This window comes from Mytilus galloprovincialis, chromosome 7 (assembly GCF_965363235.1).
Source record: "Mytilus galloprovincialis chromosome 7, xbMytGall1.hap1.1, whole genome shotgun sequence".
Classification (NCBI taxonomy): Eukaryota; Metazoa; Mollusca; class Bivalvia; order Mytilida; family Mytilidae; genus Mytilus; species Mytilus galloprovincialis.
In genome coordinates, this window is record NC_134844.1 from 28,585,359 (window position 1) to 28,657,447 (window position 72,089).

Below are 72,089 nucleotides of genomic sequence, written 5' to 3' on the forward strand. Positions count from 1 at the left end.
TTTGGATTGTGATTAAATAGTAGACACAGCTTAGGTTTCTGACACAGAATGAATGTGGTCTAATGAACTTATAATATTTTCTTTTCTTTTGAGCAATTCACCAAGCTGTTGAATATTAGTCCTTTGAAAAAAAATATACTTGAAGTAATTTTCTTTTTAATTTCTGAAATCTGAAATTAGAAAAATTTACCCCCCCCTCCCCCCAATTTGTTTTCACCTCCCTTTTCCCTTATTCCAACCAGATGCTCCACAGGGCACAGCTTTATACGACCGCAGAGGTCGAACCCTGAACAGTTTGGGCAAGTTTGGACACAACATTTTTAAAAGCTTGATACAGCTCTGAATTTGGATTGTGATTAAATAGTTGACACAACATAGGTTTCTGACACAGAATGAATGTGGTCTAAGAACTTCAACTTAAAAATTTTAAATTGGACATTTACTTATTATGGCCAATATCCAAAATCTAAATACATGGTTAGATGCAGCATATCATAGAACCCCAAGAATTCAATTTTTGATGAAATCAAATAATGTTCAACTTTCGACCCTTTAGACCTCAAAGTGGACCAATTTGACAATCGGTCCCAAATTTTAATTAAATAGTTGACACAGCATAAGTTTCTGACACAGAATGAATGTGGTCTAATGAACTTAAAATATTCTTTTTGCCTTTGAGCAATTCACTATGCTGTTGAATATTAATCCTCTCAAAAAAATGTTTGAAGAAATTTTCTTTTTATTTATGAAATCTGAAATGAGAAAAATTGAACCCCCCCCCCCCCCCAATTTTTTTTTCCACATCCCCCTTTCCTTTATTCCAAAACTGATCTCAATTCAAATTTCTAATGGAGTTTGCAACAGTAACTACTCATTTATGTACATAATAAAATATTAAAATGTAAAAAAAGTGCTTGTTATCACTGAATGGTAAAGATTGTTTTAATTTATCAGTTGGTAGTAAAAGTGAATATACATTGTATATTGTATAAAACAATGATTTAAGTTGATTCAACTACTATTCTGGACAAAGACAGATAACTCCAATTGAAATTTCTTGCTATTGCACAATATTTTGCAATTGAAAATACTTGTATAAATATACAATAGGTTTGGATACAAGTTAAAGAACAAATTCCTGGATATTTTGACAATACTGAGCTACCTCTTATTTGTTATATTTACAAGAAATCTACCCGGAAATTCGTGTTTAATTATAGTCAATTGTGTAAAGATGTTAATATCAGTGAAAATACACCTACTTCATGTAATTGCAGTAATTCCGAATATATTTATTGACCCATTTCCCATGTTATAACAGGAGATCTTAACATCGTTCAAGACCGAGAGTTAAAATCATTCCTCAGTAAAGGACCTAAATATCGTCCCCCGTCAATTATCAATTGGAATGAGTGTCGTAATATCATCCACGACTCACTCCATACTTACTGTATGAAATGGATAAAACGGGAAAAAGCTGACAAAAAATCTTTGGACTCTTTTTTTAATTCAGTAATGAAGATAGTTGATATACGTATTCAACATTTTAAGGACATTTTACTATTAACAATAACCACAATAAACCTATTTCTCGTATCAAACATAAACTAAAAGAACTAGCCAAGGAATTTGTTTTTGTCCCGGCCGATAAAGCTGCTAATAATATTGTTATTGTTTGACGTAAATTTTACATTGAGGTTCTCAAAAAGGAAATCACCAATTCACCAACATTCCAACTGACTCCATTTTCAGAAAACGAAATCTGTAACAACCATAAACTTTTAGCCACCGCTTTACAAGCAGAGCCAAATACAATGAAAGTCCCAACTATGTATTGGCTTCCGAAGCTACACAAAACCCCTTACAAATATAGATTTATTTCGTCTTCAAGCCATTGTTCAACTACTAAATTGTCTATTCTTCTTACCAGCACACTTGGTACAATTAAAAACCTTATAATAAATTGTTCAAATAAGGCCTTCGAAAATAGTGGAATAAATTACTTTTGGAGTGTCAAGAACTCGTTGGAAGTACTTGATAAATTGCATGCTTATATTGGTGATTTTGAATCTGTTCAAAGTTTTGATTTTTCTACCCTGTATACAGTACCACATTGCCTCACATTCTCATTAAGAAAAAAATCACACACCTAATTAAATGGGCATTCAAAAAATCAGAATGTGAATTTATATGTTCAAACTCTTTAAGGTCATTTTTTAGTAGCAATAAACCAAAAAACTATGTTAATTGGACATGCTTTGATACTATATATGCCCTTGAATATTTACTAGATAACATTTTTGTTCGCTTTGGGGATTCCGTATATCGTCAGATTATCGGAATTCCAATGGGGACTAACTGTGCACCACTTATTGCGGACCTCTTTTTGTATTGTTATGAGTTACAATTTATGACAAAAATAAGCAAAGACCCATCAAAACAACATCTGATAAACAAATTTAATAATACTTTTAGATATTTGGATGATATTTTGGCTCTCAATAATGACGACTTCAGTATGTATATTAATGAAATTTATCCTGCTGAACTTACTTTAAATAAAGCTAATACTAACAATGACCACTGCCCTTTCCTCGATCTTGATATCTATATCACTAACGGAAAGCTGAATACTAAAATTTATGATAAAAGGGATGATTTTTCATTTCCTATCGTTAATTATCCGTTTTTAGATGGTGATGTTCCCTTGTCACCATCTTACGGTGTTTATATATCTCAACTTGTATGATTCGCTCGTGTATGTAACAATGTTTTAGATTTTAACGAGAGAAATTTATGTATTACTGAAAAATTATTACACCAGGGTTTTCGATATCACAAACTAGTCAAAACATTTACTAAATTTTATCATCGGTATAAAGACATCATTCGTAAATATAGCTCAACATGCAGACTTCTTATACGTTCAGGTATTTCACATCCAATTTTTTATGGAAATATTCTTTATAAAGCACAAAGGTGTCAGTATTCACCTCAGAAACTTACAAACCCTTTGAATAGACTTATTAAGAAGGGATATAATTACGATACTGTTGTCAAGTCATTAAAGATTGCATATTTTGGCGTTAATATTGAGTCACTGATAAGGTCTTTGCGTCGGAACTAAACACATTTATTCTAAAAACAGTTGTTGGCATGACACGGGTTATGTTCTTCTCATATATGTTATGATGGTATGACACTAAACCCCTAACGGGAAGGATTGTGCCTGATGTTCATAATGTCACGGCCATGACTCATGTACCATACGCCGAATATCTATATGAAAAATTATTGTACGCACAGGAGCCTGAAGAGGTCTTACAAAAACTGTGTTGTTTAGAAAGAAAAACAAACTTGAACAGCGAGGCTGTTGTTATATTTATTTTTGTTACACGAAGAGTCATAATGCTTAAAGTTGATAAAAAAATATGTATTCTTATATATATTTATTGTTTTAGTTGTAGAAATTCATAGTAACATCGGTTTTGTTACAAACTTTATAACGTTTAAAGATGTGTATTGTAATTTTACACACCTCTATGTCATTGTCATTCTTTGGAATGTGACGTAAACAAACACTGTCTAGAACAAGGTAGATAATCTGGATGCAATAATCGTCGTTCTCGGCGTACACAAGTCTTACCAGCTTAAATGAATAGTCCATAGAACACACATAATCCAAGGAATAACTTCATAACAATTTTAATAGAAGGTGACAGCTGAATATACAAATAGACGGTCTAGAGTTGATAACAAACTGACGTTGTTCCAATCGAAATCTAAACGGCACAATATTCATGGCTGTTTCATGCGGCTGATCACTTAGAAAACTCGTATCATAATAAACGAGACATGCTTAAATTCCTCTCCATGTCTAGAATATAATTATACAAATTTCCCGAATATGTTAATACGGAATAAAGAGATATTTACAAAAGTCTGTTCAAGTAGGAAACGGAAGTATGACGTTTCCCGTAAAAATCAGTTTCTGATTGGCTGATTGGTTGTTGAGGTAACCATAGGGGACCTCGTGAGAAGCACGAGGATGTTGCACGTAAATATTATTATAAAACATCATGCACAGACTGTGTTAAGCAGTCTGGCTTCAAGACTCAAGGCGGAAGCTAAAAATAAAAAGAACTGCTAGGCGGAAGGCAAGAGCAGTTTTAATTATTTGTCTAAAAGAGAAACAAGGAAAGGTTTCTATAGACGGAATATTTCTGAAAGAGAAATTAATTTAATATACAAAGAGGGTGTCTTTTACTTACACTTAGTTACGTAATAAATTGTGAACGGTGTTCGTACATAACAATTAAGGTTCAGAAGTACAAAAGTTGAATTTAAATATAAATTCAGCTAAAAGCAAATAAAGTATTATTTAAGGAAAAATATATGTATATTTATTTCCTATAGAAAATTCCTGAATATAAAGGAATTTAGTTACTTGTCCGAATTAAGGCAACAGTATAAAATATTTTCGTACAAATAAATAACGTATCGAGTTAGATACTTTATAAATTGTATAGAGTTATAATATAGAATAACTTTGACCGGTAAAACTATAAACAGTCAAAGTCCCACTATTATACGAATCGTTTTTATCACACGGTTTAAGGTACACAAGAACTAAGCATAGCCCCACGGCGTTACAATATGATGAAATCATAATCTTTCAGTCAGTTTAATTGAAGTCTGGAGCTTGCATGTCAGTTAACTGCTAGTAGTCTGTTGTTATTTATGTATTATTGTCATTTTGTTTATTTTCTTTGGTTACATCTTCTGACATCAGACTCGGACTTCTCTTGAACTGAATTTTAAGGTGCGTATTGTTATGCGTTTACTTTTCTACATTGGTTAGAGGTATAGGGGGAGGGTTGAGATCTCACAAACATGTTTAACACCGCCGCATTTTTGCGCCTGTCCCAAGTCAGGAGCCTCTGGCCTTTGTTAGTCTTGTATTATTTTAATTTTAGTTTCTTGTGTACAATTTGGAAATTAGTATGGCGTTCATTATCACTGAACTAGTATATATTTGTTTAGGGGCCTGCTGAAGGACGCCTCCGGGTGCGGGAATTTCTCGCTACATTGAAGACCTGTTGGTGACCTTCTGCTGTTGTTTTTTTATTTGGTAGGGTTGTTGTCTCTTTGACACATTCCCCATTTCCATTCTCAATTTTAACATAATCCTCTCCAAATAAGTACAATATACAAAATTTCAAGATGAGAGCAATTACATAAATAAATTCATTATGAAAAATATATAAAATGAATATATCATGTTTAAACAGTAACAGTTAAACACGAGTATACTTTACGATACAGGAATATTGATCAAATAATCTTTTTGTAAGGTGTATATAACAATGTATATTTCTGAAAACAAATTTTATTTTGCTCAACACTAATTTCGTCTGTTCCAAATAATATATGTTCTGTGGAAATACCAACTAAGATTTTTTGAATGTTTTCAAAGAGCTGATGTCTAAACTTTATTTTGAATGGACATTCTAAGTAAAATGAATCGAATCTTCTAATGGACACCTACACTCACAACTTGGGTCATTTACTAAATTAACTTCAGCTTTTAAAGGACTACATCTGTGTCGTAATTTTGTATGCAATATATTTTCCATCCAATTGTCATATTATGAATTAGTAGTTTCAGGTATATTTTGACAAAATCGTTGTGAGCATGTTCTTTTTTGTGAATTTTGATCAACTTTAGAAAACTGTATTTTGAAACATTTTTTTTTGTTCTGATGACCCGTTCGAGTTGTTGTAAACTGTGTATGTTAAAATGCTTTTTTTCCAAAAAAGATCCAATAGAAAATTCTACTTTTGTTAGTTCATCTGGTCTTAAGAGTCAGTGTAAGCTCTTAAGACAGGTCGCGATCACACACCTGCTGCTAAGCACCTGTTCATAGGGCTCTACAAACCTATCAATATTGTCCCTATGTAAAAAAAATAGTTACTTAAGTTGCTTCTTTTTGTACATAAAGGTGTAATACCACCATTGATTTTCCCCTATTAGTCTTTGTTAAATTTGCACTTTTCAAAAAATTGTGCATAATTTACTTTTGTTTCAAATAAAGAAATACTTGGCATGAGTAAAGTTTTATCCTGTCCAGTTCTATAGAAAAAAATTCACATAGCATTTCATTGCATATAAGAAAATAACGATCATTGGAAGTTAACCAAACAAATTTCTCACCTTATTCTATCTGTGCACAAGGTTTAGTCATGTAACCTCAAGATTACAAAATTTTCTATAGAAATCACAAATAAAAAATAATGGTGTTTTGAAATACCCAAGATATATGTTTATGACACAGAAATAGTTTTACTGCAATAAAATGTAGGATTAATTACCTACAACAGTCAAATTCAAGGGAATATTTTTTTCGACCTACTTTCGTATACAACCGGATGTGACATACCATGATTTGGTGGTATTACACCTAAACAGAAGTTATTTTCAAAAATCAAAAAAGCTGGAAACTGTAAGATTAATTGCTTAGAAATATGAAGGTATTCAACTTAATAACATCTTGATTCCTCTCTTTAAAGTTTAGTCTTTTTTGAGTACACAATAAGAATATATAAATTAATTTGGAAAAAATAATGATGTATTAGTTATGTTGATTAAAATAAAATATTTAGAACTTATAGAAAATACTTAACTTATAGTTTGCGTTGAAATAAAATTGCTAGATATTTGTTGAAAGTTTTTATTTGAATACAAATAATGCTGGATAGTTGTCTCATTGGCAAATATGCCCTATCATATTGTTTAGTCTGATTTAGTGAGAGATTAAGTTAGCTATCAAACTAAGTTTAATCCACACTTTTCTACATAAGAAAATGTATACATCAAGTCAGAATTATGACCGTTATTCATTCGTTTAATGTATTTGAGCTTTTGATTTTATCATTTGATTGGGGACTCTCCGTTTTGAATTTTCCTCGAAGTTCAGTATTTTTGTGATCTTACTTTTTGGAACGGGCATAATCGGAAGAAATCTTGACCTGTCGTTTATTGCACGATTCGGATGGGACGGTCGTGTAAACGTTTTTTTTTTTTCTTCAGTCTGCTCCGATCACTGTCTGATCATTGTCGGATCTCTGTAGGATCGCATTCTGGAGTATCAGGACGAAATCAGGACAGAATCGGTATAGTTGCTACCTGCGAAAGAACCAAATCGATATTGAGAAGGGAACAATCGAGACAAGTTCGAATGGAAATAGCTGAGTCAGGACGTTTCCTGACCAATATCTGATTGTTGGGATAAAATACATGTTTACAAATGTAGTAAATTTCCAGCCACGATTCACTGGATTTTCATCCGACAAATTTTAATCGGTAATGGTCGCATCATGGACGTCAGTAAAACTAGGGAATGTGTGACTGAGACATACCAATTTTAGAGGTGATGTCCGAAAACAACTACCCAGAAAGGAGTATATTCGGCTTATCCTGTTTTAATAATACACACAAATGCACGCAATTTCATTAGGCACATTACATTTTTCTTTAAAAAAAACCTTAAGTAAAATTGTTTGTATTGCAAATACATTTTACACACGAACACCCATTTGTTATTACACTAATCATTAAATCAAATTAAAGGAATAACTCAATAGTATTGATTACTTTTGTATTGTTAATAGACCACAACGGGTCAAAAAGAAATTAAATACAAACCATAAAAGAAAAACAAATTGCAGCTTCTAGAATTCCGTTAAATCATTTAAATATTTAAAATCTTAAACAATCTTGTATAAACGGATTCGTAACAAAGCTTGAACCGTGTTACGATTTGAAGATTATCAAATCCTAATAAACTTCCGCTTTCGTTTCATAACATACTGACCAAGATTACATACTTGAAGTTTTTAGCTTTCTTTAGATAAAACAACCTATATAATTCAGCTCAAAGATTTTAGAGAACTGGTTTTTTTTCAATGCCAAGTTAAACTTGATTGTTCTCATCTTTGAAATCAATTAGAACTGAATAATTTGACAAAGTGTTATGGATGAAACACTAACTGACATTGATGAATCAGATCTTGAATCCCTCACAGGTATTTATTTCATTTAAAAGTATAATACTTAAATACAAATCAAACATCATTGGCTAAATATCAAATATCAAAATGTTGTCCTTTTGGAGCCTCCTATATATGTCCTTAAAAGACTTGATGGACTTTTTTTTACCGGCAAAAACGTTCTACAACACTAAAATTTATAATTTCAGGTAAACTTGATCAAATTCTTTAAATATTTTTATTCTTATCAGTTATCTTGATCAACTTACCCTTTTTAGAAGAGCAACAACGCTTTTATGTGTCCTTTTAGTTTAAATTGTTACCCTCTGCCCTTAAATCATAGCTAGCACACTGTCGCTGTATAAACATTCCTTACAATAACACATATTTAGAAATACCACAATTTAAACAAATATCATCCTTTATGACAAACAAATATATCTGATCTATTATAATAAAGGTGAGCCGAAACACTCCACAGCGATAGTGAAATTAATGATTCGAAAACAACCCGACAAAGCCATTGCAAATAATTTAAAACGAGGACTTGACAAAGTCAACAAATACAACACAAAATACAAAAAGTAAGCAACACGACGCTCTAAAAACACCGGTCTCTGTGTTACAGAAGGTACAGCAGATCCTGCTCCACATGTGACACAAATCGTGTTAAACTCACTAATACCGAAACAACATTTATTGTTTTTGGATGACTGAGTAAATGAGCGATTGAGTTATGGGGGTTTAGGTCAAAGCAATGCAAAAGGTAATATACGGAAAAACAAAGTTAAAATAAAGGAATTATAGGAATTTTAACATACAACCCTTCTATTCTAGGATATATCTTTAACTTAAGTACTATATATATAAACATTATTAAATGAAAACAGATTTTATTTAAATTGTTTTGCGAATTAGTTTAATACCTAACATGTTTCTTTTTTAGATATTTTCGCGTTACCCTTTACAGTTCAAGAATGGGACGAAGAAGCCAACCTATCACTAGCACATTTGTCTTTCATTATTAATATTCTTCTTCCAAAGCGACTTATTACTTTAGATGGTGATAGTAATATAGAATCACAACTGAAGGAATTTTGCGAAAGTAAAAATATTCAAAATGCTGTTGCGGTTGGCAGCTCGGCAGAAGGGTTTAACATTCCAAACTCTATGACTATTGAAACAGATTCACATATCGATACCAATTGTGATGTTGATATATTGCTTCTGGAGAAGGGTTTTCAAATTTCAAATTCATTGGTATTTAGACAGGAAACAAATGTCCATGCAACTTTGGAATCTTTGGATTTTCCCCTATTAGTCTTTGTTAAATTTGCACTTTTCAAAAAATTGTGCATAATTTACTTTTGTTTCAAATAAAGAAATACTTGGCATGAGTAAAGTTTTATCCTGTCCAGTTCTATAGAAAAAAATTCACATAGCATTTCATTGCATATAAGAAAATAACGATCATTGGAAGTTAACCAAACAAATTTCTCACCTTATTCTATCTGTGCACAAGGTTTAGTCATGTAACCTCAAGATTACAAAATTTTCTATAGAAATCACAAATAAAAAATAATGGTGTTTTGAAATACCCAAGATATATGTTTATGACACAGAAATAGTTTTACTGCAATAAAATGTAGGATTAATTACCTACAACAGTCAAATTCAAGGGAATATTTTTTTCGACCTACTTTCGTATACAACCGGATGTGACATACCATGATTTGGTGGTATTACACCTAAACAGAAGTTATTTTCAAAAATCAAAAAAGCTGGAAACTGTAAGATTAATTGCTTAGAAATATGAAGGTATTCAACTTAATAACATCTTGATTCCTCTCTTTAAAGTTTAGTCTTTTTTGAGTACACAATAAGAATATATAAATTAATTTGGAAAAAATAATGATGTATTAGTTATGTTGATTAAAATAAAATATTTAGAACTTATAGAAAATACTTAACTTATAGTTTGCGTTGAAATAAAATTGCTAGATATTTGTTGAAAGTTTTTATTTGAATACAAATAATGCTGGATAGTTGTCTCATTGGCAAATATGCCCTATCATATTGTTTAGTCTGATTTAGTGAGAGATTAAGTTAGCTATCAAACTAAGTTTAATCCACACTTTTCTACATAAGAAAATGTATACATCAAGTCAGAATTATGACCGTTATTCATTCGTTTAATGTATTTGAGCTTTTGATTTTATCATTTGATTGGGGACTCTCCGTTTTGAATTTTCCTCGAAGTTCAGTATTTTTGTGATCTTACTTTTTGGAACGGGCATAATCGGAAGAAATCTTGACCTGTCGTTTATTGCACGATTCGGATGGGACGGTCGTGTAAACGTTTTTTTTTTTTCTTCAGTCTGCTCCGATCACTGTCTGATCATTGTCGGATCTCTGTAGGATCGCATTCTGGAGTATCAGGACGAAATCAGGACAGAATCGGTATAGTTGCTACCTGCGAAAGAACCAAATCGATATTGAGAAGGGAACAATCGAGACAAGTTCGAATGGAAATAGCTGAGTCAGGACGTTTCCTGACCAATATCTGATTGTTGGGATAAAATACATGTTTACAAATGTAGTAAATTTCCAGCCACGATTCACTGGATTTTCATCCGACAAATTTTAATCGGTAATGGTCGCATCATGGACGTCAGTAAAACTAGGGAATGTGTGACTGAGACATACCAATTTTAGAGGTGATGTCCGAAAACAACTACCCAGAAAGGAGTATATTCGGCTTATCCTGTTTTAATAATACACACAAATGCACGCAATTTCATTAGGCACATTACATTTTTCTTTAAAAAAAACCTTAAGTAAAATTGTTTGTATTGCAAATACATTTTACACACGAACACCCATTTGTTATTACACTAATCATTAAATCAAATTAAAGGAATAACTCAATAGTATTGATTACTTTTGTATTGTTAATAGACCACAACGGGTCAAAAAGAAATTAAATACAAACCATAAAAGAAAAACAAATTGCAGCTTCTAGAATTCCGTTAAATCATTTAAATATTTAAAATCTTAAACAATCTTGTATAAACGGATTCGTAACAAAGCTTGAACCGTGTTACGATTTGAAGATTATCAAATCCTAATAAACTTCCGCTTTCGTTTCATAACATACTGACCAAGATTACATACTTGAAGTTTTTAGCTTTCTTTAGATAAAACAACCTATATAATTCAGCTCAAAGATTTTAGAGAACTGGTTTTTTTTCAATGCCAAGTTAAACTTGATTGTTCTCATCTTTGAAATCAATTAGAACTGAATAATTTGACAAAGTGTTATGGATGAAACACTAACTGACATTGATGAATCAGATCTTGAATCCCTCACAGGTATTTATTTCATTTAAAAGTATAATACTTAAATACAAATCAAACATCATTGGCTAAATATCAAATATCAAAATGTTGTCCTTTTGGAGCCTCCTATATATGTCCTTAAAAGACTTGATGGACTTTTTTTTACCGGCAAAAACGTTCTACAACACTAAAATTTATAATTTCAGGTAAACTTGATCAAATTCTTTAAATATTTTTATTCTTATCAGTTATCTTGATCAACTTACCCTTTTTAGAAGAGCAACAACGCTTTTATGTGTCCTTTTAGTTTAAATTGTTACCCTCTGCCCTTAAATCATAGCTAGCACACTGTCGCTGTATAAACATTCCTTACAATAACACATATTTAGAAATACCACAATTTAAACAAATATCATCCTTTATGACAAACAAATATATCTGATCTATTATAATAAAGGTGAGCCGAAACACTCCACAGCGATAGTGAAATTAATGATTCGAAAACAACCCGACAAAGCCATTGCAAATAATTTAAAACGAGGACTTGACAAAGTCAACAAATACAACACAAAATACAAAAAGTAAGCAACACGACGCTCTAAAAACACCGGTCTCTGTGTTACAGAAGGTACAGCAGATCCTGCTCCACATGTGACACAAATCGTGTTAAACTCACTAATACCGAAACAACATTTATTGTTTTTGGATGACTGAGTAAATGAGCGATTGAGTTATGGGGGTTTAGGTCAAAGCAATGCAAAAGGTAATATACGGAAAAACAAAGTTAAAATAAAGGAATTATAGGAATTTTAACATACAACCCTTCTATTCTAGGATATATCTTTAACTTAAGTACTATATATATAAACATTATTAAATGAAAACAGATTTTATTTAAATTGTTTTGCGAATTAGTTTAATACCTAACATGTTTCTTTTTTAGATATTTTCGCGTTACCCTTTACAGTTCAAGAATGGGACGAAGAAGCCAACCTATCACTAGCACATTTGTCTTTCATTATTAATATTCTTCTTCCAAAGCGACTTATTACTTTAGATGGTGATAGTAATATAGAATCACAACTGAAGGAATTTTGCGAAAGTAAAAATATTCAAAATGCTGTTGCGGTTGGCAGCTCGGCAGAAGGGTTTAACATTCCAAACTCTATGACTATTGAAACAGATTCACATATCGATACCAATTGTGATGTTGATATATTGCTTCTGGAGAAGGGTTTTCAAATTTCAAATTCATTGGTATTTAGACAGGAAACAAATGTCCATGCAACTTTGGAATCATGTGACGTTCACCCAGGCTACACAAAAGTACGTTTGTACAAATACAACGAGGACAACGAGGACATTTCAACGCTGAAAGATAAAGTTTTCCTAAATGGTAAGCAAAAACAGGATAAAAGGTTTGTGCGTTTTAATCTTCAAAGTGATAAGGATGACGAAAAAGTAATACTGATGCATGGCCCCGCTGTATCAGTTGAGTATTCAACAACCTTGAACGCTGAAAATATTTCGAAATATGGTCTCCGGACATCACTCGACATAGTACTTGCTCTTCCAGTAACATATTGGCCATCAGAGGCAAGGTTATGGATAGAAAGAAGCAAGCAAAGCAAATGGCTCGGTAACGAATTCGTTGATAACATTGTTTCCGATGGGTGCCATGTTGTACCTTTGCCCATAAGAACAGCCATAATCCCGACATTGAATGGAGAATTTCATTCGCTACATCAGAAAAGCAAATAGCAAGCAAGGAATGCAATTATTGACGAACAGAGACAGTGCTATATATATTTCAAGCTGTTACGACATTTATGTCTGAAAGATTTAGACGTGATCTCGTCTTATTGTTTAAAAACTGTTTTCTTCTACGCTTGTGAAAGAATTCCAAAACCTATGTGGGAAATACATGCTGGACAATGTTTGATATACTTAATCGATAGTTTGGTTAACTGTGTCAAAAGGAAAAATATCCCTAGTTACTTTATACCAGAAAACAATTTAGTGGATCATATTCCTCTTAAGAATTGGCAAGCACTGGAAAAAAGACTCGTTCAAATTCGAAAAGATCCCATTTCACCCATTTTGAAATTTACTGATTTCAGAATGATCGGCAAAGAGGTTATTCCGTACGTTTTTCGTGAGAATATATCATATGTTTTAGAAGACAATGAAAAATTTAAAATCCATAGGGATATCAAAAGATCGGCTTCGTATGCCTTCTTAACGACGTCATTCCGAATGAGCTTGCTCCTATTGAATAGTGGTAAGGCAAAAGAATCGGTGGATATCTTAACGGATTGCTATCCTACAATTAATCGATACCTTGGTCCTATGCCGCTGATCTACTACCTAAATAACGTAGCAATTTGATAGAGGATAGTCGCCTTCTTCTACTGCTTCTTCAAGAACTTGTAGCAATGTCAAATGAACAATCCGAATTTGAGTGTTTCAGAGAGAATCTGGCATGTGCTTATCATGCTGTAGCTTACACATATCATGAACATTCGACGGAACGGAACGAACATTTACACAAAGCTGAAGAAATCATGATAGGTGAAATTCTTTCAAATGGCTTGAACTCGTGTGGAGTGATGTATGGAATTATCCTTATGTCACAAAAGAAATTTCAAGAGGCATCAAATACTTTCGAATCGATTATAAATGAAAAAGATGAAATAGAACAATATACCCTGGCATTTGGAAAAAGTGAGCAAATATTTCTTGATACAGATTTGCAATCAGAAATAGCAACAAATGGAAACATAGAAGCTCGGTGGGTTTATTTTGCCTACTACTTTCTTGTCAAATGCTTTGATCAAAAAGACAAAATACCAAAACTTTCGATCATTTTTAATGATTTTCAGCAAATTTGTGAAAAGTCTCAAGACACTGTCGGTTTTAAGCTGCTAGCGTATAGTTACAAGCAACGTGGAGAAATGTGTAAAGCAGAAAAAGCATTTTTAGAGGTTTCAAAACTTTGTCCAAATGACGAGTTTATACTAACACTTATCACCAAGTGCAACCAAAACATGAACATGTAGTTCTATTTCTAGTATCTTTAATGTTACATTCCTTATAAAACATAATCAAAGTTGATATGCTTTAAATTTTGCACACCAGACGCGCAGACGAAACGTCTACATAATACTTATAAAAGAGGGGAGAAAATACCAGAGGGACAGTCAAACTCATAAATCGAAACAAAACTGACAACGTCATTGCAAAAAAAGAAAAAGACAAACAGACAAACAATAGTACACATGTGGCACCCGTCATGTTGCTCATGATATTTCAAATCCAGTAGATAGTCTAATTCGGTAGGTCACATTAATGTAAAGGGAAACTGGTTTAAATTACGACATAAGTAACATATCCGATATCAAATGTGAACCGGTTATTCCTTAACGGTCAACAAACTCCTGATGGCGTACATGAAACTTACGAAGGGATGATTTCAACTTCACCATTTAGAAATTTTGGTTTAATAGCGTCCTTGTGAGCAGCAACCCTCTATCAAGGAAATCATGATAGGAAATACAAATTGGGGATAGCGTATCAATTTGGAGATATATACCCCGTAAGCAGGCGCTGCTGGAATGTTGCTACATAGAAATTAAAAGTTCATAATAAAGAAGCTGAAATCATCTCTTTTGTCGTAAGGTTTTGTTTTCAACCGACCTTAATAGTCAATTTTTAGATGTGAGTCAAGATATGAGGCAAAAAATAAAGTAACTTATTTTCAACTATTCAACAAAAAGTAATACAGATACTGATATATTTTTTTTGATCGATTTTAAATATTTAATACGATGCATTTTGTGTAGGTGATTTAGTTTCTGCCTTCGGTCAAGTCGATCAAACACAGTGACCTTATGTTAAGGCATTTTCAAGCAAAATTTATCAAAAATCTTCGGTGATAGAGTTCGCATTTGGCAAATAATTCATTGCCAAAAGAGAGTCAATTCTTGTTGTTTCCTTGCAAAGAGAAAAACCCTGCTTATTAGCAGAATTATGTTCTAGGAACAACAGCGTTAAGAGGTTGCTATATAGGGGAGCTTTAAACAAGGTTACAAGTAAGATCTGAATAATCTAGACTGTATCCTGAATGCCAAGGTACTGCAATAAAATTCCTGGCATGATTTATCGCCAAATGTTAATGCTCATGAAACATGAGACACTTTTCAAAAGTGTTTGATTAGTTTTTTTTTTTTTTTTATCTATTTGATATTAAAATATACACGTATGTGACACCTGCTATTGTTACTGTACCTAGCTTATGCTGCAGACAGTTTTCCGTTAGGACTCATTTCTAGATTTCAATAAATAATTGTCTTCCTTTGATGATATTTTAATGAACTTTATTTAACAACTTTCAATCAATGTAAAGACTTTTGATTCACGATTTTGTACTATGCATTATAGTGCAACAAACGTATGCTCTGCAGATGTATTACAATTTTTAACTGAATAACTGATAAACTAATGTTTTGTTATGAAAATGTTTTCAGATATACACTGTTTGTTATATTATATCATACTAAAAAGAATTGTGTACAGTGAAACAATAAGACAAATACTTCCAAAACCAATTGAAAATCTTATCAAAGTATATGCCATCTTATTTAATCTTCTTGCTGCAATAACATCACCACGATCTCTTGCTTTGGATGCCTACAAAAGAAATCCTATTAAATTTAATGGAGAAGTTTGTAGATAGAATTTCATGGCAACAAATGAGCAGTATGACAAAATTTATTGCTAACTAAAATGTCTGAAATCTTCAATCGACTCCTGACATAACGAATTTTATCAATTGATCTATTGTCTTGAAAACGACCAAAAATAAATAGCTAAATCTAAAATTATCTCTAATGCATAATCTTCAATACACCACAGGGGTTAAAATCGCCGGACATTTCATTCTTGGAGTTGTTACTATTATATAATGATTTCTATACTGCTGCTAGAATACTTTCAGTTGTGTTTGTCTACCAAATATAGTAACAAAATGATATGTTATGCACTGTCGATTTAATGTCACGTCGCTTTTCTTTACTATTTGGGGTACTTTAAGGGATCCAAGCTTCGTTTTTATTTTTGTGTTAAATTTTCTCACCTATGTGTATCTTTATTAAGCTTCAATATATTATTAGGTCAATGTCTGAAAAAACCGTTTTGGTATTCGGCCCAAAACAGTTGAAGGGCTCTGTAAACATTGTCCCTTCCTCAGATTCTGATCATTATACAAAAAGTTATATTTTTTATGACAGTGACCTTACAATGTACATTTAAACAACTTGTATACGTGTTTTGGTTTTTATCTTGAAAATTGTAATAGAGCAACATCCATCTGCAACTATTATTTCATAATCAATTCTACTAATGATCCGAATTCATACGGGAGTTATATATTTGTTGAATGAGGATATTTACTCATTTTTTTTAACATAGCAAGGGAGAGATATATAGTTCAAAAGGATATTCTAGCATAGAGATTGTTTTCTGTTATTTCTTCGTAAAATCAAGACGTTTCTATCTTTTTAAGCTTTATTCAAAACAAAGTAAAACACTTTATGAATGAATGTTTATACCTCTCGTTATCATTTTTAGACAAATAACAATTTGTTTTGCAATGAAACCGAGGATCTATTTTACACAACACTGAAAGTCGATGATTTATTTTATTTTGGTTTGAGTGCTATTTTGATTTGAATATAATGTAAACACATTTTGTGTTTTAAACTATGTTCTGAAAAAGCTGTAATACACATTATAATCAGAAAATTAGAACAACATACATATTAACATAACTGAAATCGTGTTATAACAGATGTAGGGAAACTGTTTCCTGCAATCATGTTCAGCAAGATAAGGTTTTTCAATAATTAAACATAATTTATATTAACTTCTATAAAATAGAATTAGGAATAAAAATAATGTATTTTTACCACGAGAGTAAACAGTTGTATAGAGTTCATGACTACTCACTGTTGAACTGGGTTTTTTTTATTAGATGATTTGTGTCATCTTTTTATTTAAATTTTATTATCTTACCATTTCAGCACTCTATAACGTTAATTACTTAATTTCTAATTTGTGAATTGAACAAAATCTTGACAACATCGTAAAAAAGGACATGATTAAAATATTGTAAAGTCATCTTTTGTTTCAACATTTTCATCAACTTTTATTTTATTAAATAACCACCAATTATTAAAGATCTAATCGTAGAAAACCGTATGCGAAAGATTTAATTACAGCTTTTCATCCTAGATTCTTCAATATTAATTAAGAATTGAATGCTTCTTTTTGTAACTGCATTGGGGTGAACAGCGTTGACCGAAGTACATTTTGTATGAAGCGCGGAAAATTACATTTTTTTTTATCAAGGATCATGAAAACACAATTTTATCAAGTTTTAATTTAATTTACGTGTGCACTCTATTGTGGGTCCTCGTGTCATCATGAATGATTACTTTTATTGTGTAAGCAATTGCTTAAGGAATAACGCGAGATTGCAGTGTAGCCAATCAGAATCACGTATTATAATGAATCATACATCTAATGTAATTAAATGATGATACATTAATCATTTAACACTTACTTGGAATGCCTCAATGATGGCAGCAAAACCCAGTAGAGAGTTACAACAACAACATGCAAAAATGGCTAGACTAAGATAACTGGAATTGTCTGGTGGATCTTCATCTATCCACTGACAGCAAATATGCTGTAAAAGATAAAAATCAAAGTAAGCATTATACATTCGATAAGAAAACCAAGGGTACAACATGAAGGCGTAATACCACCATTGACTTTCCCCTATTAGTCCTTGTTAAATTTGTACTTTTCAAAAAATCGTGCAGAATTGATCTTTGTTTCAAATAAAATATACTTCACATGCGAAAAGTTGTATCCTGTCCAGTACTATAGAAAAAAAATTTCATAATGTTTCATATTATAAAAAAAATAACCCCTACTTGAAGTTAACTAATCAAATTTTCACCCTTTTTCTTTCTGTATACATGCAAGCTTTAGTAACCATGTAACCCTAAATGTCCAAAATTTTCTATAGAGCCACCAAATAAAAATAATGCTGCTTTGAAAAACCCAAGATATAATTATGACACAATTTGTTTTACTGCAATGAAAACTACATACAACTGTCAAATTCAAGGGAATATTTTTGTTTACCCTTTTCGGTATGATGTGACGTACCATGATTTGGTGATATTAAACCTGACCTCCAAAAGCAGTCAACCTGCTCAGCGTCTACTGATATGTTTGCGTCATCCACCATGCGAGTCCACACTAAGTCAGAATATCACAATCAGAAAACGACACAATCGGAAAATTGATAGGACATTTTCTGTTATCAAAAGGTCTAAACGCGCGAAAATATGTCGTGAGAGAGTTGAAATATAGACATATCGTATAGTTCAACAATGTATGGTAGTAAATGAATACCTTTTATTATGTGTAGAGCACACCTCTGCTTTTGAAGGGTGAACATGCCGTTATCATGATTATATATTTTTGTTAAATGATTAAATATTTTCCAAATACTCTGCCGACATTTACTCACATGTCCTCAATGCTCTTCAACTTTTTACTTGTTTGGCTTTATAATTATTGTGATCTGAGCGTAACTGATGAGTCTTATGTAGACGAAACGCGCGTCTGGCGTACTAAATTATAATCCTGGTACCTTTGATAACTATTTTAGACGGTGATATACCTGTGATGGAGGAGGAGGAGGAGGAGGATATGTACTGATTGATATTTTAGTCTTAAATAAAAGATTTTTTTATAAGTTGTTATTGGCTTTGAACTAGGTGTCAGTAACTGTGAGTACTCTTAGATCTATAATTAGCGCCTTTTTTGTTGTCAAGGGGTAAGGGATGGATAAATACCTTCCGCAATCCCGTCTGTATTTATGTTAGATTTTTTTCTGTTTTGCTTCTCTCTTATGGGATAGGTCTTTTTCGAAATGGTATGTATAGTCTGTTCCTTAGTTGTGCTGTAACATTACTATCCCAGATTTAGGGAGGATTTGGGCGCTCACAATTATGTTGAACCCCGATAAATTCATTATGTGCCTGTCAAAAGTCAGGAGCCTGTGTATAACAAGCGCTGCTAGTTTGTTAGAAATTACATTTCTTTTGAGACAGACGTAAAAAATCAGGAAACACCATCAATCCAAACAGACAAATCATTCAATTAATATGAATATAAATAAAAAAATAACGACCTCCGAGGAAAATTCAATCAAATGGCGAAGGTCAAACTTAAGTCGAATGGTTAACAACTGTCATAATCTTGACTTGTTACAGTCATTTACTAGCTAAACCTTTCACTTGTATGACAGTCGCATAACATTCCAGTATATTGAAAACAGTCATAGGAGACATGTTAAAACTAACCAGGAAACAGAAAAAATAAAACTTCATATTGAACAAAAATAAGCCGTAAGAACCTAAAATGTCATTTTATACTTCACATTATTTGCTTCAGTGAATTCGTTACTTTATACTCATCCATGTATATTTTCCATGATGAAGACTGGGGTTTCCTGATTCCTTTTTCTGCTCTCATTTTGAACGACAAATTTTATTTTATATCTCTACCTGTGTGACGTTTACATTCTGACGTCAAACGCGCAATTTTACGCCAGAGTCAATGTTAAAGCAATGAATGAAGTTGTTAAATGTGATATATGCCTTTCTGTGCTTCTTTGTTCAATTATTGTTTGTTTTTATTGTGATTAAGGTACGTGTGGCACTTGTACATCCTGTCATTATGTTATTGTTTTTTTATGATATTCTCGTATTCTTGTCTTTCATTTTTGCTAATGTGCTATGTCTATATAACATAATGTTGACTGCTGTACCCCTTTTTTGACATTTTGACCTGATATGTCTGTTTGTTTTGTTCACGCATCGTTGTCAATATAATGGTAATTGATGCGACTGCATACAAGTGAGAGGTTAAGCAACCTATAAAATCAGGTTCAATCCACCAATTTTTACATTAAGTCAGGAATATGACAGTTGTTGTCCATTTGTTTGTTTTTGTTTTATCTTTTGAATTTGAAATTTGATTAGGGACTTTCGGTTTAGAATTTTCCTTGGAATTCATGATTTTTGTGATTTTACTTTTTCCTCCGCCTATTCCCATTCGACAATCAGTCAAAAAACTTTCCCACCATATCCTGTTTACTCACCCCACTTCCACTGGTTTGAACTTTCCATCTAATGACTCGCACTTCTCTCCTGCTAGCTCCCGTTTCCCGCCCCTCATTCCCCTGCTCCCTTAAATCTGTCAACCCCCTCTTATATACAAATCAAAAACTTTGGAGGTAGAAATCTTACAGTTTGATCTAGATCGATACTGTACGTTGAAGAAAAATCTGTTTCAACAGTTATATGTTCAACTGTGGTATATAGACGTGGCGTATCCAGTAAAATATGTGATGGTTGTTCATCTTCTTCGTAATAAGTTGATGATGGAGCAGGTTCATCTTGTTGGACTTTGATTGATGGATAAGACTGGGCCCTATTTGCATTCAGTTTTATTTTATCGTAGTTTGAAGATTGGGCTGCAAAAATTTAAATTATTATCACCTAATTAAATTAATCTTCAAAAGTCAAAATGTGATTGTGATTATGCACAATAAAAATATTTTTCATACAATTTGTTTGTGATTATAACACTATAGCTTTGCATATTGATTAATAGAGTAATTATTGTTGATTAACTTTTTCTTTTGTTTCTCAAACTTTTACCATTTCATGGCGGTTAGCTTGTATTGGTTTTGTTTACTTACCTTGAGAGAGAGCCACCAACTTTTGCCTATAAAACTTGCAATCCTAGACAATTAATATTATAGTCGAACAAATAATCCAAGAGGTGGGTTTGATATCAGCACCTAAATGATGACATGCTAGTTTGACCACTTAACCGACAAGATTCTCCCTACATTCAGGCTTTTCGATTTTATCATGAAACATTCTCCATTATATTTTTGATAAAGGCACATACTGCGGTGGGTTTAACTAAGTGTATCCAAACCTCACCAATTGCCTATCTAGACTGTGAAAGTTGGCCGATGACTGCTGAAGTAACCTGCTCAATATGCCCTAGTTATTTTGCTTATTTTTAAATATACCTCTATTTTCAACTTCGGGAATTGGTCTAAAGTCTGTGTTGGAACTTTTTATTATAGGTTCAAGCAGATAGCGTTATGATACGTATCTAACTAATCTAAGGAGTTGTATTACAGGACACATTTACATGATATATGGTAAATGAACAAGAAAAACATCTTTAACAATAAAAAAAACCCAGTTGTTTAGACAATTGAGGGTCTTTTCACAAAACAAATGTATTTTGATATGAAAAAATTATACTAAACATGCATTTTACAGTGTCAGATGATAGCTAACTATGATCTGATTCCAAACATATATCTTTTTGATACAGTTTTGTGCTGAATAAGGGAGATAATGTGTTATTTCCAGTATGGGTATTCTATGATAGTTTGATTCCAAAAATATATGGTTCGATATATATGTACGTTGAATAAGCACATACAATAGTAACTTCCGGTTCACACAAGGTCCAATCTGGTTTGCTTTTCAAGATAATATGGCTTGCAACTCTTTCAAGAAGTCCCATGGTTCTATTGTGTATAAATATAAATCTAAGAACGTCAAGTTCACCTTTGACCTCTGACCTTGACTTCAATTTCACGGTCATACAGTAACGACCTCAAATCGAAAGACCCTTAGTCTGTCATATATATGGTAATTTGTTTCAAACACTATAAGCAAGTTTTTAATATGAGAGCAGAGAACACTCATTTGATATAAAAGTACCATTATAATCAAAATGTGAGTGTTACCACATGTTGCATATAGCAATTTAGTAAAAATATGTTTTCGATATCTTATACGGCTTCTTAAAATAGTAATAACAAGCCAAATCCAAAATTGACCTTGACCTCATTTTTCTCACAGTGAACCAAGGAACTCAAATCTAAACACAATATGCTCTATCACTTACGCTTAACGTATTTCAACAGTTTTGTTTTAAATTGAAATAACTTGTACGGAGTCTTTGTAACATACTTTATTCAAAACACTTGCATTAGTATAACTACCAAACGAAAAATAACTTGAAAACTGTTATTGTATAATTCCAATCAACTGACCATATGTATATGAGGTTAAAGTGAATATTTGTTCTTCAATAAATCAACCAAATAACGTCTATCTCATGTTTACCTCCTCCGACCCTTTACAATCATAAAAACAACTGTTCTCACCTGACTCAATTATCTGTTTAAAATAGCTAAATATCATCTAACACAGCTGGTTTTAACTTAAACTTGACAACCATGTGTTCTTTTACAACTAGTATAATGTTACGATTTTGGCTTATTAACCTATCACAAATGTTGATATGTAAGAATATTCTGATATTTGGAATCACGGGCGTGACTAAACATTATACCAATGTAAGCACTTTAAAAAAAAACTGTTCGCAAGAATTTGTTCGTTAAATATTTACTTCTACACGTAAAATGACAAAATCACTCGTAAACTCGACCATGATTAAATCATAAGCGCATGTAATAATCTATAAATAATCCGTAAACATAAAGAAAAATTACCCCAATATATCGTTGAAAAAGATTGTGACGAGCCATTATCGGATTCTGGTAAGCAGTTTACAGATGGTTATGTGTCGTTAACTAGCAGTTTACTGACAGATCGTCACAAGTTATTTCCAACAGTTTTTTCACATGTCATGTTTTTCTTTTCCTTTCATGTGTAACGAGATATTTACGCAAACCAGCGAGTTACTATCGGATATTTGCGATTGACAACGAGTTGGCTATTGAAACTTGCACATATGTAATTTCTGTGTTTGTGACGGTGGTACAATATTAACCGATGACACGTATGTAAAAGCGTAGCGAATGATACCAGAGGGACATTCATACTCATAGATCGAAAGCAACCCGACAACGCCTTGACTAAAACAGAAAAAGACATACAGACAAATTAATAGTACACAAGACACAGCTAATGTCACGGAGCTGTTATAAGGCACTGGCTTTAAAGACTCATGTCCAGATATTCATATTTATTATAAACAGGTTCAAAAATATACACTTCAATTAATTTACATTGTTTGATATATTGACACATCCATTCACTCTCATTAACTATCCTCAACTCTCCCGCATCTCAACATTTACCAACTTTTATTATCGTGAAGGCCTTCACTACTTTCATCACTTTCTCACACATAAAATAGTCATTCATCCCCAGACCACACAACTATAGGGACAGAATATAAACAAACAGAGACATAAATTATACGGTTTCTAATTATAAATGATTACAGTTAAAACACAGCTGCATCATACATTAAATTTAACGGTCAATCAGACAGTCTGCTAAAGTTCATTAAAGCAATACATTTACAAATATTTAACACTCTTTACTATAGAAAATTAATGTGGGCAATTAAATACCGATCTTAGATAAGATATAAATGTGCAAAGTTTCACCCTATGACACATAGAAATCTAAAGACTACGCAACACGAACACAACCAAAAGCTGAGTGGCATCTATAGTGCTGCTGAAGGGTAAGCAGTTCCTACTCCACATGTGACATCCTTCGGTTTGCTAATAATATAACAAACCCGGTAAAAAGTATAATTCGGTAGGTCATAATAGTGAAAAAGGAAGAGGATTGTAGTAACGACATAGGGAACATAGCCGATATCATATGTGAAACGAATATTCCGTAACAGTCAATCAACTCGTGATGGCTTCCGTAAAATTTAAGAAGAAACGATTTCAACTCCACCATTGAAACTCGTGGTTTAATAGCTTCTTTGTGAGCAGCAGCCCGTTATCAAGGGGTTTTAAATCTATTTTAGATCATTCAAACAATCTTGGTGGTTTTTATTTAAAGACGAATTAAACACGATTGGTTGTTTAGAAAAAATAATGTATGCGGCAATATAAATAGGGGTAATTGGCAATTCTACCGTATGACAACACAATGTTTCTTCTTTATAATGTTTATTCAGTTGGCATTTTAAAGATTCTCTCGTTTGCATCTAGATTTGTAGTAAGAAAACTTACATATATATCACTGCTTATAGATAAAAAGAAATATATTTACCCATTATTCAACCACGTGTACGTCAAGGCAGTTACCAAGTTGAGGAAGTGGACAGAAAAACCCTTTCTTATGTTAAAGATATATCAACATAATTTCATTCGAAAAGAAAATATTTCTTTTGTTCACGCACCTGACCCTCACATGTGATATTTCCTTATTATATAGACAAAATGTTTGTGCGTAGTCTGTTTTCAATAGGCTTTTAAACTATCTCTCTAACATCTAATGTGCTTTGCGTGACTTCTGTGTTTTAACATCATTGATTGATATTATTTAACAAAACTAAAATATTCTACCTTTTTCATTTGCATTTTATTTATATTGAAATTTCAACGATCAAAATACGGCAAATTGTTATGTTATACATCAGTAGTTTTTTAGGTATCTTGACAAAATTTTGTGAAAATGTTAATTTTTTGATGAATCTTATTAAAAGCAAACTGTATTTTGAATCAAATATCTGTTGTAATGATGGCCCCTTTGGAGTTGTTGTTAATTGTTCATGTCAAATTGCTTTTTTTTTAAATAGATCTAATAGAAAATTTGACTTTTTCAGTTAATCTGGTCCAAAGAGCAACGGTAAGGTCTTGTTAATACAAGGCGTTCATCGTCCGTCGTCGTTCGTCATTGTCCGTCGTCTGTTACCGTTTAAAAGGATCATCTCCTCTTAAACTACTCAAACGTCTTTTATAAAATTTACGTCAATGAACGACAAATTTTACCATTATTTGTTTGGTTTTTTTTTTTTTTTATTCTTGCCTTTCATCTTGAAATCGAATGATTTCAGCAACCTCCATCACCGAAAGTTTCTCGTCAATGGAGTTGTCGCAGTGAACGCATTTAAACGATTGGACTATTCGGTTCAATTATCTTGTAAATTATAATAGATAGAGATCCGCTTTTAATACAAAAATTGAATAAGTAAGAAAAGATATACAATTAAATCACCCCCCCCCTCCTTAGGCACACGTATGTTGCTACAATAGGATACCAATTATAAATTTACAAAATCATTTATAATAAAACATTGTCAACATGGTTAAAATCGTCAGTTAACACCTTATTGAAGTTATTGACCTTTAATCGCGAATTGATCTAATTTGTTTTGAATTGCCTATTATCTTGAAAAATATATTAAACAGATAGAATCTTGAAGTAGCAAACATTATCATCAAGACTAGAATCACATGCACAAAAAAGTAAGTCTGTCCTTAATCATTAGTCGACTTATTGAAGTCATTGTTCCTTAATGACGATTTTATGCCTTACTTTAAAAACCTTGGTTTCGAATTGCTGGATCAATTCACCTTTTAAAGGCTTGTCTTCAACGACAACCCGATTTAAACAATTAGGAAAATGTGAATACATAACCTTACTCGTTATAGACGACAGCAACAAATTGTAAAATTCCACAAATTTCGGGGTTTTTTCAGAGACGAATTAGACAAGATTTGTAATTTTGAAGAAGAAAAATATTCTGTTCGACGATATAAATTAATAAAATGGTAAAATCTTTAACATGCCACTATTTTCTTCTTTAAATATAATATGTTGTCAAACAGTATCATAATACCATAACGATCAAAATAACAATAAAAATAAGATATAATGAAGATAGTCTTTTTTCTTTATAAACATGCTTTATTCAGCCTTTTACCTGTTTTCTTTCGTTTGCATCAAGATTTGTAGTAAGAAGAAAGGGAAAAGTAGCTGGTGAAGTATAAAAATTTTACACTTACTACATATCAATGCTAATAAATTATTTGAAAAAATATTTACCCATTATTCCAAAAGTTTTACGTCAATCCCGCCAACTAGTCGTGGAGGTAAACAGAAACTTCTTTTCTGGCGGTAAAACATAAATTTACATAATTTCATATGATAATATTATTTTATTCACCCTCCTGACCCGAGTTTGTTATATGTTCTGATTATACTGACAAGATGTGTGTTGCTCACTGGTTTGTTGTCAATAGGCTTTTATACTAACCTACCCTCTAAATTCTAAAGCTTTTTTGATTGTATAACACACTTGAGATATTTGACCTAGAGCAATTGATTATTCTATCACAAAAAATAAAACATCAAGTAAGTGAGAGGGGAATCAAATTGCATTTCCTGTAATAAATCAATAGTTTCAGTTGTATTCTAAAAAGATCGTTGTGAATATTTTTTGATCAAATTTGACAAACTGTATTTTGAAACAAATATTTTTTTATTTTTCAATTGTTATAAATTTATCACGTTAAAATGATGGTTTTTTTTTATAAAAATAAGTCCAACAGTCAGTTCGAAATGTGTAGCTCACCTGGAAGAAAGACTTCAAGTCCGTCGTCTGTCGTCGTCCGATTGGATAACAACTGTCATATTCCTGACTTGGTACAAGCATTTTCTTATGTAGAAAAAGGTGGATGAGACCTGATTTAAAAGCTAGCTAAACCTCTCACTTGTATGACTGTCGCATACAATTCCATATGTTGACAACGATGTGTGAAAAAAAAACACAGACACAATAGGTAAAAATGTCAATAATAGGGATACAGAAGTCAACATTGTGTTATCACTCTAGAACCAAACAAATATATTAACAAACATTAACCATGGCAAAATAACACAATGACGGAGTGTATAAGTAAGAAAGAAAGAAAGAAAGAAACAGAAAAAGGCATATCGACAAAGCATATTAGCAATAATGAAAGACAAGAATACAGAAATTATAATAGAACAATAACACAATGACGGAATGTATAAGTACAGAGCCACACCATATGTTACAAAGAATCACACAAATGCAAATAGATAAAACATATTAGCAAAAATGAAAGACAAGATTACAAAAATTATCATAGAACAATAACGGGATGTATAAGTACAGAGCCACGTCTAATGGATACCACCAAAAGCAAAGTAAACAGTAAAAGTAATATTAATTATTATTGTATTTTTAAGTACACTTTTAATTGTTTCAATCTGTTATTGCGTAATATTTATGTACTAATAATGGTAATTATTCTTGTCGCTAGATTAAAAGGTATTTTTAATTCTACATGTATGTGGATGGTTTGAGTAAAACTTTAAATATATACTAGAATACATCCATCTGCGAAATTGCTTATTATTGAAATATTTGCTATTAACTATCAATTCTAAGTTTACTTTCCACGATAGTCACTGATTAAGTATAAAGAGACTCTTTATGTAATACATCAGTGACCACCGTTGATAGAAAACTTCGAAATGATTGTATAAAATAGCAAATACACTGTATTCATAGTATTTGTATGATCATAGTCAGAAAAACGTGAAAATAATTGTTCTGTCCCAAAGTTCTTATGAAAGTTATGAAGTTATGAAGGTGCAATTAAACAGGTCGAGAACTCTAGATTTTCTGACGTCAGAATATATTTGCATAGTAATTTCCAAAACACAAGGCCAATATGGCCTTGAAAAACTGACCAATCGACTCAATGAACTACAATGCATTGTGGGCTACTACGAGTAAACTACTACTTAAAACACGTGGAATTAGTGGGAAAACAGTCAATTAATATATTGTCTGGGACTCTCATTACCAAAGTTTTTATTCTGCAAATATATTTAATGTAAAATGTATAACGTAATCTTCAATTTGCATGCTCAGATTAAAAAAATATTGTTTATTGGCTTCACGATTCGACTTTCTTTTTCGCCTTGCAAAAGTAGTTGAACCGGTTTTGTGCATTGTTATGAATTGAACCTGCATTAATTTCACGACATGACACAGTGAAATATCCAATGAAGTGACCACTGTCCAGTAAGAAAATCATTTAAGCTCTTTTAACCCTGTATAATGTCATTGCAAAATCATTTCTGCCTAGATAAACACGAAACTTTCATTGAAACACTTCTTTCTGTACTGAATGTGTATTTATTTTTTATCAGGACTTGAACTAATAGTAAGAACATCATAATATTCAGTATTCTAAAAAGAAGTGTTATGAAAGCGGCAGGGGCGGGTCCAGCCATTTTAAAAGGGGGTCACAACCCTGGACAAAAGGGGAGGGGGTTCCAACTACATGTCCCCATCCAAATGCACTGATCGTCCAAAAAAGGGAGTCCATCCCCCGGAACCCCCGCCCCCTGGATCCGCCACTGAGCGGGTACGGTATATAGCTCAATACATTTTTTATAGTTTCATCCATCGATAATATCCGTTTGTTGCTAATTTTATCACAAAAGATACCTCAGAGGTTTTTTTATCGTTCGGCTGCTGTCCTGTTGACATATGTAAAATATCTCCAATATTAAAAGTCTCTGGATCATAGTGGGTGCCATATTACCATATTTTTTTTCTAAAACGTGCTTTGTATATAGAAATAAGAAGATGAGGTATGAGTGCCAAATGAGACATCTTTCCAACAAAGACATAATTTAGTAAAGTAAGCAGTCATAGGTCCAATGCTGAAAAGTAAGCTATTAATGACCCAAAAATTACTTGTGTAAAACAATCCAAAAAAAAAAGAAAAAAGAAAAAAAAAGGCCCAATTAAATATATAAAAGGACAAGAAATCTATCCCATAAAAAAAATATTGTATAGGAGCCTGTATTTCAGTGGTTGTCGTTTGTTTATGTGTTACATATTTGTTTTTCGTTCATTTTTTTTTTATATAATTAAGGCCGTTAGTTTTCTTGTTTGAATGGTTTTACATTGTCATATCGGGGACTTTTATAGCTGACTATGCGGTATGGGCTTTGCCCATTGTTGGAGGCCGTACGGTGATCTATAAATGTTAATTTCTGTGTCATTTTGGTCTCTTGTGGACAGCTGTCTCATTGGCAATCTTACCACATCTTCTTTTTTTATTATAGATCCAACGCTGCAATTTTCACAAAACATATCAAATTTTCCACCTTGTCGCACATACATATGGATAAAATCATTACAGCTGATTTCCTAATGCATGTGGAGCAAAACTTTGGTTAGCTTGCTTGCTTTGTTTGTATATTGTTCAAAATATAAAATATACAAGTTAAACTATGCCTATATATATATATTGTTTAAAGATGTCAATCTTATTTTCAAAGCTTGTATAAACAACTATACAAACAAAGCAAGCAAGCCAACCAAAGTTTTACTTTGCAGGTTTAAGATATCAGCTGTAATGATTTTATTCAGTTTGGCAAATGTCCGAGCCCGTTAAAAAAAGAACAAACTGAAACTACAGTTGCTGATTTCACTACCTTAAAACAAAAAGGGAACAGTTTAGAAGTCCCATATACTGAAATGTGACCAACAAAAATATTTATAGATTTTGTTAACACTGCCATGTATGTAAATATTTATTCGCCTTTTTTACGAACACAAAATTCAAGGATCCCACATTTGCCTTTAATTATCTATACGAACATTGCTGTACTCTTGAATATCAGCACCGGCTGCATTTTATCGACGGCTTACTTTACACCAGTAAGTTTGTCTCATGGGTAATTGTGTTTTTTCGCTGTTGTTTCGTTGCTTCTGGTGGACAAATACATGGAATCTCTGTGCCATCATCAAACATGTTAATGGCTATATATCGGGTAATTCAAACTCTTTTTTCTTCGCATAGAAACAACTCTTCGTTAATCTGAGCATGGAAGTAATACTTTATATCACGAACTATAAATGAGGATACACAAAATGAAAAACTAAGCGAAATTGTGAATCCCGCATTGCACGAAAAAATGTGTTGTATTTCAGTAAATAACACGTGTTCTTGGTTGATTGTAAACACGTAGTAGTCCATCATGCATTGTGACTCATTTGGTGGATTGGTCAAAAACCTAGGTAAAAATAAATTGCGTCACATGTAAATAAATAATTACATGTGCGAGAACATAAGTATGCTAATTTATGCATTTCTATATAAGGTAGTGGTCCTGACCTGTTAAAGGTAGCACGGTATTATTTGCATTCCAGTATTTGCGTTGATCTTTACGTAGGTCACTGTATCTGAACAGTGTGATTGGACCGAAAATACATTATCAACTGAACATACTTCCCCAAACTGAGGGATGAATCAGGTGTAGAAAAATATGGAATAATTTTACATACTGGTGAAAAGGAATTTTTGAGAATTTTTTTTTAATGTTGTGTTCATCGCATGATAAAAGACATAAAAGCACTAGTTGCCTTAGGTTTTTAAAGATATCAAAAAAAGTAATCGGTCATGATTAATATTCAAATTCGTTTCTGAATAGTGGAATATTACAAGTTCACAACGGTTCCTCTCATATATAAGATATTGGATTCAACAAACCATAAGAGGTTTGAAAAGGGGTGAAAGGAATCAAGTGAACTAATTAATACAAACTATTACCTGGTTCTCAGATATTAACCATCTGGCTTCTTCAAATAACTAGTTGACCACATAACATTCTAATAGACTCGTATTTGTGTTAAACGATCGCTAAATCTCATGTTCAGTTTGAAGCTGTTTGGATATTTCATGCGCATTTCAGTTCCGAAAATAAAATACCAAAAGCTTCATGCTATATACCAAGCACAGCCTATCTAAAGGTTCAAATAAGTACAAGTCCCAAAGTTGCGTAATCTGTTTTTTTTGTTTTTGTTTTTGTTTGTTTTTTTTTTTTTGTGGCCATTTCACCATCTATTTTACAATCTCCAATAATCGTTACAACTTCGGTTTCGTACCACACCAAATGAGAAAACGAAATAATGTCTATTTTTGTACCTACCGAATATATCATATTCAAAACCCATAATATCCGAACACCTCTAAAAACGAACAGGAACAAAAGTTTGTAATAAAACCATTGTGACAGGCCGAGCTTTTTCTTTTCTTTTTTTCCCCTGTTTTTCTGTTTTAGCTTTTTGTATTATGTATTATGCGTTTTTTTTTTTTTTTTTTTTTTAAACACAATGACCTCTAAATCAGCAACGCTTATGCATTCGATCCACATAGCGATCATGCCCTAACTATGACCTCCAATTGAGTGACGATGAGACCAAGAGTGACCGCGTTATCTTATACATTCGAGGTACCGAAAGGGGTAACTTGGAATAGTGGAATATTACAAGTTCACAACGGTTCCTCTCATATATAAGATATTGGATTCAACAAACCAACGATGTATAAACGGGTCTCATTGAAATGATTTGACGTGACTGACTGGCTAAATACAAAACCTTATGCAATGTTCCAACCTATTACCATAAAACATATCCAATACTTATAAAAAAGAAGCTTTCCCATTCTTAATTATTCTTTTGTTCAACACAATCATAACTAATTGAAACTGAAACTTTTCAATTTGCTCAAACCAGTATATTGATTTGAAACTTTATCAAAAGAAGAACTTCCTTCCCTAAATTTTCCGCAGCTGCGACAAAATTGAGGTCAGTCCTTTAGGACTTATCAATTTCCTTACATTGGCATAATGATCAACCATGTTTTTTTTTGTGCCCCACCCTACGTGTTGATTTATCCCTTCATCATTAACACCTAGCATACGCAATGTAATTGCACATCCGCTCCTACTGCTATGGGAAGTTTCCCCTTCGTATAATTTCAACACATTTAAATGTAATTTGAGTCTCTCTGTCATGTAAGATGAAGTAACTGGTTCGTTAACGATTCTTCGTGACACTTTATCTCGTATACGGAAAACATACCCTTCAGCAAGAGTAATGCCTAACTCCTTAGCGTTGGTGATGTATTTTGTTAAGTTTTTAACCGGACAAATATCAGAATCCTTTGAAGGAAGAACTATGAAATTTCTCGGATTATCCAAATTAGCGACTTTTCCGGCCGTTTGAGACACAAAAATGCCCTCTGAGTCGGGTATTTTAAAACATCTGTCTGCCGTCAATAAACCAAGGTCGCCCCCTCTGCTACCAGAATGACATAAAATTGAAAAATAAACCAGGTCTCTTGCATAGAGAAAGTTCGAAATAGGATCTTTCTCAACTGAAGCTCTATATGATAAATGTCTGCATAGCTTTCCCAAATTACTAAACATTAATGGAGGAGCTTGTTTTACAGAAATGTTAGCGTTAGCCTGCTCCTGATTAATGACCTGTAGATGTTTTTTTAACAAATGTGAGGCAGCAGGGTTACCCGTAAGAAGCATAGGATTCCACTCTCCTGATTTGCCTTCATCTCTAAATAATGCTCTGATTTTTCCCAGTAAAGAATCAACAGACTTTGATGCCAAAGTCCTTGGGCATTGGCAAGTTTGAAGGCCGTGTTTCGTGCGTAAAGGGCAGCTAATATCGTGTATCTGTGTTTTCCCACCCTTTTCTTTGAAAATGAGAAATTTCCTAATGTCTTCTGGACTTGCATTAGTAAGATTTTTCTGCGATTCTAAAAAGATAAAAAAAAAATCAATCTCTTTTTTCAAACTACATTTCTGTTTAGAATAGCTAGCCGCGTCTAGCAGAGAATCTAGCTGACTAATTCTATTTTATTTAAAACTTCCTCCTTTTTTATCTCGTCCTGGTAATTAGTAGCTTTATTTTCCCTAGCAAAACCACACGCTTTGCAGTACTTAAAGTCAATGTCATTTTTTACTGCACATCTTGAACACGTTATGTAGGGGTACCAAATTTTTTTCATGAGATACTCCTAAAACAAAATATATAAAACCTGATAATAAAAACCAAAATACTTTGTTAAGTGTTGACTCAAATTTTTATATCACATACATATATATATATATATATATTTACACAAGAAAAATCACCAAACATTTTTTAATACACCATACAAATTGTTAAGAAAAATTAATTGACCCTCTTCATTCAAGTGCACACAATCTCTCAAATGTCTACAATTAATGTTTGAATTGTCCATGAACATCCAACAATTACGCTTGCATAAACTTTCTATCTTTTCATTAATGATAGCCGATCTTGCGTTTATAGCTTCATCTTTACACCTAATTATTGATGATAATACAATAGATACGTGCCTATCACATGTATCACTCGTACGCGTGCACTGAAGTATATGTGCTAAATGTTCTAATTGTTGAGTTGTAATTAATAACTGGCTGAACTCGCTTTCAAACAGAAAGGATTTGCTTACATTATTGACACCTACATGAATAAACAAAAGTCTAGGCGGATGCATTCTAGTTAGTCTCCCAATTTGGGGTTTTATTTCACCCACAAGAGCACCTCCTTGTAAAAACACATTTACCATTGGGTTTTTAAAATCTCTTCGCCACTGTAAAAATCTTTGAATCACCAATACATAACAAGTGAAATTTAGTAGAAATAAGTGGTTCATTAAGAAATAATAATTTTCCATAATTAAAACACAGACATTGCTTTGAACTTATGCGAACTGCCCACAGATTTCCAGATAACCCTATACCATCTGGATCATAACCTTTCTTTGTAGGATATTTCAAAACATCCTTTTGTCCCTTGTTACCAACAATAAAATCATCGTGTATCAATTCATAAAATGTTGGAACCCATGTGGCTATTACTCCATCCGCACATAATATCACGGTACAATTTAACATATTCTCCCTGATGAAAGACAACACCGGTAATAATAATGCAAAAGGAGGAAATACGTAACAGTTTTCACTTTGATCCACGGCTTGGGCAAATAAATTTACACCTGGCGACAACGGAGAAACAGTTGGAGTGAAATGTTTTAGAATTCTACCATTTCTGTCGATCATGCTTAATTAGAATCTAAAGCCATCAAGTCGATCGTGTGTCCTGTAATGTCACCAAAATACTCTTGTATTGTACTCCATATATCGCTATCTAATTTCGCATCCGATTTACTAAGTTTTCTCGATGGCTCATCTGCTAAATTCAATTTAGATGGTACAAAATGTAAATTTAACATTACGTCTAAATCCAAAGTTAATTGAAAAATTTCTTTAAGAGTGGAATTGAGCATCATAGATTTGGAACCTTCGTTATTCCAAGTACCTATCAAGGCCTGATTGTCTACGTTAGCGTCCACCCGACTACCCTTTATGTCTTCCCGTATAGATCTTAAAACATATAACAAAGCTTTAGCCTCTAGTACCATAATAGGAAGCGATAACATTTCATGTGCCCACCAACCGCCCACTTTGTGCTCTGTATCTTTTATTTTAAAATATCCACCCCATTTGAACATAGAAGCATCTGTATAAATGTTTACAACTAAATGTCTTTCTTTTTTCCATTCTAACTTTCCTGTCCATGAATCCAAAAACCGCCAATTATTAAGTTCGTCCTTTAAATCTTGTGTCATTGGAATACTTGTTTGATTGCGGATTCCTAATGAAATTGCATTATTCATCTCCTGAGTGTAAAGTTTTGCTGCCGGAACATCTAACATAAAAGAAATACAACAACCCACTAATTTTTGTAAATCTAGCACCGTAATAGCACTTTTCCTTAAACAATCCTCGCGTAAATTAATAAATTTTTGTTTTTTGGACTCAGTTATTCTGAAACATCTAGTTACGGAATCAACAACAAATCCCAAAAATACTACTGATTGGGACGGGATAAACACGGTCTTGTCTAAATTAATGCAATACCCTAATCTAGTTATAACTTTACAAACAATGTAATTTGCCAATAAAGCGGAACTGACACCTGATTTTAAACCAGGTTTTCTTACTTCCTCGACAAGACGATCATCTTTATACAAATGTACAGGAATCAAAAACTTTCTCCTAATATACGATGTTGCTTGCAGATTTAATGTGTGATAAATGTAGCTAGAAAGTTTAAAACCAAACGGTAATGTTTTGAAAATGAAATAAAATCCACCCCACTGGAAACCCACTAGTCCACGGGAATCGTCGGATAACATAACATTATCAAAACCTGATTTATCATCTATTGAGGTAAAATATGCATTTTCTCTAACGGCTCGAGGTACATTTTTGAGAGTGTCTAAACTAAACGGTATATCTTTGATCCAATTGTTCAAATACATTAGATTAATGCATAATCTAGGTTTTGTTGGCTCGACGGTTAAAGGTGCTACAATGTGGGATGGTTTAGCTAAACCTACTTTTCCTAAGCATTCAATTGAACCATTTATAAGTCTATCCACAACGGTTTCTGTTATGAATGTAGAAAACTTTTTGCATTTATTTGAATTATTGAATGTTCTGCTAGGTGGGAACTTATCATCATAATGGTGTCCCCAGAAATCTCCTTTAAAATGTACCATGTAATTATTAATATTTACACCATGAACTAGTCAATCTAAAATTTCATCTGAAGAATACGAACAAGCTAATATTTTCTCCCATAGGGAGGAATTTTAAATTGTAGCCAATTTTACGCTCAATTTGTTTAGGTCACAATGATCTATTGTGAGTTTTGACTTGAGATCATTCAATCTAAAAACAATATCTCGACCTGTATCTATAGATTCATCGATGTCACAATAAGAAATGTTTGACAAATCGGTGAAATTTTCTGGGTTGTCCTTCAAGACTAAAAACAGTGCGCTTACTCCTCCAAATGAGAAATGAAGTTAGTGACAATACTTATACTTAAATTATACAAATTTGTAAGCTAAACGATAAGTATCAATTGAACAAATAACACAGAAAGCGATAATTTTATTTTTCGTGTTGAAAATGGCCTGTATGATGAGGTATCTTTGGATACCCTAAAAAACCACAAAATTTTATAAAACGTGACCACGGGAGCTCACGACGACATTCATGATTGGAAAATATAATGATTCTCCAGTAGTTTGCATATAAGTATAGCCGTATGTTATCCGTTAACTTAAACTCGTTAACTAGACGTCTTTTTCGACACTGGGCACCCTACTAAAACAGACAAATAATAGTACACAAGACCCAACATACAAAACTAAAGACTAAGTAACACGAACCCCACCAACAACTGTGCACCCAAACTTCACCAATTGCCCATCTAGACTGTCAACTGCCTATGACTAATGAAGTAACATTTTAAACGTGCCCTTAGTATGTTATCATACCAACAGAATCTTGTTTTTCTTTAACTAGACATATATTTTAAACTCCGGTAAATCGGTCGCATGTCTGTTTTTGAACTTTTCCAATATATACTACGTATTTTATAGCTTCAACCAGATGACATTATAATAAATACCCAACTGATCTAAAGGATTGTATTCCTAGCATTTTAAATGAACAAGAAAAAACCCTCATTAAATGTACATTCCTTTATCTCTTTCAGTCACTTACATTTTTGTATACCCTAAACGAAAATCACTTAAAAATGTAATTGTATATTTTCAATCAACTGATAATATATATGAAATCAAAGTGGTTATTTATTCTTCAATAAATCAATCAGATAACAATCCTAGATTGTTCAATGTTACCTTTTCCGACCCTTTACAATCGTAAAAACTACTGTTCTCATTTGAAATATGGAGACTCGATTGCTTGTTTAACATTGCCAAATCTCATGGTTTTGAATAATACTTGGCATCTATGTTTTGTAGTGCATCTAGTATATCGTGCAAGCATTTGTTACGAGTTATCACGGATAACTATGAGCATCTTACGGGCATTTAGCCGATAATTGCAAGTATATTACGATATGTTTCTATACATTGAATATCCAAGCTTTCGCATGCTAGTTACAAACTATTGAGGTGTTGTAAAGAATAGTTACGTTAAAATAACGAGTATTTAAGTGTCCGAATGAATCTGCATTTTTTATTTATTTCCCCAACTCGTCAAAAAATACATAAGAACACGTGACGAATACATATCTATTTGTTAAATATTTCACACTACACATTGAATTCTCATAATCACTCGTTAGCAACCATTAAACCAATTGTTTCACGACTATAATGAAATCGTAAAAAACACATAGGCATTTGTAATCATCGATTAATAACCCTTAACAAAACGGAAAATAATCACAACAAATCGTTAAATTTTTTTACAACGAATCATTGAGCAGTTTACAAATGGTAATGTTTTGTTGAGAGTCGTTTACGTGCAGTTTACTTACGGATTTTTAACACTGATTGTCTGGGAGAAATTTATGGATACCAGCGAGTTACTATCAGATGTTGGCGATTCACATAGTCTCGTACGTTTAGTATGTGTTTGTGAAGGTCGTATAATAAATACCGGTGAAACGAATGTGAAAATATTGTAGAATATCCAAACCATCTTAGTTTTTTTTAAAGACGAATAAAAGAAGATTGGTCATTTAGAAAAAAAATATTTATTCGGTAATATCAATATTACCCCAATGGGCAATTATATGGTGTAATAATGATAATTTTCTCATTTATAATATTGTTTAAGTCGACGCTTTTCAAGTTTCTCTCTTCACGCATCGCTTACAATATAATGGAATTTGATGTGACTGTCATACAAGTGAGAGGTTTAGCTAGCTATAAAACCAGGTTCAATCCACCATTTTCTACATTTGAAAATGCTTGTACCAAGTCAGGAATATGACAGTTCTTGTCCATTCGTTTTTGATGCGTTTTGTTATTTGATTTTGCCATGTGATTATAATGGACTTTCCGAATTGATTTTCCTCTGAGTTCAGTATTTTTGTGATTTTACTTTTTTGTATCAAGATTGGTATTAATTATATAAGAATAAGGTATAATTGTAATGCATTATAAAAAAATCACTAAATTCATATATCACTGCTAATAAATTATTGGAAAAATGTTTACCCATTATTCCAACATGTGAACGGCAAGCCAGTTACCAAGTTGAGGAAGAGGATAGAGATATATATTTTTTGGGGTAAAAAACTACATTTAAACATGTCATTCGACAATAGGATATTTATTTTGTTCACACACTTAACCCGAATATGTGAACTTTTCTTATTATACAGACTAGATTTGTGTGAATGGTTTGTTTTCAATAGGCTTTAAACTAACCAGCCCCTCTAACTTCTAATGCTTTGTCTCTGACCTCCTCGATGTAATATTATTGATTGATATAGTTAAACAAAACATGAATATGATACCTTGTGTGTTATCTAGAATATTAAAAACTCAACGACCACACTTCGGCAAATTGATCGATTGTTACGTTATCCATATGTTTTATTTGCTTTTGATTTTTGTGTTTTGATATAAAATCCACCCATCTCCGATGGGAAAACTGACTATTCTAGTCAACTAATATTGGAGTCGAGTACACCCGCACGAGCGGGGTTCAAACTCACAACATCCATCCTGCCTGAAAAGTGATTCCAGTAGTTTATTTGAAAATACTAATACCACTCGGCAACCGAGGCCCCTAGTTATCCATTAGCAGTTTCGGGCATATTTTAACAAAGCGTTGTGAAAATGTTCCTTTTTTGATGAATTTTAATCAAATGTAGCAAACTATTTATTTGGTTTATGATGTCCTCTTTAAAAACTTTTTTCAAATTAGATCCAATTTGTTAAGTTCACCTGGTTCAAAGGCTCTTTTCAATACTAGACGTCGTTCGTTTGTCGTCGTCCGTCGTTGTCGTTGTCTATCGTCTATGTCCTTTTACAAAGATCATCTCCTTTGAAACTTCTAGGTCCAATTTCACCAAACTTCGTAACAGTCACAAATTAAATGGAATATTAAGTTTGGTTAATTTCTCATGTTTACCTTTTATCTTATTTTATCAATAATAGAAAGAAAGAAATTTTGCCAAGTTAAAATAATTTATAACCAGACTAGAATTACATGCACAAATTAGACAGCATCATCTTGATCGTTAGTCGACTTCTCATTGCAGTCCCAGCTAATTTTTATATTAACTTGACAATATCACAGATAGATAGAAACAATGAATGGCAAAACATTAAATTCAAGATACGATCTACAAAGAAGGCATCATTGCTGAAATATTCAGTCGATAAATCTTTATTGTTTCTGTCTTTTGAAAATCAAAACAGAAAGTCCTTAATTAAATGGGGGAAAAAAGCTGTCATTAATATCAATAATGTGGTCGTTTAAATTCCTGTTATAAAACTTTAAATTTTTCGAAAAACTAATGATTTTCTTATCCCAGGCATAGATTACCTTAGCCTTATTTGGCACAACTTTTTGGAATTTTGGATCCTCAATGCTCTTCAACTTTGTACTTGTTTGGCTTTATAAATATTTTGATATGAGCGTCACTGATTAGTCTTATGTAGACGAAACGCGCGTCTGGCGTACTATATTATAATCCTGGTACCTTTGATAACTGCTAACACATCAAACAAATGGAAAACAACTGTCATATTCCTTTCTTGATACAGACATTTTCTTATGTAGAAAATGGTGGATTAAACCAAGTTTTATAGCTAGATAAACCTCTCACTTGTCTGACAATGGCATCAAACTCCTTTATATTGACAACGAAGTTTGAACAAAACAAAAGCAGATACAATAGGTAAAAATTGTCTAGACGGCAACATACAATCTATATATAATGTAGTGACACTGAAAACAAAAATATAGGTTTTTATTTTATTGCAGAAAAAGGTATAATAAGAGCAGCTATCTCGGCATATTTATTTTGTATAAAAAACAGAGGAAAGAAATAATTCCAAGAATAATGGATGAAATTATCGAAGTCAAAGTCCAACGATTATATCTTCTTGCTGCATCATAATTACATTTTGCTCTTGCATTGGATGCCTACAAAAAAAACAATAATGAACTGTTTTGTTATTTAAAAAAAACATTTCTATGCAACAAACGACGAGCAAGGCAATTTTTTTTTAAATTAATGCAATCCTATGAATCAATAGGGAGAACTGGAAACAGCTGAAATGATCACTAGGTCAATATCCTTAATACGCCACATAGGACAAAATCACCATACTATCTTTTTTGGGAGTCTTGCAGTTTTTCACAATTTGTTTACGAAATGACTGTCATTATAAAAATTAAAAAGAACAACTTCAAAACAACAACAAAAATTAACAAGTCAATTCTACCAAAATATTCACTTCTTTTAAGAGTTATTACCCTTTTATAAGAATGTTACCTATTTGTTTTCAAAGTTCACAATCAAAATGGAAACGAGACAAAACAGTTCAGAAAAAAGATGTTATACTATAAACATTGATAAAATTGTTTCCTATTATTTTCTAGCATTTTAGCATAAAAATTCTATATTTCAGCTTTTTTTTCAATATATAATCAATATCTTTATGAGTCGATTTTCACCTCTATTTTGTATGCCTGTAATAAAATTCAGATTTTATGTCGGATCATATTAAAAATTAAACTGACCCGATAGCAGATGAAGGAACTGTTCTACTAATTAGTCTTTAGCTTTCTATGTTGTGTCTATGTACTATTATTTGTCTGTTTGTCGTTTTATTTTTTAGCCATGGCGTTGTCAGTTTACTTTTAATCTATGAGTTCGACTGTTCCCTTGGCATCTTTCGCCCCTCTGTTACGGATTACAAATGTGTCGAGAGTTTTCTGATTGAATAAAAACACAGAGATGTCAGTTTATGTGCAGATATAACTTCCGGAGTTATGAACTTTAGGCCGTGAATGTTCCAGTATATACCCTGTTTGAGACCTGAATAACATGTAATAAGTTTTTAGACAAAAGTGTACGGTACACTTCAAATGTGATACATTATGTAGAAAAGCAAATTTGTATTCCAAGAAAAAATTGTTTTGTGATGAAATAGACGACCTTTTATATTCACCATTGCATGTGGATGAAAGTTTTTTGTTAATGTTCTATTTTGATAACAATTTATTTATAATTTGCACCAATTCTGCGTTTTAAGTATAATATAAAAAAACTTAGATTGAAACTGTAAACCATTGGTAAACAGCCAAACAAATCAGCATAAAAATATAGAACAACACGTTTAATAATTTATTGCGTCCGAAGCGCTTTTCTGGATTTACCTTCATCAGGAACGCTCAAAGCCAAACATTTGAAATCCGAAGATGTATAAGTACCGAAAATCGTTGAAGAGCTATATGTTAAAAATACCTAAAATAAATAGCCAAATTCATCTAAAGCCAACTTTGCCTGAGGGAGTTGAAACCTTAGTTTCATAATAATTTCAAAATTTATAAACGGACAATTTTAGTAAAGTTTGTTTAATCATGTCAGTACCGAAGCACTGACTACTGAGCTGATGATACCCTCGGGGACTGATAGTCCACCAGCAGAGGTATCGACCCAGTGATGTAAAAATATAGAACAACACGTTTAATAATTTATTGCGTCCGAAGCGCTTTTCTGGATTTACCTTCATCAGGAACGCTCAAAGCCAAACATTTGAAATCCGAAGATGTATAAGTACCGAAAATCGTTGAAGAGCTATATGTTAAAAATACCTAAAATAAATAGCCAAATTCATCTAAAGCCAACTTTGCCTGAGGGAGTTGAAACCTTAGTTTCATAATAATTTCAACATTTATAAACGGACAATTTTAGTAAAGTTTGTTTAATCATGTCAGTACCGAAGCACTGACTACTGAGCTGATGATACCCTCGGGGACTGATAGTCCACCAGCAGAGGTATCGACCCAGTGATGTAAAAATATAGAACAACACGTTTAATAATTTATTCATAACTGATAATCTGTTTTGACCATTACAGAAGATGTAGACAAACTGTTAATTACAAAATTTTATAAGCAAATGAGATTTTGAAATATGACGACAGAGAAACGATAAAAAAAAAAACATTTTACTTCATTAATCGAAAATTGTTTACACTTCAAAAAACACCTTGTTGTCTGAATACTTTAATTTGTTTTTAAAAAATTGTTGTTTTCTGTTTCTTTTCATTGTCTTTCACAGATCTTACCTTTGTACACTTTGAATTCTAATTTTGAATTCATGAATAAAACGCCATCGGAGGGAAAACGTAAAACCGGACATAATTAAAATGACTTGTATCCATCTGTTTTAATAATCCATATACAATTCACATCTTTTGATAAATACAATGTTAGAATGTTAGAGGGTTTTTAAGCGATAAAATTGAACCATGGAATGTTTAAACACCATAAAAAAAATAGATTTTATATCTTGATTCCTTAATTCTAAATGGTCAAAAGTTAATAGTTCAAAACTTACTTTAATGGCCATACAGATGGCAACCACACCTAATGGCCAAAAACAGCAGAAACATGCACAAATGGCGAAAAAAAGATAGTTTGAATCATCTGGTGGGTATTCGTCCTTCTCCTGTCTCTAAAACATCAAACATGTTACGTAGATTATACGAATCATGGTAAACAAAGGTATCACATGACATGGTAAACAAAGGTATCACATGACATGGTAAACAAAGTTATCACATGACATGGTAAACAAAGTTATCACATGACATGGTAAACAAAGTTATCACATGACATGGTAAACAAATACGACTGGAGCGAGACCCCCAGAATATTCGACAGATTTAACGTCTGCAAATATTCATAAGTCAATATTCTATGAAAATATTTCAATCAAGAAAACAACACAAACGGAACATTGACATCTCATAGAACTATTCTATTATAGAAAGTTCTAACAGCGCGAAAATATGTCGAAAGCAGTTTAGTATATATGTTAAGAGCACAACTGCATGTACAAATTCCATATAGTGTTAACATACATACCTTCAGATCTGTTCATTGTGTCTTTTTGTGTCGGGATGTATAAGTACCCTGCCACGTCCACTTGTATTTTTGTCAATCTGATGAGTTAAGCCTTTTTCAACTGATTTTTATAGTTCGTTCTTATGTTGTACTGTTATACCACTGTCCAAGGTTAAGGGGAGGGTTGGAATCCCTCTAACATGTTTTACCCCGCCGCATTATATATGTATGTGCCTGTCCCAAGTCAGGAGCCTGTAATTCAGTGGTTATCGTTTGTTTATGTGTTACATATTTGTTTTTCGTTCATTTTTTTTATATAAATAAGGCCGTTAGTTTTCGCGATTGAATTGGTTTACATTGTCATATCGGGGCCTATTATAGCTGACTATGTGGTATGGGCTTTGCTCATTGTTGAAGGCCGTACGGTGACCCATAGTTGTTAATGTCTGTGTCATTTTGGTCTCTTGTGGACAGTTGTCTCATTTGTAATCATACCACATTTTCTTTATATGGACGTATATTTGTAACGTCTAAGTTGAGATTCATTGCCACTATGCGATAGTGCAGAAGGTGTGTTACTATGTGAATGCTGAGAAGTGAAAAATTGAAGATTTGAAAGTTGATCCCATAATGTAAGTCATAAAATCTAGTCGTATATCTGTGTTTTTGTCGATAAAACATCAATATATGAAAAAATACCTTAAAGTTTCGGTTAAATAACTAATCTCAACTTTACAGGGCTAAGTGAGACACATGTACTCTCTTAAATGAGGGTTACTTGTTTTCTAGACATCACAAATGTATCCTCGATAAACCAAAAGACGTTTCGTTTCTTTTTGTAATAATGTATTTAAGGATGTTCGCTCCTCCTTTTTTTTTAATTTTTGCCAGATTTTCGGAATCCTCTGGTTTTATCCATGTATTGTCATTAAAAAAATTTGCCCACTAACCCCTATTTTTCTTTTCCTAATTTTATTGCATAAAGTTTACTAAGCCAAATTTCAAAATCTTATAAAATCCTTATTATTTTTTCGTATTTTTTTAAACAAAACATGTGCCAATGTTAAATCTAAGAAAAATCTAGAGAGAATTATTTCCCGCCAAATTTTCAACGGCTTACATCTCGAAAACGAGCACACTAACCTTCCATGTTTTCTGCTTTTTTAGTTTCTCTATTCACATATACTATCATTTCATAACAGTCTTTTAAAAAGCTTGTTATTTTCAAACAGAGTAGCAAACATCCTTAAGAAAGTTCTGTATGCAATTTATTTATTAACAATGAGTACAAAGCTAGTCGGCCAGTAGGTGTGCACAATAAGTATCCATCCAAATACTAAATGTCTGCTGAAATATCAATCTACCAAATTCAACAAATTTGTTCACCTTAAGGATGGTCGCTGCTCAGTTTCAAAATAAATAACTTTTCATAAAACTAGTATGTATTGATAGGGAATAAATTGAGGAATCCAAAAAGCAAAAAAATTATAGGGGTCAATGTGCTTGTTTTCGAGATATTAGCCATTGTAATTTTTTGCGGGAAAATGTACTCTTTTGATTTTTCATAGCTTTATCATTGACCAGTTAAAGTTCTCAAATACTATTAAAAAATAAATAAAATTTTATAAGACTTTTACAAATAACTTATAATTATACACGTTAAAGATTTATAAAAAGAAAAATGGGGGTTCATGGGGAATTTTTTTTAAGGCATTCAAATGGTTAAAACCAGAGGATTCCGAAAATCTGACAAAAATTCCAAAACATGACAAGCAGACATCCTTAAACAAGAAATTAATTACATTCCGTAGAACATGCGCTGCTTTCATTATAGTTCATCGTTCTTGACTTCGAGAATGTAGCGGGATTAAAAAACAGAAAAGTGTTTGTACTTTTTTTTATTCAAACGTCACTGGTATTTCTTTTTTAAGTTTGACTACAGTTTTTTTAATCCTTGTATCTATGAAGAGTTTATTCATATATAGTAATATGTACTATTTTGATGGAAAGAAGGTCATACGGTAGAACTTTGGACAATTTGTGGTTGATTGTCCTAGACCTGAGTTTTTGAGTTTTAATGATTTATTGAACAGAAAGACAATTGTGAGTTAAAACCATAATAAGCTGCACAAAAAATCAACGTGTGTATGTGTATGGCGATGCAAACTGAATTTAAACTCCAAAATCCAACAGATCAAGAATGTTTATTTAAAAATATCACACAAAGCCTCTCATCATTCATAAAAGAAAAACAAAAGAAACTGAATATATTTCTTGCTACTACAACGAAATCTTACTTATCGATTATCAACGTGGGATTTGAATCTATATAAAATGAGTATAATGAGTTCCTTCTAGTTCGTTACAAATTCCAGTTCTGTTTGATATATAGTTTTAAAACATTTTAAGATCACACCATTAACGTAAACGAAGAATAAAAACCTTTTAAAACAATTATAGAAAGATTAAAAACAACTTACCAGTAAACACATGAATAATAACTTTCAGTTTTAAAAGAAACGTTGATATAACTGGAGATTTGTTATACTATACAGCTTTAGTTATGTGGAGCAGGATCTGCTTACCCTTACGGAGCACATGAGAACCTCCTAAGTTTTTTTTTTTGTTGGGTTCGTGTTGCTTAGTCCTTAATTTTTCTATGTTGTGTCTTGTGTACTATTTTTTGTTTGTTTGTCTTTTTCATTTTTAGCCGTGGCGATTTCAGTTTGTTTTCGATCGATGAGTTTGGCTGTCCCATTGGTATCTTTCGGTCCTCTTCTATTTCATAAGCGCATTGTAGTGCATATCTTCAAGCAAGGGCAAATCGTTACTATGTTTTTCATATACAAATTATTAACCTTTCCAGAATAAATCTTCACTATTTGAGTCTCAGAAACACTTGGGAAGACGGAGGTAGATGTCGTTGATTGATCTACATTTACTGGATCGCTATTGTATGTTGGTTGACATGACTGGGGCCGATCTTGATTCAGTGGAGTTTGACTGTAGTTAGAGGACTGTGCTGCAATAATTAAAAACTATATTTACATGTTAGAATCGTACTCATTCAGAAGATTATGAAGGGTAAACAAAGTACCAGGACAACTTATTTAGCTACAAAGTATAAAAGTAATTTTGAATGACACAGACATATTTTGAAGCACAAACAGCTTATATTGGTGGAGAATCCGGAAATACCACCGACTGCAATATAACTTGCAATCCTAGTCAATTAATAATCTGCCATGAGCGAATTCGTCGTCTCTGATTAATATGTTAGTGCTTACTGCAGATGAATTACTTCGACCACTTAGCAACCGAGCTCCTCGCTACTCTATTCGGTCTTTTCTGTTATTCATTCATAGCATATGTTCCAAGTATATACATATAAAGAATAAAGAATAAAGAAACATTATAAGTTAAATGGTTTGCTACTGACCCCCTACGGATCCATAAAGTGTAAGTAAAATCCATAGGGGTGAGGCGGTAGGCCGAATCTCATATGTATTTTTTTCGCAATCTATGGTCCGTAGGGGGTAAGTAGTGAACCGTATAAAGAATTTATCGCACGCAGTAGTGCTGCGTTTTGTAGAAAAATAAATAAAGAAACACAACAACATAAATAGACGCATCCCCATTAACAGTAGACGTGACGTCATGAACCCCTATAAAATGTACAATCCCTCTATAGATCAATAGGGTCACCACGTGACGGTGTTAAACCAATCACAACACAATTACCCGCGGTGCGATAAAAAGTGATAGGTTTAACTAGATATAATATGTAAACAGATCTCACTAGTTTGCAAACTGTTAAATTATGCCTCTGACTACTGAATTAAACTATTGAAAGAACAGTGAGTATTATATTATCATGTCATCATTTTATTTTGTTTTAAGTAAAACTTATATTTCATAAACAGTCCTGTTTAAGTATTTGAAGATATGCAAATCACATAAAGTAAAATTTTATCTGGTTACAAACTTTCTTCATGTGAATGCCATAGTTTAGAAATTTGTGATTAGTATTGCTGGATCAATTCTCTTTTTTAAATATTTTCAACCACAACCAGATTTAAACAATTAGAAAAAGTTGATTAGCTTACTCGTAATAGACATTATCATATTGAAGCATATCCCACCAATTTGGGTTTTTTGTATAGACGAATTAGACGAGATTTGTAATTTTGAAAGGAGGCAATATAAATGATGAAATTTCCAGCATAACAATATTTTCTTCTTGAAATATAATTTGTCAAAGAGTATCAGATTACAATTAAAAACCACTTGTTCAGAGAACAATTGAAGGTCTTTCCACCACAAACAATATATTTTGATATGAAAACATTGAAATTCAGTTTAAATGTCAATTCCTATGGCTTTATGATGTATAAATATGAATTTAAAGCAAAGGTCAAAATCTAGAACATCGAATTTGCTTTTGACCTTGACCTCAATTACAAGGTCATAAACCAAGAACCTCAAATAAAAAAACCTTAGGTCTGTAATATGTATGGATAATGAGTTATATCACTTTACTCCGTATTCTAAATATAAAAGGGGAGAAAACAACCATTTTCTGCCAAGGTCTCCTCGCAATCAAAATTTAAGTTTTACGACATGACTAACAATTAAGTGAAAATAATTTGTCGATATCTTATACGGTTTTTGAAAATAAATGAAAATAAGCCAAAATCAAAATTTAGAATATGACCTTGAACTTTGACCTTGACCTAATTTTCATTTTTTTTTTTGGACCAAGGACCTCAAATCTAAAGACCCTAGGTCTCTATCACTTATGGCTTACCATTTAGAAATGCATATCACTCAATTCAAATGGAAAAGGGGGAATAACTCTCATATGGAGTCTCCGTAAAGCTTCTGTCTAAATGAATATCCTAATCCTTAAGATGTAACGAGCAATTTGGTAAAATAAATTTGTTGTAATCATTTACGGTTGCGGAGGAGTAGTGGCCACAAGAAAAACAGTGTTTGGGGAGATAACTCTTACAACAGAAAGTATTTTGTTACGCGGTTGTAAATTTTTAAAGCGTATAAACTATACGCTATACGATATCATATTTCAAATATCTAAGCGACATCTTTTGAAACATCAATACTACCAAAGATAAAAAAAATTAGGCGGAAGAAAAAAAAAGAAAAAAAATAATAATTAAAAACCAATTGTTCAGAGAACAATTGAAGGTCTTTCCACCATTTAAGATCTATTATGATGTCAAAATTTAAAAAATAGTCTAAAATGTCCGTTCCTATGGCTTTATGGTGTTTAAATATGAATTTAAAGCAAATGTCAAAATCTAGAACGTCCTATTAACCTTTGACCTTGACCTCAATTTCAAGGTCAGAAACCAAGGACATCGAATCAAAAGACCATAGGTCTTAAATATGTATGGTTAATGAGTAATATCACTTTACGCATAATTATTATTGTCTACGCACCCTTTCAATCAAAATGTATAAGTTACTACATGTCCCAACTAACAATTTTGTAACATTAATTTGTCGATATCTTTTACGGTTGCGAAGTAGTAGTGGCCACAAGAAAAACAGTGTTGGGGAGATAACTCTTACAATGTAAAGTATTTTGTCACGCAGTTGTAAATTTTTAAAGCGTATAAACTATACTATAAAAAAAAAGAAAAAAAATAATCAGAACAAATTCAATAGGTCTTTCCACCTTTCCGTGGAAAGACCTATTGAATTTGTTCTGATTATTTTTTTTATTTTTTTTTCTTCCGCCTAATTTTTTTTCTTGCGTAATATTGATGTTTCAATTGTCCTAACAACGAGAACAAAATCAAAAGGTCTTTCCGAGGAAAGGTGGAAAGACCTAATTATGATCAAAATAACAATAAAAATAAGATCGATTGATAACATGTTTCTTCTTGATAATGATGCTTAAGTCGGATTAATACATGTTTTCTCTCGTTTGCATCAAAATATGTAGTTAGATGAAAATAAGTAGGCAAATGTCACATTTACCACATATATCACTTTTGATAAATTATTAAAAAATATTTACCCATTATAACAGTATTTGTACGCCAAGCAAGTCAACAAATTGAAGTAAACAGATATATCCCTCTCTGTCGGTAAAACATAACTTTACATTATTTCATTTGATAATATTTCTTTTCTCCAACCTCCTGACCCGAATTTGTGATATTTTCTGATTATACTGACAAGATGTTTGTTAATGGTCTGATTATAATAGGCTGTTATACTAGCCTATCCTTCCAAATTCTAAAGCTTTTGTCGCGACTTCCGTGTTTTTACTTTAGAGAATGATATTGTATAACACACCTGAGCAATTGATCATTTCATTAGATAAATAAAAACATCAATAATACGGGTAAAAGGATAACCGATTGTCCTGTAATATTTTTTTTAATTTGACAGACTGTATTTTAAAACAAATGTTTACTTTTATGAATTATTCAAATTCAAATTATTGTAAAGCGTTAAAATGGCAATTTTTCCATAATAAATTAATTCTCCTTTTTCAAATGATTTTAATAGTTTCTGTTTATTTTGTGCTGTTAAACTACTTTCAATGTTAGGGAAGCTTTTCGCCATTACAAACATGTTTCAGCAATGTCATCCCTCCGCAATTTTATGTGCCGGTCTCTAGTCAAGATCCTGTAGTGCAATAGTTGTCGTGAGTTCACGTTTGTCATATTTGTTTTTTGTAAATTGTTTTGTTATTAATTTGGCTGTACGTTTTTTTTTTTAATTGTTTTGTTATTTATTAGGCTGCAGTTTTTCTTATTGAATTGTTTAATACTTTTCATGTCGGGATCTTTTATAACAGACTGTACGATATGGTTTTTTTCTCATTGGTGATTGCCATACGATTGCATATAAATGCGTATTTTCACTTTATTCAAACTTAGTTTTCCCATTGGTAATCATACCTATTTACTTATTTTCATATTAGAGTTATTGCTCTTTAATGGTGTTTTTTTTTATTATTAGTTTGCGTGTTTGTACAACATCTGGGAAATTAATATCGAAAAATAGAAACAATTAAAAAAATAAAAATATCAGCATGATGAAAAACAGTCAAATAACTTATAGTCACCATAACTGAAATTTTCAATTCTTATTAGATTGATTATACTATCATGATGATTTTTACTACTTGAAGTGACCATTGTTGAAGATGCAGATCCTCTAGCATTATTCCTTTCGGGTTTGAGTATTATCAAAATTTTCAAATTCAGACAAAATGTTTTAAGACAAAATGACACTCATAACAAATAACAATCATACCAAATCTTCTTTTTTATACTTATTACATTTTTGAGCATGTAGCCATATTGAAATGGATGTAAATCCGACACCTGCTCATGAGGCCCTTGCTCATACACTATTGTAACTGTATATGCCTCAACTAAATAATGACTTAAGTTGGTGGTCTCAGATCTTTAGATACCTGCAGAATTGTCATGTGATCGGTTTTATTGTTAATTGTGCCATACTCCTGATTATGACAGTTTGCATTGCATGTAATTGCCACAAACGACAAAACAGAATGCATTTTCATTTTATTGAATACAGAAATATAACCAAATGTATATAATAATATGTCATTAGTGTCAATAGTTCTTATAAATCTTTCAAATATAAATGTACTAATGAAATAGTAAAACCTGTAACACAAACAAATGTCAAAACTTGTTCTTTTATGTCTAAATGGTTTTTCGTTTGGCTTTCTACAACATTTCGCCATGGTCTTCCGTCATCTGACTGAAAGATAAAAAAAAAAAAGACTTGCAATATATTATGTAAATAAAGGCAACATTAGTATACCGTTGATCAAAAATACAAAATCAATCGATTGATAGAAAACAAATCCTGGTTACAAATTAAAACCTATGGAAACAGTACAGCTATAAGAGGAAAACAACGAAACAATAAAAATGCACAAATGCAACAAAAACAAATGAGAAACGAGCTATGAGATAACAACTGCAATAATCTGACTGAATGCTCTTCTCAACTATGTTAAATGTCTTTGACTATATGTTATTTTGTGGTTTTTTTTTTTTTTTTTGAACAGTTATTGTTTTTACATAGTGATCATTTTAGGCCCTTAAAAGAAATATAAACACTGTTACTTGATGTTCAGTAGTTGTCGTTTGTCGTCTGAACATCGGTGTTGAAACGATTATCAATTATAAGGTCATTTTTATAAATTTCCTGTTTACCAAACTTTGAATTTTTCGAAAAACTTACGACATTCATATCCCAGGCAGATATTTACTTAGCCGTATTTTGGCACAGCTTTTTTTAATTTTTAGTCCTCAATGCTCTTCAACTTTGCACTTGTTTGGCTTAAAAACTATTTTATCTGGGCGTCACTGATCAGTCTTATGTATATGAAAGCGCGTCTGGCGTGTTGAAAATTACAATCCTGGTACCTTTGATAACTATTGTTGATGTGATTCAAAAGTGTTTTTCATTTCTCGTTTTTTATATAAATTAGACCTTTGTTTTTGAATGGTTTTACACTAGTAATTTATTGGCTCCCTTTATAGCTTGTTGTTCTGTGTGAGCCAAGGCTCCGTGTAATGGTTTTAATAAATTGTGACTTGGATGGAGAGTTTTCTCATTGGCACTCATACCACATCTTCTTATATCTAATATTAGTTGGATGTTGACTGATATACTTGCTTGCCAGTGTGTCTTAATGTCACATTTGTATTTAACCGAGACATTTTGACATTGGCGGAATGCATAACATTATACAAGTAGCAATCATACTAGGTAGTTTTGAATAAGTAGTTGAAGATTTGTAAGAAAAAACTAATATTGTGGGTGTCCCCAATTATATTTTTATTTTAATTGCGGACACAAATGGTATAGAAAAAAAGGTTTAGAAAATCACAAACATGTATTTGGAAAACATTGCAAATTACGTACACAGAGAAATAATATATATTAATATATACAATGTATCTATAATTGCTGATATGTAAATGGCATCTCAGTGGACTATTTGGTTTTGTTTACATTGGATAAAGTAAACGGAAATATCCTACACTAAAAAACGTTTGAATTGATATTCACTTTAAATCTTTAAATTGTTAATATTTTGATTTGAAGATTTAAATCACAAGCTGTTTCTGATATACTATCTGTAAAATACATTTTGTTTTATTAAGTAATATTTATGCAACTGTTATCTTTTTAAATGAATTTAAAAGAATGAAACTATTATTACTTCCTTTGTTGTTTGAATTTGAGTTATGTAAAGCTGATCCTCGGGATAAATATTATAGTCGTCATCCTGCAGTTCAATTTCATCTACTAAAATCTGTCTGTCTGTTCTCATTTGACCTGTGAATAAAAAAATCATCAAAGATACCAGGACTAAATTTAGTATATACGCCCGACAAGACAACTTAAGTTTATCTTTTGAGTGAATAAGTTCCTTTTTTCCCATCATTGTAAATATGCATCTTTTCAAAAACAGTTGCAGCTTAGTCGAAATGGGAAATAACAGATATAACTGTTATTATTAAGGTTATTATGATTTGAAAGCATTAAGTTGAGCAAATATCTCTCAATCTACATGTCCAATTTATAATTTCTTGATGATGAAAATGTATTTTTTTTTAAATTCAGGTACGTCAATTCTACTGTTTGTCATTTTAATATTCAGTAAAGTTATCTTTTTCTATTTTTAATTTAAATCTAAATAATATACATGTTGAACACCAATATGAGTCCGATTCAGTATTACTTTGTCAAATGTATGTATACAGAATAGAAAAACAAAAGAACAAGGACTAGATATCTATCACCCTTTTGTTTTATGTTTTCAAAGCTATAGCAGATAAATTTAATCAAAATCAAATTGTCTGCTATTCAATTCCACCAAACCCTGATATGGCCGAAATCTTCCGTCGACTTCATATATGAGTAATATTTCTTTAAATTGGATGTTTGATCATTTGTATTAATAGTAATAATGAGATTTAAACATCATTTAGCTACTTTTGTATCTAATTTTAAATTAAGACATTGGTTTACGTTAAAGGAAATGGGGAATGTGTCAAAGCGACAACAACCCGACCAAAGAGTAGATAGACAACAGCCGAAGGCCACCAATGGGTCTTCAATGAAGCGAGGAACTCCCGCACCATTAGAAGTCCTTCAGTTGGCCCCTTAAAAAATATGTATACTAGTACAATGATAATGGACGTCATAATAAACTCCGAGTTATACACAAGAAACTAAAATTAAAAATCATACAAGACTAACAGAGGCCAGAGGCATAACAATACGCAAATTAAAATTCAGTTTAAGAGAAGACCGAGTCCGATGTCAGAAGATGTAACAAAAGAAAATAGATAAAATGACAATAATACATAAATAACAACAGACTAGAACACACCGAGGGGTGTCCAGATTGATCAAAAAGAAAAATATGTTACCCGATGACCAGTAAGGGCCAGGGAACTTTTAAGAGTTGTATTATGGTGTCTTTTAAATATACTAAATATGAATATAGATACTTTTTATATTGACTTCAGGAATAAAACATGTAGTTTTGTGAATCTAATGCCTTAAAATTAGTACCGTTTATATTATCACCACATTATTCTACAATTGTTTAGTTTTTTCATACATTTTAATTTTTGTATAAACAATTTTATTTATTTTCTTAAATGTTGTGTGTGTTTCCATTTCTTTTCTCTATTTTTTTGTTGCAAAAGTAATCTTGTACGAACTCTACAATCTTTATTCTAACTTTGAAATTTAGGAATTGAAAAAACATTCACCCTTGCTTTTTTTTTTTTATATTCTTAATGATAATATATTGATAATTTTACTACTAATTTACGGACAGAAAAAAAGACAAATTGATAAATAATATGAAGGTTAATCCAGAAAATCGTCTTGAACGCATGAAACATAAAACGTGTTGTTCTCATTTTTGAACCCAAACTTTACACCAGGTGTTTTCTTTTTTTCTTTTTACCTATCAAAACTTAATTAGAATGATAAAACATTTATAATTTTACACTTATTTTGTTGGCAGCCACTATGGCTACTAAACTGAATGGCAAGCAACAGAAGAGACATGCATAAATGGCACAACCAACATAATCTGGTGGATTTTTTTTTAACTGTGTCTCTACAAAAGTAAGGGAAAATCAAATGCTGTTAATAAACACCATGAAGTAATTACATAAAAATCCAAGGAGTTAAAATATACATTTTTTGGCAAATCTTTTCAACTGATTTTTATAGTTGGTTCTTATGTTGTACTGTTATACCACTGTCCCAGGTTAGGGGAGGGTTGGGATCCCGCTAACATGTTTAACCCCGCCACATTATTTATGTATGTGCCTGTCCCAAGTCAGGAGCCTGTAATTCAGTGGTTGTCGTTTTTTATGTGTTACATATTTGTTTTTCGTTCATTTTGTTACATAAATGAGGCCGTTAGTTTAACGTTTGAATTGTTTTACATTGTCTTATCGGGGCCTATTATAGCTGACTATGCGGTATGGGCTTTTGATTGTTTTACGAGGAAGAGTAAAATCGAAAATAAATTGACAACAGACAAATAATGTAACACAAGACACAACATAAATAATTAAAGACTGCGCAACACGAACCCCTTCAAAAACTGGGGTTGATCTCAGGTGTTCCGGAAGGGTAAGCATATCCTGCTCCACATGCAGAAAATATATGCTATAGAGAAGAACAAAAGTAATAAGTAATTCATCGACAATATCCGAGGTTGGTTTTTTTTCAAAACACTTCGGTTTTATTTACCTTATAGAATCATATTCAAAACAGTGTAGCTGTGGCCATTGATTGACGACCTAAATTATCCCATTGACTGGGCAGATTAGATGAACGTTTGTCTGTAACGACCACTGCTCACTATGAAGTTGTTAAAGACACTTAAACTGTGGGGTCACCAAAGGTTTTCAACACCTAAATAAAGTAATTTGAAAATATCAATAATATAAATCAAAACAAAAAGGTTATTTCTGATTTAAATTACTAATTATTTTATTATTAAAGGGGTGAAGAACCTTTGGTGATCCCACAGTTTAAATTCTATAATAAGTAAGTAGTGAGCAGTGGTAGTTAAAGACAAACGTTTACCTAATCTGTCCCAGTCAATGGGATAATTTAGGTCGTCAATCAATGGCCACAGCCACACTGTTTCGAATATGATTCTATTACAATGTCGTACTTTATTTGGCTCTTTTAACCTTTTTGATTCGAGTGTCACTTTTTAGTTTATTGTAGACGAAACGCGCGTATGTCGCAAAAAGAAATTGTTATCCTGGTATCTATGATGATTGCATTTACAAATAATAGATCGATGCTGTTTGAGTTTTTATTCAACGAGGTTATTATCAGCCCAGTAGTCAGCACTTCTGTGTTGACATGAATTATCATTGATATGATCTTAATTATAAATTAACTATTTACATAACTTTAATTATTTTTAAATACTCAGGCTTTACTATCTCAGAAAAAGATTACCTCAGTTGTATTTCGCAAAACTTTTAGGATGTTTTTGTCCTTATTGCTTTTCAACTTCGTACTTTTTAACTTTTTTTATTCGAGCGCCACTGGTGAGTCTTTTGCAGACAAAACGCGTGTCTAACGCAAATACAAAAAATCAATCCCGGTATCTATGATAAGTTTATTTACATCAATAAGTATAGAGGATTTGAATATTTTATACTCATTTTTATTTAGTTTAAATACAAATCACCAGCCTTTCGAGAAGAAATCTTTACAGTTTGATTCTCAGATACACATGGATCAACATAATCCGAAGTTGATGATGTTGGTTGATATGCATTTACTGAACCACTATTGTATGTTGGCGAAATATCTGTTACAACATGCTCAGTCAGTGGAATTTGACTGTAGTTTGAAGACTGAGCTGCAAAAATTCAAAAAAATATTAGTACTTTTAGGGCCTTTACTCATTCAGAGAAGGTTAAACGGTAGAAAAGGGACAGATGAAATGAAGCTTCAAATGAGAAAAATAATTTTAAATGACACAGAATCATTTTAGAAGAACAATAAAGATATTTTGAATACATTTGAGATTCGTATTGTAACCTTTTTATTCGATTGATTGGTTCATAATTTCTAGTAAAAAGTAAAATCACAAAAATACTGAACTTCAAGGAAAATTCAAAAAGGGAAGTCCCAAATAAAATGGCAAAATCAAAAGTTCAAACACATCAAACGAATGGATAACAACTGTCATATTCCTGACTTTAATTTTAATTTAATTTTTTAATTTACTCCCTTATCGGCAACGTTGGTTTTATCAGTGTGTCAAGTTCATCCTTATGTCAAGTATGTGTACAAAAATATATATATATGATTGACAATTGACATTTGTTTGAGACAAAAAAAAAGCATTTGCTTCTTATATAAGTGTATCAACCATTCTCTTTTTTAATTGTCTAATAAAAACACTACATTATCTACCTTATGTCTTAACCAAATAAAGTTAAAGCCATAATTACCAAAAATATCTTTAGTTTTACAGCACCAGTTCTGTTTATCATTTGGTTTTATATATTAGTTATGGTTTTGTTTTTTAAACTTAAGGATGTTCGCTGCTCAGTTTCAAAATAAATAACTTTTCATGAAACTAGTATATATTGATACGGGATTAATTGAGGTTTCAAAAAAGCAAAAAAAATATAGAGTTCAATGTGATCGTTTTCGAGATATTAGCCATTGAAATTTTGGCGGGAAAATGTTCTCTTTTGATTTTTCAAAGCTTTATCATTGACCAGTCAAAGTCCTCAAATACTATGAAAAAATAAATCAGATTTTATGAGACTATTACAAATGGCTTATAATTATACATGTAAAAGATTTATAAAAAGAAAAATAGGGGTTCATGGGCAATTTTTTTTTAAGGCATTCACATGGATAAAACCAGAGGATTTCGAAAATCTGACAAAAATTCCAAAGCATGACAAGCAGACATCCTTAAACGGGTTTTTATATGGTATTATAAAACTATAATTGGTTGCTGTAAACTAGAAAAATGAGCAGAAAAAAAAATTTAATAAAAAGTAATGATTGAAAACTATAAACTATCCCATTTTAATAGTTATTGGCCGTGATTGAAAATATTTACCAATTAAAGTAAAACTGACACCAACCGTGCAACAAAGAGTAAACATTAGTAACGTTCTATAGCAAACTCGATTCTTAAAATACACGACAAGTGAGAAGTGTTATCCGCATATATAACAGCCACTAAAAATGTTCACAAATTGTCTATTTATTAGACTGATTAACTGGCTCCAAATACATGAAATAAATTATCTTTCCTTAGACTACTATTTTGTATCAACCGTTTTATGCATGCAAAGAAGGATTCACTTAGTACGCTTTCGACGTATTAAGTCTCACTCCTTGTGAAATTTAAAAGATGTATTCCATTATACCTTATGGCTTTAAGAGATTTGAACATAGATAAACTATTACCTTAATTTAACTATAATATTTAACACATTTTAGATACACAATGTCAGAAGAAAAAACAATAGACTGACAAGTTATAAGATAGAGATTTAAACAAAATTAACAGTTGACCGGTTTAGCCAGCATTCGTATAAAAGATTTTAGTGTTAACAACTAAATCAAGACATCTGTATAGAGACTTTGAAAAAAATGTTTATATAACTGTGGAAAAATAGTGTGTCAATTTAGTAAACGATCGAATTACTTTTAAAAGAAAAAATCTGTTATAAAATCACATGTCACTAATAAACGATAGATTGTTTAAAGTCCATCATCGAATAGATTTATTAAATTATGTCGAAGTCCGTCCGTCAGTCTGTATAATATTCGGTCGAATGATAGCTCAAATGTACCATACCCAATTGTAATTCAATACTACACATCATTATAATTTGCGGAGGAAAGTTTACATTCAATTCTGGAATTGTTTTCGTTAACGTTTAATTGTAATGAGACTTTAAGCGTTAGAATAACTGATTGTATTCAAATATCACATTATAAGTTGAGTTTGATAAGATTTATTCACCTAAATCTGTATGCTGTTGTTTTATGCTTAAAATGATTTGCTCAACACTTTATTCTGTTTGCATCGATTGAAAAAAATCTGGTAGAGTAAGGTACGTTTTCATCATACACTGGTATCCTCGGTTAAGATTAACATAACAATGTAAACAGTGGTTGACTGTAAATGTTGTACTGTTATACCACTGTCCAGGTTAGGGGGAGGGTTGGGATCCCGCTAACATATTTAACCCCGCCACATTATTTATATATGTGCCTGTCCCAAGTCAGGAGCCTGTAATTCAGTGGTTGTCGTTTGTTTATGTGTTACATATTTGTTTTTCGTTCATTTTTTTACATAAATAAGGCCGTTAGTTTTCTCGTTTGAATTGTTTTACATTGTCTTATCGGGGCCTTTTATAGCTGACTGTATGCGGTATGGGACTTGCTCATTGTTGAAGGCCGTACGGTGACCTATAATTGTTAATGTTTGTGTCATTTTGGTCTTTTGTGGATAGTTGTCTCATTGGCAATCATACCACATCTTCTTTTTTATGTTAATGTACTTTTTATAATCAATTACTCTTATAATTGGGAAGGAAACTGGGGAAATTTGTCAAGAGTAAAAACACGACAAAAGAACAGACAACAGCCGAAGGTCACCAATGGGTCATTTACACACCGAGAACATCCCACCCGAACACGGGACTCGGCTTAATCTTAAACAAAATGAATTTTTATTCAATGAAAATCGATGTCACACTAAACTCCGAAACATATAAATGAACTGAGGTTAAAAAAAAATTACATAACTAACAAATGCTAGAAGCTGCCGACTTGGACATGTGCAAAAATCAAGCATAATCTCTTCTGTTTGGGGTTTAGTAATATAGCGTCATTACATAAATAAGTAGAACATAATTTGTACCATACTAGCAACTTGTTTTAGAATAAATGCGCTGATTTTTTATGCAAAACCATAGGAATTAAATAAGTATGAATACCAAAATATGCCATCTTAAATGATCTGACAACAGTATCGTTAGTATATAAACTCATCATAGATACTAGGACTAAATTTTGTATGTACGCCAGACGCGCGTTTCGTCTACTAGACTCATCAGTGACGCTCGAATACAAAAAAAAGTTTAAAAGGCCAAATAATGTACGAAGTTGAAGAGCGTTGAGGACCATAATTCCTAAAAGTTTTGCCAAATTAAGCTAAGGTAGTCGTATCACTTCTGATTAAAGATTTCGTCAGCTTTTGAAGTACATAGCTACTTCTTTTGACAAAGTTTTTTGACTCTAACCCCCATATTTAAGATATGTTTACCATGTCACGCAGTTACACTCTAGTATGTTTGGATCCAAAACAACAAACTTTACACTGGTTCTTGGATTTGTGAATGTGGACTCTCTTTCTATTTTGAAATTATCTGAACCTATATTCCAACGTTGTTGTCTTTTTTCAGGGATATTTAGACAATGTTTATATGCCAAGTATATCGTCTTCCGATCTTAATGTGCGATGGTTAGTTTACTGATTATAGAATTATACCAATTCTAGAGACTTTTGGTGTGTAAGCTGCAGCGATTTCTTCACAAACGGAATAAAAGTCATTCGGATTTTCGTGGAATTTTATTTTAATATCAATTTATACATTTTTCGAGGCTCTAATGCGTTATTCTTTTTTGCGATGCAATAAAAATTGTTTCAATACTTAATTTATCTTAGAACCCTAATACTCTTTTCGTATGGATGAATAAGTTCTTAAAGAAGTTGTGGTAGCATCGATTGAAGTTTAAACTTTTAGGAAATCTTTAACGGACCAGACCAATTTAAGTATGAGAGGTATAAAAATTTATCGGATTAAAGATTTTTAAAATGTATACGGCATTTGCCTTACTTTAAAAATGTTGGCTTCGAATTGCTGAATCAATTCACTTTTTAAAAAAATTTCGACCACCAGATTTATACAATTAGGGAAAGGTGATTAGCTTACTCGCTATAAAAGAATATCCCTCAAATTGTTTTTTTTTTTTCAGAGACGAATTCAAAGATTTGTAATTTTGAATACAAATCTTTTCTAAGATATAAATAAATAAAATGGTAAAATCTCTAGCATGACACTTTTCTCCTTAAGAATATGGTATCAAATTATTTCAGAATACAATAAAAATTGAAATAACAATACCCATAAAAATGAGATAAAATTATAGTTTTCGTGTCTATGAACATGCTTAAAACATGTTTCTAACTGTTTTCTCCCGTTGCCAGGTATCTATGGTGAGTTTATTTGCATCAATATGTGTAATATGATGAATGTGAGAAGCTGATGAAGTATGAATATGTCCCACTTATCACATATATCACTATTGATAAATTATAATATTTACCCATGATATCAACATGCGTACGTCAAGCCAGACAACAAGAAGAAGCGGTTGGCAGATACATCCTTTCTGGCGGTAAAACATAAATTTACATAATTTCATAAGACAATGTTTCTTTTCTTCACCCTTCTGACCCGAATTTGTGATTTTTTTCTGATTATATTGACGAGATGTGTGTTACTGGTTTGTTTTCAATAGGCTTTTTATACTATCCTACCATCTAAATTCTAAAGCTTTTTCGTGTGACATCCGTGTTTTAACTTACTTTAGAGTAAGGTATTGTTAGTTTTATTTTACACCTGAGATATTTTACCTTGAGCAATTGATTTTTTATCACAAAAAATTAGATTTCAATAAATCGGGGGGGTTCCAATTGCATGTCATGTAATAAATCAGTAGTTTCAGTTGTATTCTTACAAGATCGGTGTAAATATATTTGTTTTCGTGAATTTTGTTTAAATTTGACCAAAAAGTAAAATCACAAAAGTACTGACTCCGAGGAAAATTCAAAACGGTAATCCCTAATCAAACAGCAAAATCAAAAGCTCAAACACACCAAACAAATTGATAAGAACTGTAATTTCCTGAGTTGGTACAGGCATTTTCTTTTGTAGAAATTGATGGATTAAATATGGCTTTGTAGTTAGCTAAACCTCTCACTTGTATGACAGTTGCATACACTTCCATATATTGACAACTATGTGTGAATAAAACAAACAGACACAAAAATAAATATGTCAAATAATAGTTATACAGTCAACATTGTGATATCACTCTAGAAACAAACAAATATATTAACAAACATTAACCATGGCAAAAATCCATAATGAAAGGATGTATAGGTACCGTGTCACGTCATATATAAGACAGAAACACAAAAAGGCACAAAGAAAAAGTTTATTAGCAAAAATGAAGGACAAGAATACAGAAATTATTATAGAACAATAACATGACGACGGGATGTATAAGTACGGAACCACGTCATATGTAACCAAGAATCCCACAAAGCATATAGACAAAACATATTAGCAAAAATAAAAGACAAGATTACAAAGATTATCATACAACACTAACGAGATATATAAGAGCAGAGTCACGTCACATGGATACCACAAAAAGCAAACTTAACAGTAAAAGTAATATTAATTAATATTGCTTTTTTCAAATACACTTTAAGCTCTTCCTATCTCTTATTTCGTAGTATTTCTGTACAAGTAAATGTTAATTATTTTTGACGTTAAAAGTTTATTTATTTTACATGTTTAGGGTTGTTTAGTAGAATTTATATACATATGAGCATCGGTGTCTTTAGAGAAGATATCTGTCACAATTTCATTGTCTTATGTTTTTTTTTAAAAATACTAAAATATCCAAAAACAGCATTTCTAGACATTTCTGTTAATAGTGAAACGAATAAGTGGATTTAAAGAATTTAAATCAAAGTAAAAATTTGAGACAGATATATTCGAATTCCAAATTATAAAACAATAGTCAAGAAAATCGTTTCCACTTTTGACGTATGCAAATGGCAAATGCATTTCCATATTTATGATCCATCGTTTCGTATAATAATTGTTCCAAATATCAAAGAACCAAATTGGCATATAACCATTTTAGAACCCATAGCTGTTCATTTTATCTGATGATAGTATGAGCTGTCAAAGTAAAAAATATTTCTTTCTAGTATAAGTTTCAAAGATGTAAGGATAAATCGTTTGTTAATCTGTTTCAATGACGTTTTCCGTATTTTCTATCCAATATTTTACGGCTGTAATTCCTAAGTCATGAGGAATATTTGTGTAAATACAGGCATATCAAAAGTAAGAAGTTCTGAATTAAGATTTACAGTTCTTGGTAGATGATTTAAAATTCCAAATCGTCTCGTATAAAACTGGGAACTTAACGACATGACATGAAGGTTTAAGCGCAATGTCTAATAAATATCGTTCATTCTGTGTGTACACGCTATTGGGTCCGACCACATTAGGTCGAAATCTTAAATCATTTGGTCAAAAAGTTCGATGTAGTAACTGTTTCGATCTGATCCCTCATTTGAAATCTCTTCACTTTTGTGAATTTTATGTAAAACTATATAAAAATTTACAGTTTGAAATGTAATCCAGCTCTTCTTTATAGTCTACAATTCCTTCTTATGTTTCCTTGTTAATTTTTTATCGTTTTACTTGGGTTTGTTTTACTACTTTTTTATTTGTCACCTCATAAAACATATCATGTTGTAACGTATCTAAAATTTTATCTCTGTTATACTCACAGTCCATGATTACAACTGCATTACCTTTATCCGCTTCTATTATTATTATTATTGATTTATCTGATTTGAAATTTTGCAATGCTGTTTTCTCCTCTTGGGTTAAATTATGCTTGATATTTTAATGGCTTGTAAGTGAATTCGTTTATGTTGTTTTAATTGTTTCTTCTAGATCTTTATCGTTTGTGAGTTTTGGAATCCAATCTGATTTATTTCTTACTAGTGGTTTATTTTCTTCTTAGTTTTCTTCCTTATCCTCACAATTAAATCTATTCTCAATTATTTGCCAAATTCATCAATGTCGGCTCCAAGTTTTGTTTTCTCCTCAATAATAGTTAGTGAAAATTTTAATCCTCTTTTTTAAAGATTTATTTCCCTTAATTGTCACTTTTTATGTTTTTATGACCAGTTTATAATTATAGGGTGCAATTTTTCTGTGTCTGTTAGGCTTTTTCCTTCTGGATCGTGATCTCGATGTTCGTGTTGCCTAGTGATTGAATTGTGTTCCGTGTACTGCGGTCTGTTGTCCCTCCTCCCTTGTTATTCATCATGATGTGTTTTCTTAAAAATGGTTCTGTACTTTTTTCCTTCTATGTGTAGTACCATTATCATTAACGAAATATTATTTTCTATTTCGCAGTTTTAGTTTGTTTAGAAATATGATTTCGATGATGTTGAATTTTTGTGTATTTCGGGGTTGGAAATTTCTACGGGGATTATATGATACTTGGTTTTTAATGTTATTGTCGGTTATATGTGTAGTTCGGGATAATTTCTTTGTGCTTTCCTTTTCCTAGGAAAACTCTTCAAACGAATCGTATCTGAAGTTATTGCTTTTTTTATCATGTCTTTTGTTTTGTTTATTGCCCATTTTTTTGAAATTATTGTCAAAAACAGAAACTTTGAAAATAAAAATTTATCTGCACGATTAAACCTACTATAGAAACACTAGTAAGAAAAAAATCAGACTAGATTCCAAAACCCACAAAAGATAAAGATTTAGAAGAAACAATTATCAAATGAGAAATGTCCATTGTTGATGATGTAGGTAAGCGGCACTTTTTTATGTATAGAACCACTGCAAGTAATTCAGCCCAGTCAGAAAGAGAAGTTCATATTTTAAACAAAAAAGTTCTTTTTTTTCTACGCAATATTTGGGTAATTTTGTTTTCAAAAGATTTCTTACGGAATCCCTGTGTAATACTTGTTAAAAGTTTCATTTCACTAATATTCGAATGTTGCTCAAATCCGGAGTACCTGGTTGTGTACTACTTAACTTGCGGGAACCAGTGTACTCTATTTTATAATTAAAGGTATGTTGATTTGTTAGCAAAAGTCAGGATAAGTTATAGATTTGACATGATAAGACTACACCCTTATTTCAACTTAAAACAAATTTGCTATGAATTCTTGAAGTTGCAGAATTCAACATGGAATGGAAGGGGCTATGAATTAGTGGTGTTATTCCTATAACTAAAAAGCAAAGGAAATTCCATTTTTAGAAAATAATCATTCATAATAAAAATGTATAACATTTGTTGCTAGTTATCATTTTACATTAACTTTCTAGTGAAAAGTTATAGCCCTAAAACTGCTACACTATGATATTTGAGCTTTTTTATTAGTCAATTAGCATGCATTTAGGTAAATCAATCTGAATTTCAAATTTTTGCATTTGTTAGACTAGAAACAATGAAACATGCGTTTTCGTTACTACTCTGCGCCAGTCAAAAGAATCTTTTGAACAAATCATAGTGTGAGATGTTATGTTTTATTTGTTTTCCTATTGTATTAATTTATAACTAAGAAAATTGGTATCCCCCCATTTAAGAATTCTATAATCTCACTTGAAATGATATTTTAAACCAGTTCAGGAAGTTGTCTAAATCCAAAATCGGTGTTGATGGCCGTACTTTGGCCTGTAATGGTTAACTTTGATAAATTGTGACCTGGATAGAGAGTTGGCACTTATTCTTCATCTTCTTATGTCTAGTTGAGACATACATAATTGCTGTTGTTGATCCACGATATTACCCATAAGTATGTTTTATTAATAGAAGACCCTTTTCCAACTTTGCAGAAAAAAGAGTTTTTTTAATTATAATTTATATTTAGACAATTTTATCTGCATTTAATGAACAAGCTCTAGTAAAATAAGACATATAGGAAAGAAGGTTTTATTTAAGTAAATATTAACTTTAAGAACTGATAATAATGTGTGGTTAAAGACAATGTACATCAAAGGAACATGGGTTTTCTTCGTCTTGTAGTAGAAAGCTTTTCAATAATTGATTATCAGTTTGCTTCTTCTTCTATTTCAGTTCATTAACATTTCGGACAGAATTGTTATCTGTTTCATTAAACATACACTATTTTGCAAAGAATCCTCTCAAATCAAATGGGTCGTCTTGAACTTGCAATAAAAGAGGGACGAAAAATACCAAAGGGGCAGTCAAACTCATAAATCGAAAAATAATAGACAACGCCAAGGCTAAAAATGAAAAAGACAAACAGACAATCAAAATTCAACTAGGTGCGATGTTCTTTTTTATTATTATTTTACGTCGTTTTGGAGGCCTCACTGTGACTTGAGATAAAAGATAACAATAAAAGCGATGGGTTTTTTTTTGTTCCAGTTTTTTTTTACTGTGCATGTACTAATACTCAATATCATTTTTGCTTTAATTCAACTCTTCATAAATTCAACTAATCAGCTGTACAAGAATAACAGTTATAACATTAAAGTCCAATGAAACGAGATTATTGAATTCGAAATGTTTCTGTTATTAAAATTATTGAACCAAGGCATGATTATGTACTTAACAAATTCCTGTATCCACGTTTGAATATGATTACTACACATCTTTGTATAGATTATCGGGGTTTCAACACATTGATGTCATCACATATCAACTGCGAGCCTCAATGTGAACCTTTTTGACGAAAAGCGCAGTAATATTGTGTCGTACGGCTTATATTTTACGATATCTATACGAAAAAAAAAAACAATAATCTGTTTACTGATCTGTTGTTGGTTTTCTCCTCTCCCGGAGACAGTTTAATGCTTGAGGAAGGCAAGCTCCATAACGTCTTCGCACATATTGTGCCGTCGCTGATAGTGCCTGCTGTCGTAACAAATCTGTGTTATTTACAAGGGGTTCAGTTTTTTATGGTAGGGGTTCCTTTTTGGCTGAGTAGTAAATGCAATAGTGGCATACTGCTGTTCATATCAATTATAAGAGAAAAACAACGGAACAACAGACACACTGAACTGCTACAAAAGCAAACGGCAATATCCATAGAAACAAACTACTTCAGGAGCCTATAATTCAGTGGTTGTCGTTTGTTTATGTGTTACATATTTGTTTTTCGTTCATTTTTTTACATAAATAAGGCCGTTAGTTTTCTCGTTTGAATTGTTTTGCGTTGTCTTATCGGGGCCTTTTATAGCTGACTATGCGGTATGTGCTTTGCTCATTGTTGAAGGCCGTACGGTGACCTATAGTCGTTAATGTTTGTGTCATTTTGGTCTTTTGTGGATAGTTGGATCATTGGCAATCATACCACATCTTTTTTTTCACATGGACTTGGAATTTATTATTAATGCAATAATTAGTACTTGGTATAAATAAAACGAGTTTTTACACAGCAATGGCAAATTGAACCCCCTTCCATGGAAAAACTACACCTCCCCTTTCAATGAAAAGCTGACTCCCTCTCAATGGATCTCATTTTTCTAATTGGTATAACTAAATTAGTTTTTCTAAAAAAAATGATTATTTAAATTGTACACAGACATGGAAAATTGAATCCCTCTCTTTGGCTTCAGATTTTTAAATTGTCATATCTATTATCCAGCTATGATATATAGATATAATGCAGTCATAATACTTAGTTGGGGTGAAACATGCAAGTTTTACCCAGCAATGAGAAATTGAAGTACCCTCTATAAACTTCAGATTTTCGAATTGTCATAGCTATTCAAGCTAACTCATAAAGCAATAATTTATTAATAAGAACTTCTTAGGAATATAACATGTTAAGAAAATTTGTTCAACATAAATACTCAGCCATTGAAACTTCTTAAACTGAACCACTTATAGACCTGAGATGTTTAATTGTTATAGCTCGTTCAGCTTTGTCGTTTACTAATAATGCATTCACAGGTATTTGGTAAGAATAAACACTGCGACTGGTTATTATTTTAAGGGGCCCCATTTTTCATATTTGAGATAAGAGATGATTGAAAAAATTCCACAAACAAATGATGAAACTATCCAAATCAAAGCCCAACGGTTATATTTTCTTGCTGCATCATAATCACCTCGTGCTCTCGCTTTGTTTGCCTACAAAAACAAAAATTATTAATGCAGATTGTAGATAGTAAAAATCTTTTAAAACGCAACAAATGATGAGCGAAAAAAAGATCTATAAATAATTGAATTACAATAAATTGCCAATCGACTTTTAACATGAATCATTGTTCTTATATATGATTTTTTGTTTAACAATTTATACAATGTCTAGAAAACTGAAAAAAAATATTTATAAAGAGAGGAACCTTAAGATAAAGAAAATCAGCTAGAAACGATTTAAGAAACAAGTCAATATGATATCTGTGGTGATCTTTTGAAAGATGAAAGTGCCCGGAAATAATAATTGTTATCCTTTTTTTTTTGGTTTTGTTTTAACAGGTTATATGATTAAAAGGGCAAGATCTTAAATAAGCTACAGAGACCAAAAACCTAACATTTTTCCTTTTGGAATTGTTGTAACAATTCTTGATAAATTTGTTTTCGTGTTGGCAACCTCCTTCGATAATATAAGAGGGTAACTTCAAAACAACAACCGAAATTATCATCATGTCAAATTTACCAAAACGTCGATTTATAAAGGAGTTATATACCTTTAATGAGGATGTAACAATGTGTTTTGTGCAATAGTAAAATGAAAATTAAGACAGCTCACAAACGTGTTCCTTTTATTCTTTATAAAAAGATAAGGCATTTTTTAAAATATTGTTTCTTTTGTCAGCTTTATTCAAAACGAAGTCACACTCTTTACCAGTTAGAAAGAGGCTAAATATACTGCGCTGTAAATAAATCAACTTATATGTCATGTCATATCAGAAATTTAAAGCATCAAAAGCAGGCTAAAGAAACTAACTACTATTTGTATGAGTTTTTAGAAAAAAAGTTTTTGGTTCATTTGAAGTGTTATGTGTGTATATAATCTTAAAAGAAAACCAACCAATGTAAAGAACATTTCATTGTCAACTTTTTACCATGAACAATGAAAAAGAGGGTACATTTAAAACAATACTGAAAGTGGATGATTTTTTTTATATATATACTAATGATAACAATTTATTTCGATGTAAAAATAAATTTCACTCAATTTACGTTTTTCGTCATAATCATGAAAACCATAATAAAAGCTGTAAACAGCAAAATAAATAAGAACAAGAAACTCATGCAACTAACAAATCAACATATCTAAAATGAGTTTACACTATTTACAAAATGTGGAGAAACTATTTCCTGCAAAAATTATCAACGAGATGAGATCATGAAATAATTCAACATTATCAAAAGAAATAAGTTTAACTATCAAATACAGAATAAGGAATCAGAAATGTAAAAACATATTTTACCATATTTATATAAAAAAAGTAGTTAAAGTTAAAGTTAAAGCCGAAGTTTTCAAGGAAGTTACATTATTCAATGATCACAAATTATAAAACCAAATAATGGTTGAACGTTATATGGGAAAAATGAATATTCGATTGTTTAAGAACAATGAACCATGTCGGTTTTTTTTTATCCTAAATTCTTTAATTATTTATAATCATCACTTACTTTGGTGGCATAAGCGAAAGCAATTCCACCTGGTATCACGGACCAGCAGATACACAAAATTGCTAAACAACGATAATTGGAACCGGGTGCTGGAGGTCCATCGATATCCTCTATCTTTGTCTAAAAATTTCAGAAAAAAGCTGTAGAATATATTGTTACGGTTTGAGGGATAGGCTGTATGTTTGATCATATGACTTTTTATGGTTTTTACGTAAACACTCATTTCGATGTCTTGATTAAGGCATTAGAAAACATAGGCTGCAGCAGTGTACTTACAGACGAAGAAAAAGGATTCAAATGGTATTTCTTCTCCAAGGAGTATTTGGCAAAGGGAGGGGGTATTGCTTTTTTGATTTCTTTGTGTTTACGTATTTTAACGGATCTGAGATACAAGACAAACAATGCAATTTACCTCACCCTTTTTTAATAATGCATTTATGAGTGAATCGTTGGTTGGGTAAAGACCAGTGGCAAATTCTTAGAAGCATGCGGCCCGCTACCATGGCGTTCACTCCTGAATTACTAAAACTGAGCAACACGACGGATGTTACATGCGGAACCCGGCCAACACCGGTGATCAGTTCAAGGTTTTGTCTCCGGGGGTATCACCACCCCAGTAGTCTGCACTTCGGTGTTGACATGAATATCAATTATATATTGTACTTGTTTGATTTTATAACTATATTCTGGCGTCATTGATGAGTCTTATGTAGACGAAACGCGCGTCTGGTGTATCAAAGTATAATCCTGGTACCTTTGATAACTATTTGTAGGTGTTCATGTCTACTGTATAAAATAAGTATATGTGGTATTGCAAATGAGGCAATTATCTACAAAAGTCCAAATACCATTGTGTTGTCTGGTTTCTTTTAGACGTAAATCAAGATTGTACGGTTGGTATCATCCGCCTCGTTTTAGTCCCATTTTTAATAGAGTTATTGAGCCTTCAACAAGTTACCCTCGTCTTAATCTCACTTCCCTCCCGTGACTCCCGCTTCAAGTCGCCTGATTACAGTTTTCACTTACCCCTATACATCCTTTTATATAGAAATCACTAACCTTTGTATCAGAAATCCTTTGATACTCAAGTTCATATGGGAAGAAGGAATCTGAGGAAGTTGGTTGATTTACCAAAACAGGAACGTTTTTGTATGTTTGCGAAGTATCTGTTACAACACATATTTGTTCAACTGAGGTATATGGAGGTGGTTGATCCCCTTCAGAATATAATTCAGGTTTGGCAAAGTGTTGATTGTCTAGTAAAGTAAGTGACGGTTGTTTATCACCATCTTCTTTGTGATATATTGATGATGTATAAGTTTCATCTGGGTGGACTTCGGCTGGTAGATATTGCTGGGATCGATGTTCATTCAATGGAATTTGACTGTAGTTTGAATACTCAGCTGTAATATAAAAATTAAAAACTATAATTACATATAAGGATCTTACTCAAGTAAAATTAAGCTACAAAATCGTGACCGAAAATGTTTACTTCTATAAACACTATTTATCAAACCACAATAGCAGGATAGTAAAGGTAAGCATCACCAGGAATACAAGATCAGCATATAGATATAACTGAGCATCAAATGTCTCCTGATAAGATTGATTACCAGAAATAGAGATGTCTGACCAATTTTAATGTTTTACAATTTTACTTTGAAAATATTTTTTTTAAACAGTATAAAACAGTGACAGCAAAATTATCCACAAAACAATATTACATCAAAGGCCAAAGTTTGACTGAAAATCAGCTGTTTCCTTATGTATAGAAGTTATGTCCTTTACATAACTACTATTTGACCATTTTGTCATCTTCATGACGATATCGATAGCCATACAAATTTTTCTATTGATGTCAAACTGACACTAACCTTCATGTAGCAACACATAATCAATATTTACCACGTTCTATAGCTAACCCGATTACATAAAAAAAAAAGGATAGGGACATAAAATAAAAGGTGGTCCGACATAGGGTTAATTGTAAAAACTAACAGCCATCCTAGATGTACACAAATGTCTTGATTAACTTGCTTTTTCCGTATGGAGTTGACACGATTTCCCCATTTTACCTTGATTTTTCTTCTTTATCGCTTTTGAGAATTGAGCATAGATAAACTATTTTTGTAATTTGTCTTTTATATTCTAATGCATTTCAGATAAAGAAATAAATGTAAGCAGAACAAAGAACGAATTGACAATATATATACAATGGAGATAAAAAAAAACGAAATTAACAGTTGACAGGTTTCGTCATTATTCGTTTAAAAGATCTACGATAATGACGAACACAAGACATATCTATAAAGACTTGTATAATTGATAAAAAATCATGTCAATTTGTAAAAGTTCAAATTACTTTTAAAAGAAAAATCTGGTATAAAATCACCTGTCACCATTTAACGGTAGATTTTAAAAAGTCCGTCAATGAATAAATGTGTTATAGTTTGTCGTTGTCCGTCTGTCCGTGTGTATGTCTACTGAAATTTACTATACCCAATTTGTAATTCAATTACTACACACATAACTCTGATTGACTGGGGAAAGCTCCCTTACGATTCTGATTGTTTAGTTTACCACCTAATGGTTATCGTGATATTAACTTATTCTATTCACAAATCACACTCTTTATTCGAGTGTGTCTTGTTTTATTTACATAAAGCTGTATGATGTTGTGCGGATTGATTGAAGACAGTTCAATTTTCATTTGTTTTGGGGTCTATATTTATATGCCAAGTATATCGTCTTGCGATTTTTATATGTGAGGGCTAGTTTACAGATTACAGGATTATACAAACTGTAGAGGCTATTGGTGTACAAATGAATGAAAGTCATTCGGACTTTCGTGGAAATTTATTTTAATATTAATTTATACGCTTTTCGAGGCTCTAATGCGTTATTCTTTTTGCGATCCATTAAAACAGGAACAGCAGTTCTGTAGTTTTTTTTCTTTTGTTTCAATATTCAGATTTTCTAGAACCCTAGTATTCTATTCATGTGCATGAATAAGTTCTTAAAGAAGTTGTGGCAGCATCGATCGAAGTTTAAACATATGGGGGGGGGGGAGCTCTAACGAACCAGTCAATTTAGGTATTTGAAGTAAAACATTTATTGGATTTAAGACTTTTAACATGTATTATACGGTATATGCCTTACTTTAGACATTTTGGCTTCGATTTAGATGGATCAATTCACCTTTTAAAAGATTTGCAACAACGACAACAGGTTTAAACAATTAGGGAAATGTGATTAGCTTACTCGCTATAGAGAGCAACATATTGTAGAATATTCCACCAATATGCCATGGGTTTTTTAAGAGACGATTAAGACTTGAATTGTAATTTGGAAGAA

The 72,089-nt window shown here is 31.9% G+C and overlaps 1 protein-coding gene and 2 long non-coding RNA genes across 4 annotated transcripts in view; all 3 read right to left on the reverse strand.

The window, feature by feature from the left end:
• Positions 1–15,750: 15,750 nt before the first annotated feature.
• LOC143082701 (uncharacterized) lies at positions 15,751–24,699 on the reverse strand. Of its 2 annotated transcripts, none has more exons than XM_076258515.1 (4): positions 24,612–24,699; positions 20,778–21,004; positions 18,011–18,136; positions 15,751–16,077 (listed from the first exon to the last, which is right to left on the reverse strand). In XM_076258515.1, exons 1-4 carry the CDS (start codon positions 24,613–24,615, stop codon positions 15,934–15,936), a joined length of 501 nt encoding a protein of 166 aa, XP_076114630.1. In that variant the 5' UTR covers positions 24,616–24,699; the 3' UTR covers positions 15,751–15,933. The 2 variants fall into 2 exon arrangements, with proteins under 2 accessions (XP_076114630.1, XP_076114631.1); XM_076258516.1 differs by having other exon boundaries at positions 15,751–16,091.
• Positions 24,700–40,029: 15,330 nt separating this feature from the next.
• LOC143081617 (uncharacterized) lies at positions 40,030–49,371 on the reverse strand. The gene is made up of 4 exons (XR_012979989.1): positions 49,198–49,371; positions 46,013–46,176; positions 42,646–42,762; positions 40,030–40,220 (listed from the first exon to the last, which is right to left on the reverse strand). It is a non-coding gene; the product is annotated as an uncharacterized LOC143081617 (long non-coding RNA).
• A 17,503-nt stretch (positions 49,372–66,874) lies between these two features.
• Positions 66,875–72,089, reverse strand: part of LOC143081618 (uncharacterized) — a 5,936-nt gene continuing 721 nt past the window's right edge. Inside the window, exons 2-4 of the long non-coding RNA XR_012979990.1 lie at positions 69,795–70,138; positions 68,736–68,855; positions 66,875–67,223 (exon numbers count right to left, since the gene is read on the reverse strand). This is a non-coding gene — a long non-coding RNA (uncharacterized LOC143081618). The remainder of the gene's footprint in view (positions 67,224–68,735; positions 68,856–69,794; positions 70,139–72,089) is intronic.

What these genes read in the sequence shown, in the direction of transcription:
- LOC143082701 (XM_076258515.1), bottom strand. An exon ending in GTATCGATCTAGATCAAACT is followed by an intron (nt 18,137 to 20,777) that starts GTAAGATTTCTA and finishes TATCTTTTACAG; the next exon opens with CATATTTGCTGTCAGTGGAT. An exon ending in CCATCATTGAGGCATTCCAA is followed by an intron (nt 16,078 to 18,010) that starts GTAAGTGTTAAA and finishes TTTCTTTTGTAG; the next exon opens with GCATCCAAAGCAAGAGATCG.